Source organism: Mesoplodon mirus, assembly GCF_964341445.2.
Source record: "Mesoplodon mirus genome assembly, chromosome: 11".
Classification (NCBI taxonomy): Eukaryota; Metazoa; Chordata; class Mammalia; order Artiodactyla; family Ziphiidae; genus Mesoplodon; species Mesoplodon mirus.
Genome location: NC_138987.1, coordinates 2,965,744 through 3,037,832, shown reverse-complemented (window position 1 = coordinate 3,037,832; position 72,089 = coordinate 2,965,744). Strand labels below are relative to the sequence as shown.

The 72,089-nt window shown below is 37.3% G+C and overlaps 2 protein-coding genes across 2 annotated transcripts; one reads left to right on the top strand and one right to left on the bottom strand.

Annotated features, from left to right (window-relative positions):
- Positions 1-13,426: 13,426 nt before the first annotated feature.
- On the bottom strand, positions 13,427-45,216 carry GLIPR1L2 (GLIPR1 like 2; the record flags this gene model as incomplete). Its single annotated transcript, XM_082636304.1, has 6 exons — positions 13,427-13,764; positions 13,847-13,873; positions 15,779-15,864; positions 35,108-35,211; positions 37,035-37,280; positions 44,983-45,216. Coding segments are annotated over 6 exons (1,035 nt in total), but the record flags the coding sequence as incomplete, so codon positions are not given.
- Positions 45,217-52,523: 7,307 nt separating this feature from the next.
- CAPS2 (calcyphosine 2) lies at positions 52,524-71,588 on the top strand (the record flags this gene model as incomplete). The annotated part of the gene is given in 11 exon segments (XM_082636303.1): positions 52,524-52,534; positions 52,828-52,902; positions 53,769-53,864; positions 53,953-54,046; positions 57,127-57,245; positions 58,294-58,364; positions 59,961-60,115; positions 62,935-63,054; positions 65,018-65,114; positions 71,413-71,498; positions 71,502-71,588. Coding segments are annotated over 11 exon segments (1,011 nt in total).
- Between the last annotated feature and the right edge of the window lie 501 nt (positions 71,589-72,089).

Sequence of the window (72,089 nt, the reverse complement as noted above, 5' to 3'; positions counted from 1 at the left end):
CTGTGCTCCGCCACGGGAGACGCCACAGCAGTGAGAGGCCCGTGTACCAGAAAAAAAAAAAAAGAGAGGAAAGATCAGTCCTGTGAGGAGGGTGTAGGTAAAGCAGAACTAGGAGAAAGGGCTGTACAGAGAACAGGAGGACGGCCATCTTGGGTGAACTGATCAGATATTATCATAAAACACTATGTGTTACAGAAATAACCAAATATCCTTGAGAATTCCATTATAATGCACTCTCATCAGATCTTTAATAATGAACATTTTTCAAAGGTCTTTTGTCATTTACAGAGTTACCGTTTTACTCAGATGCTTCAGCAGAAGTGTTTCTGCAAAAATATGTCATCTTCAGAGAAATTCATGCAAAGGCTTTTGACAAGTACAGGTTTCTGATAACTTTAAGATCATAAAACTGAACTGGGTAAAATTTCCAAAACTAATGGAACAACTAGATTCAAGTAGAACAAGTATTAATTACATCAGACTGAATAAACTGATGAGGATGATTATGATTTTTATGACTTTCTGTTTTAAACTTGCCAACTCTTTTATGTTTTGCTTTTCCAAATTTAAGGAAACTTCTCTCAAGCTATCCATGTCTTGCAGCATTTTCGTAAAGTATACCTTTGTAAACAAAGATGAAATATTTACTTTTTCTCCCTACCTGGTCCCTCCAGAGTTTGGAAACCCTTAAGTATTCTTTTCACGGCAATACAGTTAGTTATTTACATAAGTTCAATAAGAATCTGTTCTCCTTGTAACAGGACACAGTTGAAAACATGGGCCATATTACCAGGAGTTGACTGGATTGTCACATTTGACAGAGATATGCCTAGACTCAGACATGACCAGACAGCTTTAAGGAATGAAGGTTGACATTATGGGGCCAATAAAGCCCCTTGGAAACATCCACCTGGTGCCTTGTGTCAGCAAGGCAGCCTTAAAAAGAGCTTATATAGTCAATGTAAATTATCAGGCCAAGTTTAATGCAAGCAAATTAGTTTTACCAAGGTTACCTTTGATAAAAATGGGGGGGGATGGTAGAGAGAAAAGTTATGTTTTTACCTTTCTCTATGTTAGATTCTAACCCTGTTAATTATCTCTGTGGATTTGTACTATCTGTAAACTGGACTGGATCCTGAATTCTAATTTCCTCAAATATCTGGACTCTCCAAACTAACATTTCCAATTTTTTTCCATCCTTCTGATTTGGAATCAGTAATAACAAAGACTACTCTTGAATCTCCTTGAAAGGTCCTCCTCACTACCTAGATGGCAGTCAAACTTCAGGGGCTTGTGCCTTGGGTACACACTTCACAACTAAAGAAAGAAGTCTGCACTTGACATCTGCTCTGGTACAAATGCTGGAGACCTTCAGATCACATTGATTAGGAGGAGAAGTAGCTGATATCAGTGTAGACTGCTTCCTCTTGAGACACCAGAGTTTTCTTCTCAAGCAGAGCCAACCATATCAAGTTAGATTAGTAACACACACCTCACTGTCTCTTGCTCACAACTGCCTAAAATAAGACCACAAAGCTTTGCAAAATCACCCTGCAATAAACCCTTACTTTGCTCCAAACACCTGCTGTCAGAGTTTGGCTTTCTGTGCTGCGGGCACACCAGCCCATTGCTTGGTTACAATCTCCACCTATGATCTTTCCCATCTCAGTACTTTACAGACCAGTCTTCCAAATTCTCAGGCCAATATCTAGGAGTCACCCTTGAAATATATCCAGAATTCAACGACTTCTCACCATTCCCCTTCTACCAGTCTATTTTCACCTCTCACCTGGATTATCACAATGACCTCCCAAGCAGTCTTCTCACTTCCTCCACGTCCCCTACATTATATTCTCCTCCCAGCAGTCAGAATTATCCTTTTACAGTGTCAGTCAGTTATGTCACTCCTCTGATCACTTGGAGATGAGCAACATGAGGAAATAGCCTCCGCATTTTTTCCATTTTTGCTGGATGGGTGGCATCAGACACGTACAGCTTCTGGGGTTTGCAGTTTAAGAGTAGCTTTCTAGAATTGCTGACAGCCAGCAGTTGTAGAAAAGTCCTGTTGCTGGCATTTCTTACATAGCATCAGCGGTGATGATGGCTTTCTTATCAACCAGACCTGGGCATTGCTTTAGGAAGCCGAGTCTGGGGATTGTTTTTCCAGCCCCCTCAATCATTCTGTCAGCTACCTTATTTGTTTTAATAAATGATTTTTCTGCTTAATTTTGCCAGAGTGGCTTCTTTTGTTTGCAACTAAGAATCCTGACTTCTTTTTTTTTTTTTTTTTGTCACACCCAGTGGCTTGCGGGATCTTAGTTCCCCAACCAGGGATTGAACCTGGGCCCTTGGCAGTGGAAGTGCAGAGTCTTAACCACTGGACCACCAGGGAAGTCCCAAGAATCTTGACTTTTTGAGGAGGAAAAAAAAAATCTATCAGTCCACCTCGGAAGACCCTCCCCACCTTTTAACATTTTGGTGTACTTCTTTCAGTGTTTTACGTTCATATATATACATTCACATACATATGTACATTTTCAATATCTATATAATACACATGCAGAAATTTGTTAAATGAGGGCATAATTTTATGCAATTTAGTATCTTGCTTTTTTCTCTACTTACCACCATTTCATAAGTATGTCTTTTGTTATTATGACTTTTCACAAACATTTTGAGGGCTGCACAATGTTTCCTCAAACCATTATGAGTGCCTCATAACTTACATAGCAAATTATTGTTGGATATTCAGATTCTTTTCAATTTTTCTTTATTATAAATAATGCTGCTGTGGATATCTTTAAATATAAGGCATATATAGTAGGATTGATTCCTAGAAATAGAATTACTGAGTAACAAGGTATGAGTGTTATAAAGATTTCAGATACAGAATGTCCAATTACCCTCCCAGAACTTGTACTAATTTATACTTCCATCATCATCATATGGACATTGAGACCATATATTATCTTTAACATCAGAACTATGTGTATATATGTACCTGTTTGTGCATATTGTCAAAGAGAACCAGAGCCAGACACTAGTTAAAGCAGTAAAGATAGATTTAATTCAGAAACTATTGCAATAGGGGAAAAGAGACTTCAGTTTTTTTTTTCCTTTTGTTTTAATTTACCCTTTATTATTGGAGGTGGAACAATTTTTTTTTTTTTTTTTACATATACTTGTATCTTTTCTTTTTCAAAATCTTTTCCTGGGCTTTCCTGGTGGCGCAGTTGTTGGGAGTCTGCCTGCTGATGCAGGGGACGCAGGTTCGTTCCCTGGTCTGGGAAGATCCCACATGCCGTGGAGCAGCTGGGTCCATGAGCCATGGCCGCTGAGCCTGCGCATCTGGAGCCTGTGCTCCACAATGGGAGAGGCCACAACAGTGAGAGGCCCGCGTACAGAAAAAAAAAAAAAAAATCTTTTCCCATTTAGGTGGTTACATAACACTGAGCAGAGTTCCCTGTGCTATACTGTAGGTCCTTGTTGGTTATCCATTTTAAATATAGCAGTGTGTACTTGTCAATCCCAAACTCCCTAACTATCCCTTCCCCCCGACCTTCCTCCCTGGTAACCATAAGTTCATTCTCTAAGCCTGTGAGTCTGTTTCTGTTTTGTAAATAAGTTCATTTGCATCGTTTTAAGATTCTGCATATAAGTGATATCATACAGTATTTGTCTTTCTCTTCCTGACTTACTTCACTCAGTATGACAATCTCTAGATCCATCCATGTTGCTGCAAATGGCATTATTTCATTCTTTTTAATGGCTGAGTAATATTCCGTTGTATATATGTACCACATCTTCTTTATCCATTCATCTGTTGATGGACATTTAGGTTGCTTCCCTGAAGAGACTTCAGTTTAGAACTGAGCTCAATACAAGGCAGCCAAGATTTATAGCCAAGGAACAGAGTTGGGGGAGGAGAGACTTGGTGGATGGAAAATTACTAGTAGTAGCATGCCAGACTAATCAGGTGGCAAGGGTTGGGGAGGAGATATTTGATGAGCTATTTAGAGTGATCAGATCTGAAGAGTGGGGGAGATTTTCTCTACACTGATTTGGCAGGATTCTTGCTAAAACTGGGCTATGCACATTTGGCAAGGATGGGGATAAGGATGCAAAGTCATGGCCTAGTCAGGAACAGAGTTTAGAGAAGTCTGACTAAAGAGTTCGGTCAGGGAGAGTGTCTTGTCAATATGCATATTTGGGTGCTTCCCATTTTCTCTCCCTTTCTATGCCGGATTTTAGTTTATCATCTCCTAACTTTAGCTGACTTTGAGGCATAGTTTGTCCAAAGAGGAGGCCACAGTGGAATTTCTAAATTTTGCCTTTGATTTGTTGTATGATATGGCAAAAGAAACAGCACCCAAACAAAGTTATAAGCACTGGGGTCAATTCTGCTCATACTTAAACAGAGTGGTCACTTTTAAAAATATGAATTCAAAGATAATGTTAACATGAGAATTGAGTAACATAACATTGCTAAACTCTTAAACATAGCTGCACTTGTCTTTCTATAAATATTTCTAAACACTTTCTTTAGCATAGATATGTTTCAGAGGAAAACATTTACTGAGGGTTCACCTCCTCTTGTTGCATTTCTTAATTTCATAAGAGTCCAAATTTGAGTTAACTCAATTTCAGCATAAAAGTCTGCCTGGTGCTTCCTTTTCCATTTCACTATAGAGTAATGCTGTTCTGATTTCGTAAGGCAAGAGAGAAGTTTTTACCGTGTACTCTGTCAAGTTCCTTCAGGGCCTCTCTGCTGGGGTAACCTCAGAGAATGACTCATATGCTTTATACTACTGGCCTCAGCAGCTGAGCTAAGATCTCTGTACAAACTGCAAATTGTGTGCAAGAAAATCAGCTGCCATGTGGAAAGGCTGAGGAAGCTGGGGTACAGTTACCTTAGCACTGTGCCTTCGCTTTCTGCCTTTAGCTTCTGCCTTGCCCAAGACTGGGGAAGCCTACTAATTGCATGCTGGACTACTCCACTTACTCCAAGAGGCAGGTATCTTCTGGCAGTTCACTATGGTCCATTCACAAGACAGAGATCCATGACATGGCATAGCATGACCCAGCCTGTTCTCAGTTAATGTTTACTTCATTATGGTCCTGGAAAGTGTGTATTATACAGCTACATTTAGGGGCCAGCATTAAGTAAATTGCTGACATTCACACAGTTAGTAAATGAAAGAAGTGAATTAAACTTAAGGTTATCTCTCTTCTTTACACCACTGACTCACGCACCTCGGGGTGCATTAGAATGTCCACACTGTAATAACCCATTACTGCTTCTAATCAGCTCTTCCCAGTGTTTGAATCAACAGAATTGTATTTCTCACAGTTCTGGAGACTGGGATGTCCCACCACCTGTGTGCCAGCTGGCTCGGCTCTTGGTGAGGTCCTCTTCCCGGCTTGCAGAAGGTCACCTTCCCACTCTGTCCTCAGATGGTGAAGAGGGAGAGGGCGAGGAAAAGGGGGAGGGAGAGAGAAAAGACACTGATCCCATCATGGGTGCTCCACTTTCATGCCTCATCTTCCCAAAGGCCCCATCTCCTAATATCATCACACTGGGGATTAGGGCTTCAACATGTGAATGTGGAGGGGACACAAACATTCAGTCAATGCACCCTCTAATTTGGAATCCCCACCTCAAATCATAGAAAGTAAACAGAAGCTTACTTGGATATTGGATAAGATGTGCTCTAGAGCTAAAGCACTTTCAAGAGCTCAGTCTTTAAATCTGTGCTGTCTAGTGTTATAACCACTAGCCACATGGGCTAAGGAGCACTTGAAATGTGGCTAGTCTAAATTGAGAGGTATTTGAAATGTAAAATACACACAGGATTTTAAAGAATTTGTATGAAACAAAGGATATAAGACATCTCCTTAATACTTTTAATATTGATTACGTGCTGAAATGATAATATTTTCAATTTGTTGGACTAAATAAGATCTAGTATTAAAATTAATTTCACGTGCTTCTTTTTACTTTTTTAAGCAGCTACAAGGAAATTTAAAATAACATGTGTGGCTTGCATTATATTTCTTTAGACAGTGATGTTTTAAGTAAATAACCCACGACGATCAGTATGAATATACTGACTAACACAAAAGTATAGACTGATAGAGTTAAGAAATATTATCACCTAGGAACTTTGTGTATAAAACTGTACTTATAAGAATATTTCATTTTTTATAATTCTCCAAACTGTAAAATCTAGTTTCTTATCAATACGAGATTAAAATTAGAAAGAACTTAGTGACACGCCTAGTCCACCTCATTATCAGAAGGTTCTATAGATTCTGTCCCAACATATTCTTGCATAACAATTAAAACATAGCATCCTCATTATCCAAGTATTCATATTCAAGTCACCACAGTTACAAGGTGGCACAGGTCTAAAGCAGTCATAAGACACACACAAATTTGTTAATAAACTTATATACAACTACTTCCAATTCAAACATTCCTATTCCCTTATCACTAACACCTAATCCTTGCACGTTCATTTTTTAAAAGAAAACTCCATTTAAATTATTTTCTCCCACATTTTATTTTGAATTTTTGACCCTCATTTAATGTATGTTTTCTTTGAACAGTCCTTTTCTGATACAGTACCAGTTATCATAAGATAATTATGATGGCCACGTTTTCAAAATCATTATAAATTCAAACACGATATAAATGTACTTTCCAAATCAATAAACATACAGAAATGAATAAATATTAATAGATTAGATTAATGCTTGTGTTTATGAAGTGCTTACATTATACTGAATAACACTGCTAGATTTAGTCATTCCTGAGTTAAACTTGCTAGGCATTCTAAATATAAACTGAGTGTTTACAGGTAGGAATACAAGACATAAATGGTCAAAGAGATAATGTAGCCAATATAATCTTGTAGCATTGAGACTTATCCAATGTTAACACTATTCAACTAGCTACACATTTTAGTCTAGTTAACTTCTCACTTCTGAGAAGGAAATTGTTTTGAACTTGCTCTACCCTAAGGAAATGGTGGTTTCAACAGCAATTTAGCCGTTTCCTTTGAACTTTTTTTTTTTTTTTTTCAGTCTCATTACTAAAACATCTTCTAAAGCATGTTTTGTCAGGTGTGGTTCTGGGCGACTACACTCTGTTTTTATTACAGGCCTTATAGGATTATTTGATTTCTTAAAGTATGCATATGTATATCTTTAATATAAATAACGTTTAAGAAACAAAAATGTTTTTAAAAGCTTTATTATCATTGTTGTGAGTAAAATACTTTGTCTCTGACCCAGAAGTCTTGCATTTTCTCTAAGTATCCTTGACTAACTTGTTAACTTGCTGGCAGGATACAGTCTCAGACCTTTCACAGTTTTTGGCAGGAGGCCATTTCAAATATTTTTCTTTATTCTTATGTTGGTTTTGGAAGTGGACTCATTCAAGAACTTGCTCATTCCATCTAAATGGTTGAATCTATTGACAAACAGTTATTCATTATGTTTGCTTATCATTCTTTTAATTTCTCTAGACCTCTAGTAGTGTCCCTTGTTTATTCCTGATACTGGTGATTTTTGTTTTCTGTCTCTTTTTTTTCCTCAGTCAGCCTTTCTCATTGTAGGTAGCCTCAGCCAGGATGCCATGAGGCTGACGGTTGTAAGGAGAGTTAAAAGCTTCTGCCAAAGTCAGTGTTAGGAAAGCTGAACCAGGCAGAAAGAAAGGACTGAGAAATTTAGCCAGTCAAAGCAGAAACCAAAACAGGAAATTTGTCAATGGGCAGTGTCTGAGGTCATTTGACATCTAGAATCAAAGTCAGCAAAGATGAAGTCAGACACATGGACAAGTGAGCTGGTACTGATAGTCCTTTTGTGAGGCGGACACCTGTCACCGATGAGACTGTAACTGACAACTTTGCAAATAGGTGTGGAAATGGAGAAGGTCACACTTTGATTTAAAACAGAAAGAAAACAAAAAACAGAACTAAAACATATACTATTTGTTATTTAAAGTAAGATGCCAGCTGCTTGTGTTGAGCTGCTAAGATGTGCCAGTACTAAATCACTGATAAACATGATTGACTTCATTCAGCCTGCATGAGCAATCAGGCCAGGGGAAGCAGGCCATTAACACAGCGGTTTTGTTTTGAGGTTGTTTTTGAAGGGGGGAGGGTTGCACAAAAACTCATCTACTGTGGCTTAACTACAATGGGCTATACCTTTTCTAAAATAATAGTAAGTCCAAAGGTGGGGAGTCCAGGGCTCGTGCAGTGGCAACATGAGGTCAATGTCTCTAGCTCTTCCTATTTCTCTGCTTAATCATCTTCAGCGTGTGGCGTTTCCACTCATGCTTCTTATCTCATGGTCACAAGACAGGTGCTCCACCTACAGCTTCACATCCACATTCTAAGTATGAAGAAGAAAAAGAAAGGAAGGAATGGTGCCTATATCAGACTGGGGATACGATGGAGATAGCCAGTTTCTGCTTTGTGTAGGAGGCTGAAAGATAAAAGCTACTTTAACAGAAGTTATTCAGAGAGAGATCAGCATCCCCAGTCAAGGCACCTATTATGGATTGCATTGAGCCCCTTCAAAAGATATGTGGAAGCTCTAACCCCATGAACCTCATAATGATATTTAGAAATGGGGTCCTTACAGATGTAATCAAATTAAGATGAGGTTGTTAGGATGGACTGTAATCCAATACGACTAAAGTCCTTATAAGAAGTGGAGAAGAGATACAGAGAAGAGAATTCCATGTGCAGACGCAGAGGCAAAGAGAGAAGACCACGGGAAGGCGGACGCAGAGGCTGGAACCGTGCTGTCACAAGGTAAGGAATGCCTTGGGCTACTAGCAGCTGGGTGAGGGAAGGAAGCTTAATCTCTTTGAGGCTTCAATGGGAGGACAGCCCAACCTACACCTTAATTTTGAACTTCTAACCTCCAAAAATGTGAGAGAATAAATTTCTCTTGTTTTAAGCTACCCAATTTGTGGTAGTTTGTTACCATAGCCCTAGGAAACTAACATAGCATTCAACCCAGATTTGAGGGATGTTAATTCTTTTTATTTCTTTTTTATTTTTTTAATTAAAATTTTTTATTTCTTTATTTTTGGCTGCATTGGGTCTTCGTTGCCGCGCTCAGGCTTTTCTCTAGTTGCGGCAAGCAGGGGTTACTCTTCTTTGTGGTGCGTGGGCTTCTCATTGCGGTGGCTTCTCTTGTTGTGGAGCATAGGCTCTAGGCATGTGAGCTTCAGTAGTTGTGGCACGCAGGCTCAGTAGTTGTGGCTCACAGGCTCTAAAGTGCAGGCTCAGTAGTTGTGGTGCACGAGCTTAGTTGCTCCGTGGCATGTGGGATCTTCCCGGACCAGGGCTCAAACCTGTGTCCCCTGCATTGGCAGGCGGATTCTTAACCACTGCGCCACCAGGGAAGACTAGATGTTAATTCTTGAGTTCCAGAACTTGAGAGGACAATAATAAGATAGAACCTGCTTAGAGGAAAGTTTTCTTGGGTGTCATCCTGGGAGGGTAGCAACATAAACATGATTATACCCCTCTAAGGGAATCAGAAGTAGAAATAGTAAATAAATAAATAAACACAGAGTACTGAGATTTTAGAATAGGACAAAGTTTTTAAGTTATTATATTTACAAAAATACTATTTTTGTCTTGCTTTTAAGTTATATAAATAGTTCAATAGAACACCTCATTCTAAAGCTGCAATTATAATCTATTTTTTAAGGAGAGGTAAATATTTAATACATGTTTAATAAAATTAATGTTCATAATTTTTATTAGAATATAAATAATAAATTTAGCATTAAAATAGGTACAGAATAATGTTTATGCAAAAGTCCCTTTGACATTAAATGAACTATTAAATGAGACCATTAACTTTTATTTAAGTCCTAATAATTATGCATAAATTATAAAACTATTAAGCTGGACTCAAATATATACATAAACATATTACCTGGTTATAATACAGTAATGTATCATGACAGCAGGAGTTGAGGAAAAAGCAAGGAATGTGGGAAAGAAGGACTCAGGGAAGAAATAGAAAAAAGAGTGGAAGAAAAGGAGCCAAGAGACAGCAAAAATAGTGTCCCTTAGAGGAAAGCAACTAAGAAATGAGTGACAGTACAAAAGTACATTAAATAAATATGGAACTAATACCTTGAATTGGAAAACTACATTGAGAAGTGTCAATTTCACTAATGTATAATATAAATTGAATACGATCACAATTATAATAATCCCAATTAAAGATACTAATGATTTGTTTGTAACTTAACAAAATAATCCCAATTCAGAAGATTGGGAATAGCAAAAAAATTTTGAAAAAGGAAAGGATAAGGAGAGATTCCTCTGAGAAAGATGAGAAAATGTACTAGATTACTATAATAATAATAATAAGAAGAAGAATCTTACTAGTGTAAGAATGAACAAATTGGCCTCAAACTTCTCATATTCATTCTAGTCCTTTTACTCCACCCCAAGCAGGACTATTAAACTTCATTAATCATTTGCAAATATTTTCTCCCATTCTGAGGGTTGTCTTTTCATCTTGTTTATGGTTTCCTTTACTGTGCAAAAGCTTTTAAGTTTAATTAGATCTCATTTATTTATTTTCGCTTTTATTCTCATTACTCTAGGAGGTGGGTCAAAAAAGATCTTGCTGCTATTTGTGTCAAAAAGTGTTCTGCCTAAGTTTTCTTCTAAGAGTTTTATAGTGTCTGGCCTTACATTTAGGTCTTTAATCCATTTTGAGGAGAGCTAGAGATGATACCAAAAACAAAGATTTGGGAAATAAAACTTAAGAAACTGTTCCTTTGACCACATGATGATACGAAGAACATCTACAAATTGAGTTTTTGTTCATGCTGTTTCAGAATAATGAAAATTTTAATTAAAATAAATTTGTAGTACGAATGTCCTTCAGTTGAATCAGAGGAATTGAATTCAAAATAACCTAAGAAAAAAGGAAAACTTACTGGATAAAATTAGGATATATTCTGAAAAAACAAAACAAAACAGTTCATGTGAAACGTTGGGATGAAACTAGGTATCAGAGACAACAAACAGTCTTTCACTGCTTCTCTCTGTGTTTGGACTTCATTCTTTCTTTCCATGTGGTATGCTACATAGCCTCAGAGCTTCACATATTAAAATCTTAGCCACCAAGGAGGACCTGCCTTGAATGTCTGTCTGGATCCCCAAACCAAACACCATGACTGGGCCCAGCTGTGGTCAGTAGACCATCACCCAAACTAGGGAGAGAGAATCACAAAAACAAAATGACACTATTGGCGTTTTGGACCAGATCATTCTTTGTTGTGAGGGCTGTCCTGTGTACTTCAGGATGTTTAGCAGCATTTCTAACCCTCTACCCACTAGACAACAGCACCACCTTCCTGGTTGTGACAATCAAAAATGTTCCCAAACACTGCCAAATGTCATTGGTGGAGAGGTGGCAAAATTGCCCCCAGTTAAGAACCACTGGCCTGTAGCAATCATATTCCATGAAATCACCAGAGAACATGGCGAAGAGTAGATGTAGAGGAGTAGGAGTCAGATTATAGATACAGATCAAGGCTTGTCGCAGTGGGAATAGAACATGGTATGGTGAGGAATTTATGCTTATAAATGCATCAGAATGTTCAGAAAGTAATTTGTTCTCAGTCCTAGATTGAACCACTTTGCAAATGCAAAATCAGTTTTCTCAGTTTAAAAGTGGAAGCGATACCAACTCCACAGAGTGGCTTTGAGTATTAAATAATTATGTGAAAGCACTTCAGAAGCTATGAAATGATACATAAATATAAGATAATAATAAAAAATAAAATCACTGTAGAGAACCAGCCCTTTTCTTTACCTCAGGCTTTTTCTCAGGAGGCTGGGTAGAAAAGAGGCTGACTTCATGGAAATTTTATATATCTATATCTATCTCAGAGCTCTTGAAAAACAAAACAAAGCAAGTGAAAACAAACAAACAAAAACCCAGAAACTATCAAATACAAGAGGATAGTTCATTGCTTTTTTATATAATTCTCATGTTGTCCCATTTAAGAACAGGCTTTTGATATAATACAGTTAATAAACATCAAGTTTATACCATTTGATGTATTTTGCTTATGTTACGCATTTTTACTCAGTTCATTTATTAGTACTACAAGTGGTAAGTAGTTAATTTATATTACTAAGTTATGAACTTTTACTATAGATATTGAATAACTATAAGTAAATAACTATTTAAAAATTTTTATTTTATTTTATAACATAAATTTGGAAGCAGGGCTTCCCTGGTGGCGCAGCGGTTGAGAGTCTGCCTGCCGATGCAGGGGACGCGGGTTTGTGCCCCAGTCTGGGAGGATCCCACATGCCACGGAGTGGCTGAACCCGTGAGCCTGCGCGTCCGGAGCCTGTGCTCTGCGACGGGAGAGGCCACAGCAGTGAGAGGCCTGCGTACAGCAAAAAAAAAAAAAAAAAAAAAAAAATTTGGAAGCAGCCATATTGCTCAATCACAAATAATTAAACTTTTGACATTTATTAGCCCTTGGTGTCAACAAATTGTACAGCCTAGTAAAGAATTACAGCAAGGCTTTAATGAAATATTAAACATGAAGTAGAAATAATAAATTTGTCTCCTAACAGCATGTACAAATACCACTTAAGCCATTCCAAAACACATATACTACAAAGATAAATAATGGTATTAGAAGCCTTGATAACACATGGAAAATATCACCACCATCATCACCACCAATAACAACTGTGATAGGAATGATAAAAACAACAAAATCAAAAGTTATCAAATGGTTGTCCTGAACTTGGAATGGTCCTAAGCACCTTACATGTATAATCTTATTTAATACTCAAGAATTTTTTAAAGCCATTTAAAATACTTAAAACACAGAGATAGAAACATGTTTAGAAAGTGGAAATTTCTTCTTTATCAGAATAACATAGTGAAATCTTAAGATTAATTAGACTGGTCAAATCTTTTTTTAGTATTTCTGTCATCACATCTTTATTTGTTCTTAGTGTCCAAGAACTTGCCTTACAGTACTTACTATAAAATACATGTTTTTTGTTTGTTTCTTTATTTTTCAAATTTAAATTTGTTGAATAAATATGGGAAAGAGAAGGGAATAAAAGGTGTTGCAATTGTGGTTTGTGCATATTCTCTTTTGTTAAAGCTCAGTAGGTTTTTTTTTCAGTGTTTATTATTTTTGCCTTTTTTGTATTACATTTTTGTCCTATGATAGTGGTAAATCTCACCCTTTCACCTCCTCCTCCACCTTTTCCTCTTCCTCTTCCTATTTTTTCCTGTCCTCCTCCTTCCCCTCCCCCTCCCCCTCCCCCTCCTCCCCTTCCTCCTCCTCCTCCCCTTCCTCCTCCTTCCCCTCCCCCTCCTCCTCCTCCCCCTCCCCCTCCTCCCCTTCCTCCTCCTCCTCCTCCCCTTCCTCCCCCTCCTCCTCCCCTTCCTCCTCCTCTTCCTCCCCTTCCTCCTCCCCCTCCCCCTCCTCCTCCTCCTCCTCTTCCTCTTCCTCTTTCTCTACCTTTTCCTCCTCCTTTGCTGGCCCAGTTACCTCAGGGATAAAAACTATCTCTTCTTCCAATAACATATTTGGAAAATGAGACTGTATTATCAAAACAATTGTGGCACTTAGTGAAAAACACAGCATTCTCAGAAATAAAATAATCATGCACAGTGGATCACACACAATTGGCCGGGGTACTTCCCATCTTGGATACCAAAATCGGTAATCTGTAAATAAAGAAGTAATTGAAAGCTGGATTTCACATAAAGTAGTGAAATCGTTCAAGAAATAAAGGACAACAATACATACATATGGCTTGGTCACGATCTGCGTTACCTAGAAAGAAAAAGAAAGTTCATAAAGTTACATAGAATTTCTTCTTTTTCTAGAATATAAGATATGTTTCTCAACAATAATAATATCATTCTCCTAGTTTTCAGGCACCATGCTCTCATCTTTGATGTCTCCCCTTCAACCAGTAGCCACTTGTAAAGTACAACATATTTTCTTTTAGTAAAAGTCCTCCTGGCCTACCAGAGAGAGCAGGGAAGTACAGGAGGAAGAGGTGTGGATTCTAGTACTAATTCTGTCTCTAAATCCTGACAACTTATATAAGCCACTCCACTCCTGCCTTTCAAAGATTTTTCCATCTTTGACATTCTAGAATTCTACATCTCTCTTTTTTAAAAATTGAAGTATAGTTAATTTGCAATGTCCTGTTAGAACATCTCTTATTTTTATCTCTCTTCTCTCCACTTCCCCCCAAGATCATTCAAAATTAATTTTCTGAATCTACTCACTTTATTCATTTAATTCTTATTTTCAGAAGCTTTCAGTTGCTCTTCATTTCCTAGATGGCAAGGTTAACTACAGAGCCTGGTATTCCTTGTTTTTGCTATCTAGCCCAATGCTATCATAATACTTTTCAGGAAATAAATTTCCCTTCCTCTGCTCACGTGGGCAGAGAAGTTCAAACAATCATTCTCAGATTCTACTAGAAAGGAGAGTGGGAGAATAAATGCAGTCTCACCCACAGAGAGCCCAATGTCAACCAGGGCTTTGTCTTGCAATGATGGTAGCCTTAGAGGAAAATTTAGAAATCACTCCTCAGGCACCTTGGAGATGAACTGAACTTCTGGTGGATCTTTGACGTTATTTTAAATGATACGTTATGTCAGGCTTCTCCTTCCCACCCCATGTGGATTCTATCCTCACTTTGCTTGGACTCTGACACCACATAGTGAGCCACTCCCGCATGGACATCCCTTTACCCTGATCTTATACCCCAAGTCTGACCTCATGCAGGTACACTCACCTCATTCCATGAGGGCTCTAACTCCCCATACAAGGCCATACCATGTGGACACTGTTCTCACCCTACTTAGGCTCTTTCCCCATGCCTACCACATCATGTATGAATCCCTTGTCTTCTTGCTTAGGTTCTAACATATCACATCTGGATGCCCTCTGTGTGGATGCCTACCTCTTTCTGACCTACCCAATGGCTTTAGGTCTGGATATTTGCAGGAAGAGAAAGAAAAGGTGAAGAGGAAGAGCAAGTTTTTGCATCTTGATTCAAAGGAAGCAGGGGAAGAAATGTTATGTGGAGTCACTCCAGCAGTGGCATTATAATGAAATTGTTCACTAGTTTCTTTAACATAAAAGCCTAATATGCCCCTTACTTACTGTCTGACTTTATAGCCTACCACATTCCTCTAAGCATCATATATTCCAGATATAGTTATACTTTTGGATTATATGCTCTCATGTTTAGAAAAACTAAAAGAAAAATTTAACAAAACATATCTTCCACTTTTATCCTTTGAATGTTTAGGGGAAAAATGAAAATAAAAGGCTATTAAATATTTGCTACTTTACTTCTTTCCTCTTTCTGCATGTTTTGGAATATCCTATCCTTTAGAGCAGTCACTCTCATACAGGCCGCTATTTCAGGAATTAACTGAGAAGCTTTTTCAGGGCATAACTGTTAGTTCTCTTTCCTTCTTTCAGATTCTAGTATGTACTTAGGGGCAGGAATAATAGTAAGAGAGGGCAGAAGAGGTTGTGTAGTTTAAAATAATCTAAAGATGATACTGTTTGATACCACCTTTGATAATATAACACTACCATTCTGAACAAAGGAACAATATTAACATGACAATGAAAGTTCACCACTTCTTTTTCTTGTTATCCAATGCATTATGGATTTTTTTCATGTTTCAGTTATTTTCTTTATCTTACTGCATAGAAAATCTGTGCATCTGTCATAGTTGCTACATCGAGAACACATTAATCCTCGTTGATAAGGACTTCTTGACAGACCTCCTCTACAAAAAAGCAGAAAACATTTTGTTAGAAAAAGTCTCAAATTTTATGTTATTTAAATAATATGGTTAACCATTTTTTAGTTAATTTATAAAGGCGATTTAATTTAAAAAATGGACTTAAGGGAGTACTTAAATTGGAGATGTAATCTTCCCCCCCTTTTTTCCCCCCAGAAATACTCTCTTCTGAAACTAATTCGCATTAATTTTAAAGTATTGTAATTTAAATATGAGGGAATTTTAAAGCTTCTTTCATTTTATTTTGTATCAAAATTTTCCATTAAAAATGGATGTTATAGAATGTTTTATAACTAATTGCTTTCTGATTGGCACATACGTATAAAAAGCTACATATAAATGATATATTAGTTTTCTGAAAAATTTGCAAAATCCTGAAATGCCGATTGGCACAAATACCCAGCTGCATGGATTATTTTGAGGTCTACATGAAAAATACATAAGTATATAAACAAGCAAATAAATGTAAATGGGATTTTACAAAGTTGGTTTAATCCATCGTACAGAGCACAGGGGGGAAGTAAAAAATTATTACATCAATTGCCCAGAGGTAAGTTAGGAAAAGAGGCCCCAAAATAGGTATGAATTGTGAAGCGTATTTTAAAATACCTGAATAAGAAAGATAGAGAAGATAGATAGGGAAAAGATACTTTTGAGTGAGAAGAGGGTCATTAATTGTGGTTAAACATGATTGCTTATTTACTCAGTATATAGTTGCAAGCTATAAAAACAAACATTAGGCATTTAGGTCCTTGGTTAGGCCACTCTTGGCGATCTAGAAGAATGGCCAAACCTTAGAAATACATATTCAAAAACGTGAATACCAAATTTCTGAGTCACATCTTATCAGAAGTTTTTGATGATACCCAATAAGGTATCTGACACCCTCAAATGGCAAGCTTTCAAGTACATCAAGGATATACAGATATCTATTGTTATTTGCAGATCATATATCATTCTCTAATTTCACTGTTCCACAATCAAACCATTTCAAGAAAGAAATGAATTTTGTTTGGATCCCAGTCAGAATACTAGCTGTCAAGAAATCCAAGAATTGATCCAGTCACTTTTACCTAATACCGTAGTCTACTTTTACTGCCTTAATTCTTTATCACTGAAACAGATGCCTCCAACACAAAAGCAGAGCTTATACTGTTCTAAAATCCCTGGGGTGGGGGACCTCTGTTCTTGTACCTATGCAAACAGCTACTCACTATACAGACTGCCTTTAAAACCTGGAGCAAGCAACCTAAATGTCCATCAACAGATGATTGTATAAAGAAGATGTGGCACATATATACAATGGAATATTACTCAGACATAGAAAGGAACGAAATTGAGTTATTTGTAGTGAGGTGGATGGACCTAGAATCTGTCATACAGAATGAAGTAAGTCAGAAAGAGAAAAACAAATACCGTATGCTAACGCATATATATGGAATTTTAAAATGCAGTACTGATGAACCTAGTGGCAGGTGAGGAATAAAGGTGCAGACGTAGAGAACAGACTTGAGAGCACAGGGGGAAGGGGAAGCTGGGATGAAGTGAGAGAGTAGCATTGACATATATACACTACCAAATGTAAAATGGATGGCTACTGGGAAGCTGCTGCATAGCATGGGGAGATCAGCTTGGTACTTTGTGACAACCTAGAGGATGGGATAGGGAGGGTGGGAGCGAGGCTCAAGAGGGAGGGGATATGGGGATATATGTATACATATAGCCGATTCACTTTGTTGTACAGCAGAAACTAACACAACATTGTAAAGCATTTATGCTCCAATAAAGATGTGAAAAAAAAAAAAACAACCCCAAAACCTGGAGCATAGGCCGATCATCCCATGACCATAATGTCTGATAACCATGGTCTGGAATAACTCTGGAAAGGCAAATAAATATATAAATAAATACATGAATTAATCAAAATAAATAAATTCACATTGTGCTAGAATACAATGGGCCCTCCTTTTCAAAGATATGAATATTATAAAACTGTTTATATTAGGTAGCCAGAAATGGCAAGCTAATACTCTCTCATGTTAATCTTCCTGTTGTTCTGAGTTTCTAAAAAGTTTAACCTAAAGCAACTTGAGTCTGAATCTACAAGTCCACAACTGCAATTGGAATTATTGGGCTGGATTAGGAGGAAACAACAGATAAGTATCTACAACTAGCAAAGTCCATTGAAATTTCATAGCTGCCCTGGTGGTGCCTGAAGAAATAGATGATATTCTCTGTCTTTAGGCATTTGCCTTTTCCGAGAAGCAGCCCAAGCGTTCGCTGAGACCAAGTCCTGACTCTGAACATTGTCCTCGGGAACTTTTCTTAGACTTGCATCTGGCCATATCTTCAGTATATTGCCACCTATAGGATATGCGTCCAGGCCCTAGATAAGGACATGTCACCTGGGTAGCCCAATGGGTAAACTATTCCCATGCCCAACCCAAAGTCCATTAGAAAACCATTATTCAAATTTTATAATAGATCTACATTGTTCCAGAATGAAAACACAACTCTGGTGGTGATGGAAACTTTTATTGCCTGCCCCTTTGTTCATGAAGGAGATAATCCAGCTCCATGGATTGACAATCGAGGAATTACAATTTGTAGATAGATTCTTCTCTTCAAAGTTCTCCATGTGCAGACTCATATAGTCTGTATATTGTCCATGGAACAATGGCCAGAGTACATCAAATAGATATTGATTTTTCCATATTATACAACCAGAATAACTAGGCCACCTACAGTAACTCTTTTCACTTTTACTACATCCATATGGCACTGAGAAATATCACAGTGCTGGCTTCTGGTTCATATCCAAACATCTATAGATTTCCCAAGAGACTTAAAGAACCTATCCCAATAAGCTAGAGAAAAATACAATGCAATAAGCAGCAAAGATTATCTTTTAGAGATTCTATCTGGCTCTTCTTCTGATTCATCTAATATGTTTGTCTTTGCCCAAAACTCCATGACTACTTCTTGGACCTATTCAAGGTCAAGGAAGGTATGGATCCTGTTGTTTTCTGCCTCAGATTATCCCTGTATATGCAAAGCTACCTCACTTTATATCACTTTCTGTGAAAATCAGTTGGTCACATCTCCTCCCTTCACTTCCACATCTTGCACCTAAAGGACCAGGGAACACAGTTAAACACCTATAAAGCTCCTTGAGGCTGATATTATGTAGTTGTACCATCCTCTAATCCTCCCCAAGATACCATCTACCTTCTGATCATGCCTCCTTATTCACTTTGGTATCTGGCTCACCATTTTGCTTTTTAGTCAAAATTGTGCCGTTGTCTACAAATTTGGGACCTAGAGGATTACAATATGCTAATGGATAATTCATCCAATAACTTGGTCTCTATGTTATTGAATGTCTTCACCATCACAAAACTTCCTAATGCTCCATAACTGTCACTTTTGTAGCCACATTCTGCACCTTATTATCTCCTAAATCTGCTCTACCTCTGAACCCACAAAAACCACACATTCCACTCATTGACTGCAACCTCCTGTCCTTCCAGGTTGCTAACTCATTCACTCCCGTCACACTTGTCCATTAATTTCACTGTGTCCACAGTGTACTTTCTCTCCTATTTTTCTCCCTATCCATCGTGTTGTCTTTTCTCAATCCAGCTTAGGTCCATCACTTTGCATGTTCTCTACCTAAAATCCTGAAACTCACTTGCACTATTTTCCTTTACATCCACCTGACAAAACCCCAGTGTTGGAAAAAGTGAAGGAATCTTACTGTCTGCATGTTCCATTCCTGCTTCAGGGCTGCTGGGTGGTGCTGGAGGAAAATCATTAAACTAGGTAGAGAATATCTCTAGCATTCTCTATTCAGCTTCTGCTCTCATGTTTCATAATAACTATTTCGTATCTTCCCAGTCCTCAAACTTCCAGCTTCACTGTCTCTCCCTTTATTCTCAGGACATGATCTATTCTACTTCACAGAGAATCATAACAGCTATTAGATTGGAACTCGAGAAATTTTCTCTCACTAAATATGACAAATATACCTACCCTCTCCTTTCTAATACAACCTAAGAACTGCTCCTCATTCTTTCTAAGGCTAATCTCTCTTTTTTTAAGTTCAAGTCATATAATTAATTGTTTGCACTTTTTTTGTTGTTGTTGGTCCTACATTTTTTTAACATCTTTATTGGAGTATAATGGTTTTACAATGTTGTATTAGTTTCTGCTGTATAACAAAGTGAATCAGCTATACGTATACACATATCCCCATATCTCCTCCCTCTTATGTCTCCCTCCCACCCTCCCTATCCCACCCCTCTAGGTGGTCACAAAGCACCGAGCTGATCTCCCTGTGCTATGCGGCTGCTTCCCACTAGCTATCTATTTTACATTTCGTAGTGTATATATGTCCATGCCACTCTCTCACTTCGTCCCAGCTTACCCTTCCCCTTCCCATTCTCTCCATTCTCTCCAAGTCCATTCTCTCCATCTGTGTCTTTATTCCTGTCCTGCCCCTAGGTTCTTCAGAACCATTTTTTCTTTTTTCTTTTTGGATTCCATATATATGTGTTAGCATATGGTATTTTTTTTCTCTTTCTGACTTAACTCCACTCTGTATGACAGACTCTAGGTCCATTCACCTCACTACAAATAATTCAATTTCATTTCTTTTTATGGCTAAGTAATATTCCATTGTGTATATGTGCCACATCTTCTTTATCTATTCATCTGTCGATGGGCACTTAGGTTGCTTTCATGTCCTGGCTATTGTAAATAGAGCTGCAATGAATATTGTCGTACATGAGTCTTTTTGAGTTATGATTTTCTCAGGGTATATGCCCAGTAGTGGGATTGCTGGGTCGTATGGTAGTTCTATTTTTAGTTTTATAAGTAACCTCCATACTGTTCTCCATAGTGGCTGCATCAATTTACATTCCCACCAACAGTGCAAGAGGGTTCCCTTTTCTCCACACTCTCTCCAGCATTTATTGTTTCTAGATTTTTTGATGACGGCCATTCTGACTGGTGTGAGGTGATACCTCATTGTAGTTTTGATTTGCATTTCTCTAATGATTAGTGATGTTGAGCATCCTTTCATGTATTCGTTGGCAATCTGTATATCTTCTTTGGAGAAATGTCTATTTAGGTCTTCTGCCCATTTTTGGATTGGATTGTTTGTTTTTTTGATATTGAGCTGCATGAACTGTTTGTATATTTTGGAGATTAATGCTTTGTCAGTTGTTTCATTTGCAAATATTTTCTCCCATTCTGAGGGTTGTCTTTTCATCTTGTTTATGTTTTCCTTTGCTGTGCAAAAGCTTTTAAGTTTCATTAGGTCCCATGTGTTTATTTTTGTTTTTGTTTCCATTTCTCTAGGAGGTGGGTCAAAAAGGATCTTGCTGTGATTTATGTCAAAGAGTGTTCTGCCTATGTTTTTCTCTAAGAGTTTTATAGTGTCTGGCCCTACATTTAGGTCTTTAACCCATTTTGAGTTTATTTTTGTGTATGGTATTAGGGAATGTTCTCGTTTCATTCATTTACATGCACCTGTCCAGTTTTCCCAGCACCACTTATAGAAGAGGCTGCCTTTTCTCCATTGTATATTTTTGCCTCCTTTATCAAAGATAAGGTGACCATATGTGCATGGGTTTTTCTCTGGGCTCTCCTGTTCCATTGGGGGGACCTTCAAGATGGCGGAGGAGTAAGACGCGGAGATCACCTTCCTCCCCACAGATACATCAGAAATACATCTACATGTGGAACTGCTCCTACACAACACCTACTGAACGCTGGCAAAAGACCTCAGACCTCCCCAAAGGCAAGAAACTCCCCACGTACCTGGGTAGGGAAAAAGAAAAAAAGAAAAAACAGACAAAACAATAGGGACGGGACCTGCACCAGTGGGAGGGAGCTGTGAAGGAGGAAAGGTTTCCGCACTCTAGGAAGCCCCCTTCGCGGGCGGAGACAGCGGGTGTGGGGAGGGGGTAGGCAGTGGGGGGAAGCTTCGGAGCCACGGAGGAAAGCGCAGCAACAGGGGTGCGGAGGGCACAGCAGAGAGATTCCCGCACAGAGGATCGGGGCCGACCGGCACTCACCAGCCCAAGAGGCTTGTCTGCTCAACCGCCGGGGCGGGCGGGGCTGGGAGCTGAGGCTCGGGCTTCGGAGGTCGGATCCCAGGGAGAGGATTGGGGTTGGCGGCGTGAACACAGCCTGAAGGGGGCTAGTGCGCCACGGCTGGCCGGGAGGGAGTCCGGGGAAAAGTCTGGAGCTGCCGAAGAGGCAAGAGACTTTTTCTTCCCTCTTTGTTTCCTGGTGCGCGAGGAGAGGGGATTAAAAGCACCGCCTAAACGAGCTCCAGAGACGGGCGCGAGCCGCGGCTATCAGCGGGGACCCCAGAGCCGGGCATGAGACGCTAAGGTCGCTACTGCCGCCACCAAGAAGCCTGTGTGCGAGCGCAGGTCACTCTCCACACCTCCCCTCCCACAAGCCTGTGCTGCCCGCCACCGCCACGGTCCCGGGCTCCACAGACAACATCCCCGGGAGAACGCACGGGCGCGCCTCGTGCTGGCGCAACGTCACGCCGGCCTCCGCCGACGCACGCTCGCCCCGCCTCCGTGCCCCTCCCTCCCCCGCGGCCTGAGGGAGCCAGAGCCCCCGAATCAGCGGCTCCTTTAACCCCGTCCTGTCTGAGCGAAGAACAGACGTCCTCCGGCGACCTACACGCAGAGGCGGGGCCGAATCCAAAGCTGAGCCCCGGGAGCTGTGCGAACAGAGAAGACAAAGGGGAATCTCTCCCAGCAGCCTCAGGAGCAGCGGATTAAAGCTCCGCAATCAACGTATGTACCCTGCGTCTGTGGAATACCTGAAGAGACAACGAATCATCCCAAATTGAGGAGGTACACTTTGGGAGTAACGATATATATTTTTTCCTTTTTCTCTTTTTGTGAGTGTGTATGTGTATGCTTCTTTGTGTGATTTTGTCTGTATAGCTTTGCTTTTACCATTTGTCCTACCGTTCTGTCTGCTTTTTTTTTTTTAAGTATAGTTTTTTTTAGCCCTAATCTCTTTTAAACCCTTCCTTTTTCTCTTTTAAAGCCTTCTGTTTTCTCAGGGACTTGTATCTTTACATATACCCTGCCTTTATTCTTTATAAAGAATTACTTTTTGTCTGTATTAGATCCTTCATGTCAATATTTAAATATGCTCACAGCCTCCCCATTTTAAAAACAAAACAAAATAAAAACAACAAAACCGTTCTCAATTCATTCCAACCTGGCATCAGTTTCCTCTACTCCATAGAAACAGTTTTCCTACGTTTATTAATGAACTTCTCTTTAGATCTGATATTTTTAAGTCCTGACTTTGCTTGACATCTTGGAATTTGAAATTTTGGACAAGTTTTTCCTTTTAAAACTATTCTTTCCCCACACCTTCCCTGATACCATACTCTTCTGCTTTATCTTCTACCTGTTTGGCCACTCTTCTTAGGTCTCCCACTTATCTTCCACTAACTGCCCTTAAATGTTGGCATGACATTCCACAGGTCCTATTCTATTCTCATTCCATACTCTCTTGCTAAGCATTCTCATCTATTCCCATGATTTAAATTATCCTATGTTTCCTGGCACTCCAAATATTTCTTCTATGCCATTCCTCACTCATGAGCTTCTGACCTAAATAACCACCTGCTTACTAAACATCTCAAAGTGAGTATTTCACAGCCGACTCAAAGTCATTATGTACAAAGTGGAACTCATTATCTTCCCTCCCAAAATGTTCAGTGTTCCCCTTCGCAGTTAATGCCAATACCATTCATGCCTGATCATAAATTTGAGAATCTTCCTTGACTACTTCCTCTCTCTGATTACTTAATACAATGACCTGCAAATCTTGTTGTTTATACTTTCTGGAAATGTCTTAAATATGTCTCCAATCTCAATCCAGGCATCCCTTGCTGATGTAAAAGATAAAAGTAATACATATATATTATTTATAAGTATATGATAGAAAGGAGGAAGCAGAAAAGGGCACCTTTAAAGGGGGAAAAATGTCTCCATCCTCCACTTTCCATCTGTCTCTCCAGAGATAACATCTGTTAACATCTTCTTATGAGTCCTTCCAGAAGAAAGTTTTTCATAAAAATTCTCAGTACTTACATGCTTGTGATAGAGACTGCTAATCTAAATATCTGTCAATCTAAATATCTCTTGAAATACTGAAATAACAGTATTTTACCTTGGCACATTAAGGCTAGTCTCAGTACATTTCCCAACCTCTCCTGCAACTTAGATGTGGCCATGAGGTTAATTTTATATCCAATGGAATGGCAGTAGCAGTGATGTGCACCACTCCCCACCTGGTACTCATGCTGCCAACATGTTTCTTTTCCCTTACTATGAGCTTGAGCTAGTTTATGTCTGTGCCCTGGATTTGATCATGCGGACAAAGACACTGCTCCCAGGGGATGGTGAAGAAACAAAATAGGAGCAACCTGGGTCTTTGAATGACTAATGGAGCACAGCTACCCACCAAACTGAAATTTCCCACTTTTATCTTGAATCACTACATCTTTTGGTAATAGTAACTGTTATAACAAAAAGACCTGTTCTTACTTATTATTGTTTTTTTGTTTTGTTTTGTTTTTTGCGGTACGCGGGCCTCTCACTGTTGTGGCCTCTCCCGTTGCGGAGCACAGGCTCCGGACACACAGGCTCCGGACGCACAGGCTCAGCAGCCATGGCTCACGGGCCCAGCCACCCCGCGGCATGTGGGATCTTCCCGGACCGGGGCACGAACCCGTGTCCCCTGCATCGGCAGGCGGACTCTCAACCACTGCGCTACCAGGGAAGCCCTATTATTGTTTTTTATCTTACTTTTTCACCTAACGAGTGAGACCTTTCCATACTGGTACATAGAAAAGTACACCAGTTTTTTCAATGGTTACACAATAATGTACAGTAAATTAATTGCTTAGTCCCCTATTACTGGAGTCGTTGGTTTTTTAAATTTCAGTTTCATGCTATTAAAACATGCTCCAATGTGTATCCTTGTATGTATATCTTGGCCAACTTTCATGAAGATATTACTAAGATAAAATCCTGATAAGGAGATTACAAGATCAAATGGTAAGTATATTTTAAATTTTGTTACACTGCCAAACCCAGAAAGACGGTACCAATTTATTGCCCTATTGCAAATGCAGAGTATCAATTAAGCTTTTCTATATTCTCAAATGGATGAGTGGAAAGTGATCATTTATTTTTGTTTTTACCTGAATTACTTCAATTATGAGTGAGACTAAATATATTTTCATATGATTCATGGTCATTTTCTTTTCTTTTTAGTAAATGACCTCTTCATATCTTCTGCACGTTATTCTCTTGGGTTGTTTCTCTTTTTCTTTTGGATTTGTATGAATTCTTTGTAAATTAAGGGGACTGTCTCTGCCATATATTCCACACATATTTTCCAGTATATCAATTTTTCTTTGGCTATTACCTATAGTATTTCTTTAGTCATTAATTAGTTTGAAATTTTTATAAAATCAGATACATGTTTTTTGGATTTTAATGTTCTGCTTGGTCAGGCTTTTCGTCAACACCTCTCCATTTTGGCTAGGCCCAAACTACAGCTCTGTCTTCTCAGCACTGTGCAACTTCTGAAATCTCTGTGCAGGTCTTCAGCCTGCAAGTAACTGTTCCTATCTAATCCTTCCAGAATCTCGCTTTGAGGAGTGCAGCTTAGGAGCTGCCCAAGGACTTGCAGAGAACTTGTACACAGACTTTTGGGGGTCCTTCTCTGCAGCCCCCTCCTCTTTGGGATCCTGTCCTAAATCCTAGGCTACTTAACATCAATCAACACTGATATCTCCTTTGCCCAGAAAATACACAATCTTTGCTTGCTTTGGCTATGGTTTGTACAATAGGATGCTCACAGAGAGAAAACCAAGGCATATATAGGGTTCCCACTGAGTTCTTTTCTATTTGCAAAGATCATAGCCCTGTACTGGTTGTTTTCTAATGCCTAAAAACAGTTATTTTATATGTTTTGTCCAATCTTTGTAGTTACTTTAAGCAGGAGGCTAATTCTTTTTTTTTTTTTTTTTTTTTGCGGTACGCGGGCCTCTCACTGTTGTGACCTCTCCCGTTGCGGAGCACAGGTTCCGGACACGCAGGCTCAGCGGCCATGACTCACGGGCCCAGCCGCTCCGCGGCATGTGGGATCTTCGCAGACCAGGGCACGAACCTGTGTCCCCTGCATCGGCAGGCGGACTCTCAACCACTGCGCCACCAGGGAAGCCCAGGAGGCTAATTCTTATACCAGCTTACATAATGTCCAGAAGCAAAGTGGGTCAAATATTTAAAAGTTTAAAAAAAAAAAAAGAATCGTTAGAAGAAAATGTGAGATAATAATATTCGGGAAAGGCTTGTCTAAGTATGATACAAACCTCAAAACCCATGAAAAAAGTATTGATAAGGCTTCCCTGGTGGTGCAGTGGTTGAGAGTCTGCCTGCCAATGCAGGGCACGAACCCCGGGAGGATCCCGCGTGCCACGGAGCGGCTGGGCCCGTGAGCCATGGCCGCTGAGCCTGCGCGTCCGGAGCCTGTGCTCCGCAACGGGAGAGGCCGCAACGGTGAGAGGCCCGCGTACCGCAAAAAAAAAAAAAAAAAAAAAAAAATGTATTGATACATTTTTTTCTACAATGAAACAAAATAATTCTATTTGGCAAAAATAAAGTCAAAAGTTAAACATAAAACTAGAAAATATTTGTAAATTATATTACATAAAAGAGCTAATTTTCTTGTACATAAGACACTCCTACAAGTTAAAAAAAAAAAAAAGTCCAACAACTTAAGAGAAAAACAGTAAATGTATAGGAACCCTCAGGTCCCAGTAAATGAAATCCACATATTCTAAAATATAAAAAAATATACTTAAACTCATGAAAAATAGAAGATGAAAATTAAATATATACATAACTCATAGTAGTAAATAGAAAAATATTTGAAAATATATTATCTTAGCAAGGGAGTTTAAATATAGCCCCTCTTATATGCTGACGTAAAAAAAAAGTTGTAATAGAAAAAATGGCATGACTATGATGAACAGATATTTAGTAATATCTATGCAAATTAAAAGTACGCATTCTCTTTGGCCTAGGGTTTCCATGACTATACGTTTATATTATAGCTACCAACTCATGTCAGAATTACATGTCTAACTGGATAATTACTGCTTGAAATAAAATTAATAAAATAGCCTAAACATCCATCAGAAGGAGAGCATTATTCAAATTAATTTTTGTACATCCACTAAAAAAAAACAACTGTGAAATTCTTAAAAAGAATCTAAAAGAATCTAAAATCTCTTTACGTACTCAAATGGAAAGACTTCCAGTTCATATCAAGTAAAAAATTAAATAACATCACAAGTGCACTCCTGTTTGAATTATGGAAATGCACACATTTGTGCACCCAGACACACATACACAAAGATAGATATACTTTTCTATATGCACAGAATATATTTTTTAGGATAAAATTTTGGAGAGAGTAACTGAAAGATAAGGATGGGAACATTATTTTCTCCTTGGATAGATTTTTCCATCATGAATATATATCAAGTACTAAACATGATTTATTAAATGACCTAAAATTACAATACATAGAAAGCAATGAGAAAGAGACTATGTCATACGAGATCCTAAGGTCTAGTAAAAATTGTAATCAAAGGAAAATATATAACTGTAAATATTTTCACTATTAAGTAGGATTAAAGATAAATGAATGTAATATATTTTGATAAAAACAGCAACATATAACAGCCCCTCTCCCTAAAAAGTACTTGGAAGATTAAATATCTCAAAACAAAGGAATGAGAAAGGATAAATAACCCCCTAAATCTTTTCTTTCAAAAGATCAGTAAAATAGATTAAACCCTCATGGGCAAGAAAGGAGGAAAAATATTCACTATTAAGAATTTCTCTAATTTTCTCTTCCTATACTTCTCTCCTCCTGTTTTTTTTCCAGATAGAACTTTCTTTTTCAATTCTTCCCCCATCTCTCATATGTTCTAATATATTCTATTACTCTCTATTTGCAATGGCTTTCTTTAGCTTATAAAAATACATTAGAAACCAAAGTCATAAAACAAAAACTTTCACTCAACTCTACACACCTTCCTTTACTTTGTTGCCAAATATCTATATAGAATATTCTAAACTGGCATTACTATTTTTCAAACTGCAAGTTATGAGTTATTAATAGGTCATGAAATCAAATTTAGTGCTTCACAGTTCACATCCAATATTTTAAAATATAAGACAGACTAGAAAGCTGTACTTAACTGTGAATAATATACTATTTCATATATTGATAACATGTTTTTATTTTATCATTCATAGCAAGGATACACATTGTTTTGTAAATCTTTTCTTTCAGTTATGTACTGTGCCTCATAATTCTAAGATGTACATCTTTTCTTATTTTAGCACCTCTGAAATTGAGATGCATCTTAACATTGATGGCATCTTAAAATCACAGTTGACCAGGCAGTGAACGTGATATGGTTGTTACTGCACATTGTGAACTTGTCATAGCTTTTCATACTGTCATACCTGAAATGGGTTATATGCATTGTTTGCATTTTACGTATCTAAATTGCTATTCAAAATGTCTAAAATGATCACAATAATATATCATTGAATCATAAATTATTATGCATGCAGAAAATCATGGAAAGAGAGCCACCTCATATATAATAGAGACTGATGAGAAAGTAAGTCTAAATGTTATTTTAAAAATCTACCAGCACAGTTCTAGTTTCCCTCTTACCTTACTAGTCTCCTTCTATACTCCTTTGCTAGCTCCTTTGCCTGAAGTTGAAATATTGTAGTGATGTAGGGTTTAGTCCTTAAGTCTCTTCTGTCCCGTTTTCCATACCTATTTTCTCACAAGGTGATTTCTTTCAGGACTGACTCATTTCTGCCTCAGGGCCTTTATATCTGCAGTTCCCACTACTTAAAAACCCATCCTAGACCTTCATCTGACTAGCTCCCTCATTTGATTCATTCACATTTCTCACATTTATTACTCCACCAAACGTATCTGAGCCCAAACACTTGATCCTCTCTCAAGCTCTGCCCCTCCACAAGTCTTCCCTATCTGTCTAATGGCACCACCATTCATCCAGCTGCTGAGACTAAAGGCATAGGTGTCGTCCTTGATTATTCTATTCCATTCACCCCTAAAGTTAAATCCATCTTCAAATTATATCCCGAATCTGACATTTCCTCGCTATTTCCATGTTATGTAGGCAGAATCCATGTCATGGTACAGTATGGGTTTTGGTAGTGTACAGGAGCTTTCCTCCATGCAGTGGTTCTGGGGCACTGGCTCATTTCATCTTGTGGCTCTGCCGCCCTCTAGGACATCTCAATCCTCCACCAGATCCTCTGTATCCAACCAGTAGATGAGGGAAGACCAAGAGTGTGAAGGTTCATGTAGGAAGTTTGTAAAGGCCAGGCCTGGAAGTGGCCTAAATTCCACAGGCCAAAGCTTAGTCACATGGCCCAACCAAACTTCTAGGGAGGCTGGGAAACATATTCTAGCTGTCTGTTCATAAAGTAAAGAAAATGGCACCACCTGCCAGATTGCATTTCCTTAATTTTTAAATAAAGAAAATTTTCTTTACTAAATACCTTTGGACACTATAATTTACTTCTTTTAAAGGTCCAGCTTTAGATTCAAGTCATTTTCTTCAATCTCAGAACTCTTGCCTCCCCCACTGGCCTCTTTTCCCTTCTAACACACCTCTATGCATCAAACTTAACTGCTTCTGAATCTGTATCCTGGCTAACTGCTTCTATGATTTCATACCTGCTTTTACAACAGATCTTTTCTATTTAAAATACAGATGTATGTATTTGGTTAACGTTGTGTTTTGTTTTGTTTTTTTAATTTCTTTCCCAACAGTCTATAAGTGTTTTCAGGATGAATACCATGTAAAAAATGTGGAATTCTATTGCTTAGTTATTGTTTAAATGTACCTACTATAAACATATTTAAATAAATAAAAGATCCTGCAGGAACCTGCAGATGCAGAATGTCTAAAACAAATCCTTTTTTCTTCCACCCTACATCTTTTCCTAACTCAGTTAATAAAATTATTTATCACTTAAGCTTAAATTCTAATGCTCATCTTTGATTGTGCCCCCTTCAATACTGAAATTCAAGGCTAATCTAATTAATACTGTTTTATTTTACCTTGTTTTATTTTTCTTAGAAATGTATGTTTTTTATTTTATTTTATTATTATTGTTTTTTGACTGTACCATGTAGCTTGTGGGATCTTAGTTCCTCGACCAGGTTGAACCCATGCCCTCGGCAGTGAAGGCACGGAGTCCAACCACTGGACTGCAAGGGGATTCCCAGAAATGTGTAAGTTTTTATCTTTGAAATTGAAAAATAATCACTAGAAAATGACATATGTAAATATTGTTTCAGTTCACTTTTTCTGATACATTATAATCTACCTTAATCTTTATATAGGTATCTATACAGATTCTTTTCTTTTGCTTATTATTTTCTTTTCATTGATTATTATTTCTGTTCCATTTATTCTCTGTTCTTTAGGAGCAATAATTTATAGATTTATCACCCTACATGGTTCCTTTCTTTTTCCATATATACTTTTACTTCTATTCTACATGTTCATGTTCTGAAATTTTTCAAGATTGTGGTTGACTCATATTTTCCCTATTGCCAAATCTGTTTTATTCTTCCATTCTGTACTAGCTTGCTGTGGCTACTTTAACAATGCCACAAACTTGGTGGTTTAAAAAAATAGAAATTTATTTTCTCAGTTCTGGAGGCCTGAAGTCCAAAATCAAGGTGTTGGCAGGGCTATGCTCCCTCCAAAGGCTCAGAGAGGGAATTCCTTGACTCTTCCAGCTTCTGGTGGCTCCAGAAGTTCCTTGGTTTGTGAATATATCATTCCAACCTCTCCCTCCACAGTCACATTGCCTCCTTCTCTTCTGTCTAGTGCTGAAATCTCCTCCTTCTCTCTTATGAAGACACAAGTATTTACATTTAGGTCCCACCTGAATAATCTAAGATAAGCGCTTCCTCTGAAGATCCTTATCTTAAACATGTCTTTTGCCATATAAGGCAATATCTACTCTTGACATGTAACTTAATATTCACAGGTTCTGTGAATTAGGAACTAGATACATCCTTTGGTGGGGGCCACCATCCAGTCCATTACACATTCTAATTTTCAATTTGGTTTTCTTTTTTTTTTTGGCTGTGTTGGGTCTTTGTTGCTGCGCACGGGCTTTCTCTAGTTGCTGTGGTGAGCGGGGGCTACTCTTTGTTGTGGTGCGTGAGCTTCTCATTGCAGTGGCTTCTCTTGTTGCAAAGCATGGGCTTTAGGCATGCAGGCTTCAGTGGTTGCAGCACGTGGGCCATGGAGCATGCGGCTTCAGTAGTTTTGGCGCACGGGCTTAGTTGCTCTGTGGCGTGTGGGATCTTCCCAGACCAGGGCTCCAACCCATGTCCCCTGCATTGGCAGGTGGATTCTTAATCATTGCACCACCAGGGAAGTCCCCAATCTGGCTTTCTTATTTGCATTTCTACGAAGTATTTTATAAGACTGTGATGAATTGATTTTTCTACCAATTATTCTTAAGAAAGATACCTATGACTGCCTATTTTGAGTACATATCAAATAAAACTTGGACTGAGTTGACTCAGTCAACTCATAATTGAGTTGACTCACATAATATATGTGCCAACCTAGATCCTTCACAAGTGGACTTTCCAAACTTTGTATCAAGGAAAAAATGGTTGATAGAAATTTCAAGACAAAGAAGCCTATGGGACAGGTGAGTGGAAAGAAGAGTAATCCTAACAACTAGTAGGTTCATCTTATCACTATGTCATGGGATAACCCTGCAGTCACTACTGCTATTAAGGTCACCAAATACCTTCATCTTATCAAACGGAAATGTCATCTTTCCTTCCTCATTTTTTTTTTCATTCTTTCAGGAGTATCTCATACAGTTAACCACTTTGGGCATCATGACTCACGTTCTTCACTTGATTTCCAAGTACCCTTACCAGCATTGTTTGGGTTTCCTTCTTATCTTGTTAGCCTCTTCACTCTCCTTTGTTATCTCTTTTGCCTGAAGTTGAAATACTGTAGTGCTCTAGGACTTAATCCTAAATTAAGTCTCCATACTCACTCTTTCATAAGGGGGTCTTGTTCAGGACTGTGACTCATTTCTACGTCAGGGTCTTTATAGTAGCAGTTCCCTCTACTTCAAAACCTATCCCAGACCCTCATACAGCTAGTTCCTTCTCATGATTCATTTACATTTTCCACATTTATATTTCTACCTAATGTGTCCAAACATAAAACACATCTTCTGATGTTCTTCCTTATCTTAGTTAATGGTATCATCATTTATCCAGTTGTTCAGACTAAAAGCATGGGTATCGCCATAGTTTATTCTATACCTCTTATCCCTAAAGTCAAATCCATCAACTGGTATTTTTAGCTCTACCTTCATAATATATCCAGAAACTGACCTTTTTTCACAATTTCCATGGTATAGTAATCAGAATTCTAAAATGGAGCACAAACACCCCTACCCCTGCTATACAGGCCTTGCATAATTCTGAGGAAAGTGAATGTAATGGACTTTACTTCCATGATTAAATTATGTTATTTGGCACAGCTGACTTTCAAATAGGGAAATTATCCAGGAAAATATCCTGACCCAATCACCTGGGCACTCTAAAAGCAGACAGTTTTCTCTGGCTGGTCACAGAAGAGAAGTCAGAGATTTGGATCGTGGGAAGGACCTGATGCGCCTTTGTGGATGTGAAGATGGTGGGAGCCACACATCAAGGAATGTGGGAAGCCTCTAGAAGATGAGAGCAACCACTAGCTTAGAACCAGCGAGAAAATGGGGACCCAAGTCCTATAACCACAAGGCATTGAATTCTGCTAACAACCTGAAGGAGCTTAAAAGCAGATTCTTCCCCAGAGCCTCCAGATAAGAACTCAGTCAACACCTTGATTTTGGCCTTTGAGACCCTGAGCAGAGAATCCAGCTATACTGTGCCTGGACTTATACCCTACAGAACTGTTTAATAATAAATGGCTGCTGTTTTAAGTCACTAAGTTTGTGGTTTATTATGCAGCAATAGAAAACCAATCCACATGCTAAAATCCTATAGCCTGCACTACAGAAACAATCTCCTAATTGTGCTTGTTTCTCTTTGTACCCTTGTTTTCCTATACTCCATTATCGACACAACAGCAAGAGCAATCTTTTATTGCTAAGTTTTCTTTTCAAAACATAGATGAGGGACTTCCCTGGTGGTGCAGTGGTTAATAATCCTCCTGCCAGTGCAGGGGACGTGGGTTCGATCCCTTGTCCGGGAAGATCACACATGCCGTGGAGCAACTAAGTCCGTGAGCCACAACTACTGAGCCTGAGCGCCACAACTACTGAAGCCCACGTGCTTAGAGCCCGTGCTCCGCAACAAGAGAAGCCACTGCAATGAGAAGCTTGTGCACCACAACGAAGAGTAGCCCCTGCTCGCCGCAACTAGAGAAAGCCCGCATGCAGCAACATCCTTAACCTGGCCTATGGTATTCTATTTGATTTAGTTGTCACCTAACTCTCTACCTCGTCTCCTACCTCTAACCACAGTTATTCATTTTTCAAACATGCTAAACTTATTCCAAGCTCAGAGATTTTACATGTGCTCTCACTTTTATCTGAAATATTCTTTAGCCATCTCCTCATCTTTTGGCTTTCAGTTTAAATACCACCTCCTTTTGCAGCTATCCTATCCATATTCTATACTAGTTATTCCCTATTTGCTTACTGTGCTTCGTTTCTATGGCATATTTTATTATTTAATTAAATATCATTTATTTCTATGTTCACTTATTTATTGTTTGTCTCTCTTCCAAGACTACAAACTAAGTATGGTCAGTCTTTATTGGTTTGTCAGTAGACAGATCAGAGCCTTGTATGTAATTGCTGAGAGCGTAAATGAAGAGTAGTACCCCAGAGGAACCTCTTCCTTCCCCACCACCCATGCCCAGTGGTCTGTTTGAGTTTTCAATACCAATCAGTAGTTAACTTTCAAAAGTTTCTCCACGTAATAGATATCATCCCAGTACTTCCAGTCTGTAGGACTGAAAGAGGCCAAAACAGTTTTGCAATTACTCTACATTCCAAAATTGTTTTGCATGCCTATGTTCAAAGTCAGCAAAGCTTCCATTTAAGAAGGGGTTTCTGAATCTAATTCAATTCACATCATAGTTCTGTTATCTTCCCTATCTAGGGGAATACAATCATTAATTAGTAATCAATGTTTTTTTTTTCTTTCTCTTTTTGGTTTAGTCCCAGAAGCATTTTATTTTTAAGAAATTCCTTCTCAATCCTAGCATGTAGTCAATTTTTCTTGGCATGTTGATTAGGATATTTTCTCACTTCAGTTAGACGTTTTAACAGTATTACTTATAGTATCATATTGACCTGTAAGAAAACTTGAGACTTTCCAACAAAGTTCTCCAGAGATGGAGGCTATTTTGGAAGGTAGTTTTTCCCCATCATTGGAAAGTTTTTAGGTACAGGTAAGTAACCACATGGTAAGTAAGTGTTAAGAATTCAAGTTTCATATGCATAGCTTAACTAGAAGACTTGTGAAGTACTTTTCCACCTCTGAGTTATTACGATTCCTTATATGTATGAGACTAGCCCCAATTAATAATACACTCTCCAGAGGACAGTCAACTAAAAGTGTCCTTCATGTTATAAAACTGATGTACTATTGAAACAATTCTTACAACATACATTTCAACACACTTATCCTTATTTTCTTTTGACTTTTTAAAATAAATACGGAGATAAACAATTTTGGAAAATAATTTAAATCCTATGTTAATTAGGCTAGGTACTGTGAAATAATACTAAAGTTAAAATTCTCTCAGGAAGTAATATTTGGCTAGTCTCTACATAAAATCAATATGCCTAAATATGACTTATTTTATTATGAAATTTAAAATATTTCAATATAAAGTCTTTAATTGCTATCTCATATTTAATTCTTTTATAGTTTGCAAAGACATTTAGAAGAATATGTTGAAAGTTAGGAAAACTTAACCTTGAAAAATCCCCAATTTATTTTTATATTATTTAAAAAATTTAAAGGAACTTACCCTGGTGCATAGTTGCATATGAAAAGTGCTGCATGTTTAATATGACCAATTCTTGAACATGGAGTAACAGCACAACCAACTTTGTAAGACTTGTCCCAAACAAGCTAAAATAAAAATTTCAAAGAAAACATAAAATTTAATTCTAAACATTTACTCTGCCATAGTATAAACAATAGTATATTCAACACACATAGGACCTATAATGAAGCAATTCAAGGAATATGAACAATTCTTCATTTGGATGCAGGTAGAGAATTATCATGGATTTAGGGAAGCATTTCCAAAACTGTATTTAGAGAAACACTTTAATAGGTTCTACCAATACTGTATTCCTAGGATAAAGAGTCTGAGAAAAACAGATCCAGAATAATGTTTTAGAGCCAAAGGAAGACACCTGCGGAATCAATTTTCGACCTTTTGTTGAATCTGAGAGTTCTAGGTTATTGGCAAAGAGGAAGAGGGAAATGAGAAGACAAAAAGTTTTGGAAGAATGGAAGTTGTGAATAAAAAGGAAAAAAAGAGGGGACAGTAAGATTACAGAAGGGAAGGAAAAGAAATACAAGAGTAGAAAGTAATTGAATGTTATCAGCATTTTTCTTTTCTTTTATTGAGGAAATTCCATTACAAAATAAAATGAAGTCTGGGCCTTTCATTAAAAAAATGAGTACAAAAGCTGGTTCCTATAAAACAATTTCTTGCAAAATAGGTCTTGGAGTGAAAATATGGGAATAATTAAAGATATTCCAGAAATTTCTGAATGGCTTTAATATTCCTAATACTTACAAGTGAACAACAACAAAAAATTGTTTTGTTAACCTCTGTGGGAGAGGGAGAAACCATTTGTTTTCCTTTTCTCTATAGCTCAAGTCTTAGTGATTCCAAAAGAAATAGAGTGATGCATTAAAAGAATAGAGAATAGAATGTCTGTAACAGTTGAAGTTAAACAGGTCAAATGCAGGAAATGAAAATGTCTAGGAAACTAGACTTAAGGAGGAAAAAATACAGAGGAGTAGGTCAGGGAGTAGACTTGGTTATTTTACTCAGAGTATTGAAGTCATAGTAAGGAGTCTAGCTTTGACATGAGCAAGACAGTAGAGAACCACTCTAACTTTCTAGGAGGAAAAAATTGATTAAAAACTTTTTGAAACATAAATCATTTGATGGAACAGGAAGACATGAGTTCAACATGAAAAAATTCCAAGATTTTAAGTTCTACATTAAAGTCTATTGACTGAAAAATAATCATCTTTTAAATGAGCTTGGAAGTTAATTCAATAGTTTCTTGATTCCTGATACAAATATTTATTGAAGACCTAAATAATGTCATGTTGCTGTGCTGAGAATACATGGATAAGAAGATAAGGTCCCTGCTCTTAGTGTAGTATTAGATATATAAACAGATGATTATAAAACAATGTAATATGTGAAATAATAAATGTTTGTATAGGAAATAAAAAGTGGTTCAGTACTCTTGGAGTACAAGGTGTAAGAGTGAATTGTTAGACATGAGGTAGGAAAATAATTATATGTATTTGCATTTAAAATATTTTAATCAGTTATATAGTAGTATGTGTACTGATCTGTGCAAAAAAAATCATCTTTTACTTATGTTTATAGTCAATAAACTAAAACTAATTTTTATTTGCTAGTTTCATTCTTTTCCAGTGTACATTATTTTAGAAAGGTACCTTTCATCTTTGGGTATGGAGATTAGACTTACTATATTTAAAGGAATGTTTTAATTGCATGGTTCAAATAATAGAAGAAATTATGAACATTCAGAAGATCTAGGACTGATTAGAATTTTGATTCTATTAGAGGTAATAATTTTACCATTTGAGTTTATATATAAAATTGAAACACAATAACAACTTAGTAGTAAAGCAATTAAGGAGTCTATTGAATTAATAATATAAAATTTAGATACCTGTAGATAATTAGAACAGTTATCAGAGCAACTGTTCTTTTCAAAATTGTACTTCTTCCTCTGTGCAAACCAACTTCTGACAGCAATACTTGCAGTAAATTCATTTTCAGGGCCGACCCACATATTTTCACCAATACCATTAAATCTAGGATGGGCCATTTTTAGTTCTTCTAAATGAATATTACGTTCAAACACACATTTTTTCCCCCATGCTCTAGCAGTCCGTGACAAAGCTACATCCCAAGTCTGAAAAAAAAATGCAAAAAGTAAAGAAGAAAAATTAATGAGGTTTTTTTTTGTGCTCTAAATTATTTTCCTTGAGTTCTCATAATTAGATGTAAGGAAAACAATTCTTATTTTGTGCTTATGAGTCTGGTTTGTGGAATTTATGTAGGAGAAAAAGTGTTTTGAGACAATTATAAATGAAACAACTATTTCCTGAGATGAAGGCTTATGCATATATTTGTAATTAAAAAATCAGATTGTTAGATGATGCAAATGGTTATAATACTCTTACATGTAGTCTATTCAGAAAATGTGTATTTTTAATCTCATGCCTTTTATATGTAATAATACAATAATTTAAAATATTTAAGAACTATTTATTGAGCACTGATTATATGCAAATTATTGTATTGTGAGGAATAAAATATGAAGTCAACATAAATTTTGTCTTCTAGTTGCTTACTGTTGTTAGGAGAAAAACCTGGGATAATGTATACATACATATACATATATATACAAATACATATATATATATATATATATATATATATATATATATATATAATTTTAACACATAGTGGTAGTTGCTAAATGTTATAAAAGAGGCACATGTAAAGTTTTATGGATGTTCCCAGAAATGAAGAAAATATCACAAGATGCTGCTCCCCTCCATTTATGGAAATATCCAGAAATGTGTACTTCTGACATATTTAGAGCCTCATTAAATTCATTGTTTAGTTAAGGACAAGAACAAAAACAACACAAATAGAAAAATCAACAAAATATTTGTAAAACCAACATGATAAATATATATACATTACAGTAAATCTGAAAATAAACATTTCTGAAAAATAATACTAAGATTTCCCTAGAGTTTTCTTGGTTAATTTCATAGATTATACAGAAGTACAATACAGAAAATATATTATAGAAAACTTTAGCATATCCCCTCCCTCTCCACAATATTTCCCTCCCCAGAGGTAATCATTGTTAAAAAAATTGTTTATGTATAAATTTCTCTAGCTCCATATACACACACATTCATATATAAGATATGTTAGGGTGTTTTAGATGAGTATTTTGTGATTTTTGTCTTTGCATGGTTTTAATCATACCACACACAATATTATTGGCCTGTAACTTGCAGTTTTCACTTAGAGAGATTGTTCCATATTAGCACAACTAGATCTACCTAATTTTTTGCAAACGTTTCACAGTATTCCATAGTATGGCTAGCAGCATGTAATAAAGGTTACCGTTCCACTATTAATGGCCCTTCAGATTCTTTGCCATTTGCAAACAATGCTCCAGGACCATCTTTCTACTGCCTAATTTTTCATATTGTTTACACACCACATGCTTACAATGCACTATGTCACTATTCTAAGTGGGTTTTTTTTCCTTCCATTTTTATTGAGATATAATTGAAACACAGCACTGTGTAAGTTTCAGGTGTACAGCATAATACATCATGAAATGATTAACACAATTAGTTTAGTGAACATCTATTATCTCATATAGATATAAAAACAAATTTTTCCCCTTGTGATGAGAACTCAGGATTTACTCTCTTAACAATTTCAGATATAACACACAGCAGTAGTGTTATATTAATCATTTGGACATCATCCTTAGTATTTATTTATCTTATAACTGGAAGTTTGTACCTTTTAACCACCTTCATCCAATCCCCCCTGCCCCCACCCCCATAACCACAAATCTGATCTCTTTTTCTATGAGTTTTTTTTTGTTTTCGTTGTTTTTTGAAGTATAATTGACCTACAACACTACTATGTTAGTTCCTGACGAACAACATAGTGATTCAATATTTCCATACATTACAAATTGATCAGCACAAGTCTAGTTACCATTTTTCTCCATACAAAGATATTACCTTATTATTGACTGTATTTCCCAAATTTCATTCCCCTGACTCAACTTATTTTGTAACTGGAAGTTTGTACCTCTTAATTTCCCTCACCTATTTCACTCATCCCCCCGCCCACTCCCCTCTGGCAATCACCTGTTTGTTCTCTTTATCTATGACTCTGTTTCTGTTTGATTATGTTTGTTGTTTTCTGGACTCCATATATAAGTGAAATCATATGGTATTTGTCTTTCTCTGACTTATTTCACTTAGCATAATACCTTCTAGGTCCATCCATGTTGTTGCAAATAGCAAGATTTCATTCTTTTTTATGGCTGAGTAATATCCCATTGTGTGTGTGTGTGTGTATATATATATATATATATATATATATATATATATATATATATATATATATATATATATATATAAATCTTCTCTATCCATTCATTTATCGATGGGCACTTAGGTTGCTTCCATACCTTGGCTATTGTGAATAATGCTGCAATGAACACAGGAGTGCAGATACCTTTTTGAATTAGTGGGGTTTTTTGTTTTTTTTCTTTTGGAAAAATACCCAGAAGTGGAATTGCTGCCACTGGAATGTCTACTCCCTTGTTTCTAAGAGTTTGACTTTTATTTTTCAGATTCCACATATAAGTGATACCATGCAATATTTATCTTCGTCTGGCTTATTTCACTTAGCATAATGCCTTCAAGTTCCATCCAAGTTGTTGCAAATAGCAGGATTTCCTTCTTTTCTCATGGCTGAACAATATACCATTGTATATATACATACCACTTCTTCTTTGTTCATTCATCCATCGATGGGCACTTAGGTTGCTTCCATATCTTGGCTATTGTGAAAAATGCTGCAGTGAACTCAGGAGTGCATATCTCTGTGATATCCTGTTGTCATTTCCTTTGTTTTTATACCTAAGAGTGGACTTGCTGGATCATATGGTAGTTCTGTTTTTAATTTTTTTTTTTTTTTTTTTTTTTTTTTTTTTTGCGGTATGCGGGCCTCTCACTGTTGTGGCCTCTCCCGTTGCGGAGCACAGGCTCCGGACGCGCAGGCCCAGCGGCCATGGCTCACGGGCCCAGCCGCTCCGCGGCATATGGGATCCTCCGAGACCGGGGCACGAACCCGTATCCCCTGCATCGGCAGGCGGACTCTCAACCACTGCGCCACCAGGGAGGCCCCTGTTTTTAATTTTTTAAGGAATCCTCCACACTGATTTCCATAGTGGTTGTACGAATATACATTCCCACCAACAATGCACAAATCTTCCCTTTTCTCTATATCCTCACCAATGTTTGTTATCTCCTGTCTTTTTTGGTGATAGACATTCTAATGGGTGTGAAGTGATATCTTATTGTGGTTTAATTTGCATTTCCCAGATGATTAGTCATGTTGAGCACCTTTTTATGTACCTGTTGGCTAAAGCTATAAAATTCTTATGAGAAACAAAGGGTTTTAAAGCTTCATGACATTGGATTTGGCAATGATTTCTTAGATATGTCACCAAAAGCACAGGCAACAAGATAAAAAAATAGACTTAATTACAATTAAAAACTTTTGTGTATCAAAGGACACTATTAACAGAATGAAAAGGCAACCTATGGAGGGGAGAAAACATCTGAAGATCATATATTTGACAAGGAATTTTATCCAGAATATGTAAAGAATTCCTTCAACTCAGCTAACCAAAAGACCCTAAAACCTGACCAAAAAATGACCAAAGAACTTGTGCAAACATTTCTACAAAGAAGACATACAAATGGCCAATAAACACCTGAAAATATGCTCAACATAACTAATCATTTGGGAAATGAAAATCAAAACCATAATGACATACCACTTCACACCCATTAAAACAAGTGTTGGCAAGGATGTGGAGAAATTGAAACACTGTGCATTGCTGGTAGGAATGCAAAATGTGCAGCCACTATGGGAAACAGAATGTCAGTTCTTCAAAAAATTAAACACAGAATTTGTACATGTTTTTTCAATTCCATTTCTGGGTATATACCTAGTAAAGGTGAAAGCAGGGAATCGTACAGATACTTATTCACATACCTATGTCCACAGCAGCATTATTCACAGTAACCAAAATGTGGAAGAAACTCAACTGTCCATGGAGAGATAAATGGATAAACAAAATGTGGTATATACATAAAGTGGAATATTATTCAGCCTTTAAAAGGATGGAAATTCTTTTTTTTTTAATTTTAAAAGATTTATTTTTTGGCTGCATTGGGTCTTTGTTGCTGTGCGGGCTTTCTCTAGTTGTGGCGAGCAGGGGCTACTCTTCGTGCAGTGCATGGGCTTCTCATCGCAGTGGCTTCTCTTACTGCAGAGCACAGGCTCTAGGCGTGCAGGCTCAGTAGTTGTGGCGCATGGGCTTAGTTGCTCCGCGGCATGTGGGATCTTCCTGGACCAGGGCTCGAACCCATATTCCCTGCGTTGGCAGGTGGATTCTTAACCACTGCACCACCAAGGAAGTCCCAGAATGGAACCTTGAAGACATCATGCTAAGTGAAACAATCCAGTCACAAAGAGAAACACTTATGATTCTTATATGATGTACCTGGAGTAGTCAAATTTATGAGACAGAAAGTAGAATGGTAGTAGCCAGCAGAAAGAAGGGAATGGGGAGTCAGTGTTTAATGGGTGCAGAGTTTCTATTGGGTAGGGTGAAAATGTTCTGGAGATGAATGGTGGTGATGATTGCACAACAATGTGAATGTATTTAATGTCATAGAACTGTACGCTTAAAGATGGTTAAAATGGTAAATTTTATGTTATGTATATTTTACAATTAAAAAACCCCAATAAATGTTTTGAGTTTGAAAAAAGGTAGAACAAAAATACCAGGTGACGACAACAACAGCATGGCCATGGGCAGAAGACAAACAATTTATGTGTTGTAATATCTTTTTAATCTTTAGAAGGAGGTTATAGATGTTGATTAACTTTGGACTTTGTAAAGTATATACAGTAAAATGTTAAGCATGACCAATAAATAATAAAGATAAAATGTATGATTTCCAAACCTGTCAAGGAAAAGTTCTAAGTAGACCATACTATTATGATAGACTATACTATTTACAGTTATTATTTACATCCTAGCAAAACCCATGGGAAAAATATATACAAATTTTTAGAAAGAAGAGAAGGATAAAATTTAGAGTGGAGCTTTAAACTGTACCCAAAACATTATTCCTTCAAAAATGTTCGCATATTAAGATATATATTGAGGGGACACAATATTATTCTTTATATTATTTTCTATGCTTTATGTTTGAAATAAAAATTTTAGACATTAGGAATACAAAACCTATAAAAAGTTGCATTAAAAATATTTTATGTTTATTCATTATCAGGAGGAACGCTAATCTTCAAACTTGGAAGAAATAGAATTCATCACAAAGGGTGGGAAATACATAGATATAACTCTCAAATATCCTCAAATTCTAATTAAATTCAAAAGATTAAAATTGGCTTGGATAAAACTATCTTCAGCAAATTCAATGCTAGTATTGATATATTTTTATAAGAAAATATATAAACAGAAGAGGAAACTTACTGACAATTCAAAAGGTAAAGAAAATGAACAAAATACGTACAAAATACATCCAATCAAAATAACATTTTAAAATTAACATTAAAGCAAAGTTCCCTTTTATAATTTATTAGTTTAGCAAGTGACTGAAAATGCCCAAGGCAGTCAGATGTGGTATGTCCAGTCACATGTACGTATGGTATGTCACATGTCCGGTGCAGTAAATTAGTTCACGTGTCTGGTGTACATTGTCATGTGCATGCATCCTCTACGAGTGGTTGTGCTTTGTGTACTTACTTTGTGTAGCTTACTAATGAAGACCTGATAGAAATGGAGGCCCAGAGAATGGACAAAGAGAGACTAGAGGAAGAAGAAGTAACTGAAGAACAGAAGAGGTTCATGACACAGGAAATGGCAAGGGGATTTTCTTCATTTGAGGAGACAGTTAGTTTCTAAGGCACAGGACCCGAACGTAGAACGGTACACGAAGGTTGCAGCAGCCGTTCAGAATGCAATCCAGTGCTACCGTGTCATCTATGACAAGAAAAAAAGAGCTACTATCCAGACATCACTGGATTGCTTTTTCAAGAGGGTAGATAGAAGTGAATCCAGCAAGGAACCAGAACCTGTGCCATCAACTACAGGTGTTAGTGAAGTTGCAGCTTGCCCTCCATCTCCTATTGCTGACAATCCTTCAGCTCTACCATCTCCCACCTCCTCTCCCTCCTCCAGTCAGTAACTCTTCTTGCCTGTTCACTAGATGCCAGCCCTTGTATGCCAGCTATTGTACTGTACTACTGTGCTTTTCAAGGTACTATACAGTAAGGTTAAAAATGTTCTATTTGGGGGCTTCCCTGGTGGCGCAGTGGTTGAGAATCTGCCTGCTAATGCAGGGGACACAGGTTCGAGCTCTGGTCTGGGATGATCCCACATGCCACGGAGCAACTAAGCCCGTGAGCCACAACTACTGAGCCTGCGTGTCTGGAGCCTGTGCTCCGCAACAAGAGAGGCCGCGATAGTGAGAAGCCCGTGCACCGCGATGAAGAGTGGTCCCCGCTTGCCACAACTAGAGAAAGCTCTCGCACAGAAACGAAGACCCAACACAGCAAAAATAAATAAATTAATTAACAAACTCCTACCCCCAACATCTTTAAAAAAAAAGTTTTATTTTTTGTTTGTTTTTTTAATGTATTATTTGTGTGAAAAGTATTATAAACCTATTACAGTACAGTACTATATAGCCGATTGTGTTAGTCGGGTACCTAGGCTAACTTTGTTGGACTTCGGAACAAATTGGACTTAAGAACGCACTCTGGGAACTGAACTCGTTCGTATGTAGGGGACTTACTGTACTTCTACACTGCTGATATTTGCTTAATTTGGCACAGACCTTCAGTATAGCAATTGCTATGTATCGTATAAATTAAAAAACACATACTTTATCACATTTCTGGAATTTTTCCTAAGGAACTAATCCAGAAGGAAGAAAAGACATATCTAGGGTGACAGTCCTTGCAATATTTACAACATAAATTGGAAGGCCCTAATTGCCCGATATTTACTCAATACATTTTGCATTCGTTTTTAATGGCAATCATGAAGACTCTATAGCACCAGGGGAACAGCTAATGAGACATTACAAAGAAACACGGGGAAAAAAATGGGAAAGCAAGAACTATATTGTAAGGGAACGCGAAATCAGAGCCGGGTCTAGGACGAGGTGAATGAAACACCCTCTAGGGAGCAAAAGTTAGGCTGGATACCAAAAACCTCAATAATCAAGATAAAAAATATTTTAAAAAGGCAAAATTAGTGTGAAAACATCCATGATAAAAATTCAAATTTTTAAGTAAGAACAGAATCTGACCTTTCATTTGCATTATCCTGAGAGTGCCTCACTGGTCTCTCCCAAATTCAAGCTCAAAGATCCTGTCTTTGTTTAAAGTGATTCTGTTTCATCAATAATACTTTTGCATTGATTTTTAAATTAAAAAAAATTGCATTAGACTATCATTTTCTCGAATTAAAGCTCCCTTAAATTTTGCACCTCTGGTGAGTACCTCTCCTGACCCTAGTCCAAGCCCTGTGCAAACCCTTGGTAATAACTATGCGTTAGAGTGACAGTGTTTTTTATTTCTTGAACATATAAACTTTACGTGTATTTTAAAACCCAAACTCTAAGCGCGGTTGTCCGCGATCCTTAAGGCTCAGCGACCCAGACTCTCCGCGGCCGAGGGGGCGGTACTGACAGGGGCTGTTGGAGGTTTGGGCAACCGCCTTAGGGCCTCACCATGAAGCGCAAGTTAGCCCCTCGGGGGATGACGCTGCCTCGGAGCTCATTGTGGAGATTCACGTATTCATTGATAAACGTTACGTCCTCTTCGTGTGGCAAAAAATGCGCGTTCAAACCGGAACCCAGCAGTAGTAGCCAGAACTCACAAAGCCACACCTTCCAAACAACCGTCTGCGCCCGAGGAAGCCTTTGGGCAAACCACTCCCGGGCGAACCGCCTCGGGGTCCCCATGGTTCACTGGCCGTGGCCAGGCCAGTGCGCACGCGCCGGCCCGCCCCAGCGACCTGCCAATCAACGGGGAGGGGCGGTGCAGGCACGTCTGGCCCCGCCTCCCCGCTAACGGAGGGAAATGATGAAGGGAAACCAGAAGTGCGGCAAGTCTCGTGAAAGCTGTCTGCAGAACTAACCACAACAGAGGCTTGAGTTAAATGAGTGCAAGCTTTTCACTAAACTAATGTAGTTAAATATCCAGAGTCGATTTCTGACACCAGATGATGTGTCATCGTTTATTAATGTGTCAACTGCCCAGTAAATGCCAATTGCTGAATAAGTAACATGTCTGAGGAACCTTCTAATTCTTCTGTGACAGTGATGAAAATTCAACCAAAAAAAAAAAAATCCTTACTTGTTAAGTTGGGAATTTAATGCAAGACCTTCCTTTTATTTTCCTCCTGGACAGAAGAATATCCTCTTTTAGGCCAACTTCCTGAGATTTTCTCAATGTTTTAATGATCATTTGTGGGAAACCGCAGGATAAATGGGAAAAGTGGAAAGCTCAGCAGGTAGGGGGTAGACTAGGGATCATCAAATTCTCATAAAGTTAAAATATTTTCATTTTTTACTTTCACCAGCATGTCTGGAATATCAATATTCATCTTCTCTGACAAATTGTCATGTTAACAGTAGGTAAGAACTCTTTTTTTTAAAGGACTGTTATTATTTCCAGTTTTTATTTATTTATTTATTTATTTTTATTTTTTTAAACCCACATTTGTTTATTTATTTATTTTTGGCTATGTTGGTTCTTCACTTCTGTGCGAGGGCTTTCTCTAGTTGTGGCAAGCGGGGGGTCACTCTTCATCGCGGTGCGCGGGCCTCTCACTATCGAGGCCTCTCTTGTTGCTGGAGCACAGGCTCCAGATGCGCAGGCTCAGTAGCTGTGGCTCACGGGCCCAGCCGCTCCGCGGCATGTGGGATCTTCCCAGACCAGGGCTCGAACCCGTGTCACCTGCACCAGCAGGCAGACTCCCAACCACTGCGCCACCAGGGAAGCCCTCATTTTTTTTTTTTTTTTTTTTGGTTTTCATTTCTTTCAGACAAAAATGGCTAGTGTCCTAGCAGATTTTGGCCTGGTTTCTTTAGCTTCAAGTATTTGGCTCAAGAAAACTTGCTTTGAAGAATGTAAGTTGTAGGCACAAAATAAAAACAAATATTCGTTTTGGGGTACATATTTGCATATCACACTTGTGCTGGATAGCATTAAGGAGATATTCAGAATCATTGACATAGGAACAGAATTTTGCCACCAAGAAAGCATTGCAGGGCCTCCCTGGTGGCGCAGTGGTTGAGAGTCCGCCTGCCGATGCAGGGGATACGGGTTCGTGCCCCGGTCTGGGAGGATCCCATATGCCGCGGAGCGGCTGGGCCCGTGAGCCATGGCCGCTGGGCCTGCGCATCCGGAGCCTGTGCTCCGCAACGGGAGAGGCCACAACAGTGAGAGGCCCACATACCGCAAAAAGAAAAAAAAAAAAAAAAAAAAAGAAAGCATTGCAACTGCTTGACCAAAAAATATCTAAAAATAAATGCGCTTTTAAAGATTATCTATGGTGTACACAACTGAAAGCAGTAGACCTCACAAGATGGTTTCACTCATGCCTTAATTCTTTTAATAAATATGTATTATCAGGTAGTGTGTTAGGTGGATGAGAAAGGCCAGTGGACAAGACACAAACCCTGCTTCCAAGTAGCTTAGAGAACTAGCTAGTTTGCTAGTCTAGAGAACTAGCAAATCGGTGACTTTATACCATGGATAAATATAAAGCCAAAGTGCTATGGCATAATGTGTGGGGCAACTAACACCCTTTTTGAGGACCAGGTAAGCCTGTTTGGGGAGTGTGACATCAAGAAAGTGAAGCACACAAGTTAAAGAGTGCGTTCTAAACAAAGGAAAAAGCATGTAGTATGCTAGGAGACCAAACAAGGGTAAAAGTGTTTTAGTATGACCAGAGCGTATTGTGGAGGGTCAAGGTGGCAGGTGCTGAAAGATGGAATTCCTTTATTATGTCGGTACTGTTGTTAGGCTATGAAAACTGCTATATTAAAGCACAAGATAAATACAATAATGCAGACTTAGATTAGGAAGAAATTTTAGCCTTTTACTCGTCCCACTGTATTAGACATATCTGACACATCACTGACAGGTGATCACCATATCCTCTGCTTAAATAATTATGTTAGCAGGGAAGTCACCATCTCTTAGGCAGCCCATGCCATTGCTGGACAACTTACTCATTAATTTAATGAGTATTTCTTTAGGACCTCTATGTGTCAGACCCATGCTAGGTGTTAGAGCTACAAATTCTCAGCAAATTAGATTCGCAGTCTATCCACATGAAGCTTTTAGTTAAAGGTGATACAAATCATCAAATAACTATAATACAGAGTAATAAGTGCTAGTTTAAAATTTAAAAAATTCTTGCTGTGTGTCTGGAGCTATTTTGTTTGTTTTCTATTGTGGTAAAATATACATAAAATTTACCATTTTAACCATTTTTAGTGGAAAATTCAGTGTCAGTTATATTCACTGTGTTGTTTCCAGAACTATCGGGTGAGATTTTAAATGTTTGGAAAATATCAACTCATTTAAATCATAAAAACCTTAAGAAACAGATATTATGTTTAAAATTTGTATTGAAGTATAGTTGATTTACAATGTTGTGTTTAATTTCTGCTGTTCAGCAAAGTGACTCAGTTATATTTATATATAAATATTCGTTTTCATGTTCTTTTCCATCATGGTTTACCACAGGATATTAAATATAGTTCTCTGTGCTATACAGTAGGACCTTGTTGTTTATCCATCCTATATATGTTTGCCTCTGCTAATCCCAAACTCCCAATCCTTTTCTCCCACACCTCTCCATCCCCTTGGCAACCACAAGTCTGTTCCCTATATCTGTGAGTCTGTTTTTGTTTCATAGTTATGTTCATTTGTGTCATATTTCAGATTCCACAAATAAGTAATATCATATGGTATTCGTCTTTCTCTTTCTAAAGTTTTTCTGCATGTTTTTGCTTTTTTCTATATAAAGGAAAGTGGAATTTTTGGAGTTCAGATCCCAGTTCTGCCACTTTAAGATACTGGGGTACACTTTGCCCTCCAGATCTTGTATTTAGAATTTAGGAATCACAGCCAGAACCTTAGGTGATAATATGTGTGAAGAGACACAGTATAGTAACTGAGACATTTGTATGTGCACAGTATACATTGGCTGAATTTCAATGACATAATATATTCAAAATTAGTATTGTTTAAACATTATTACTTTCTGCCTTTTACTTTGTGCTTTATAAGATCTTTGGTTTGGTCTGGACTTTTACAGTCTGCTAGTGCAGTCCACTGGAATTTCTCAGTGACTTCGCTGACCGTTGACATCTAGCCTCAGGTTTAAGAGAACGGAAAACCCACCAGTTCCTGCAGCTGTTCTTTTATACTTTCAGACTGCCGTAATTGTTAGTACTTTCTTATAACTTTTATCTTTTTATCTCATTCTTATTTTCTGGAAGGCTTTGTTTCCATGTCTTTAAATATTTGAAGGTATCATGTATTAATGTCCTATCGCTGCTGTAACGGATTACCACAAACGGTACTTTAAAACAACACAAATTTATTCTTCTCCAGTTCTGGAGGTCAGAAGCCTAAAATCAGGGTGTTGACAGGGCTGCATTCCTTCTGGAGGCTTCAGGGAAGAATTCATTTCTTTGCCTTTTTCAGTTTTTAGGGGCTATCTTTAATCCTTGGCTTGTGGCCCCTTCGTCCATCTTCAAAGCCAGTAATGGCTCGTGTTATATCACTCTGAGACTCCTCTTCTGTAGTCACATATCCCTCTGCTTTCCTCTTATAAAAACACTTGTGGGGCTTCCCTGGTGGCGTAGTGGTTGCGAGTCCGCCTGCCGATGCAGGGGGCACGGGTTCGGGCCCCGGTCCGGGAGGATCCCACATGCCGCGGAGCGGCTGGGCCCGTGAGCCATGGCCGCTGAGCCTGCGCGTCCGGAGCCTGTGCTCCGCAACAGGAGAGGCCACAACAGTGAGAGGCCCGTGTACCGCAAAAAAAAAAAAAAAAAAAAAAAAGAAAGAAAATAAACCGCTTGTGATTGCATTGAACCTACCTGGATAATCCTGGTTAATCTCCTCATTTCCAGATCTTTAACTTAATCACACTTGCAAAGTCCCTCTTACCATATCATGTAAATTAACTAATTACGTGTTCTGAGGATTAGGATATGAATATCTTTCGCAGGCCATCATTCAGCTACCATATACCTAAACATCTCTTTCTTAAAGTAAACTTTTATAGAAATAAAACATTGATTCACAAAGTATACACATTTTAACTGCACATCATAGGAATTTTCACAAACTGAACAATACTCATGTATCCTTCCTAGACCAAGGAATAGGACGTTACCCCAGAAACCCTCCACGAGCTGCCCCTCAGCTACCGCCCACTTCCTCTGCCATACCAGGTTAACCTCTCTACCTTGATATTGTAAATATAACTATCTGGTTATATACTTACATGAAATCGCAAAATTTGGACGCTGTGTCTGGCTTCTTTTGCTCAGCAGTATGTTTGTGAATTTTACCCATGTTATTTGTAGCTGTCCTTTATTCTCATTACTGTACAGTATTTTATTGTATAAATATAGCACAGTTTATTTACTCACAGCTGTTGGTGGAAATCTGGCAATTTATGAATAGTGCTGCCATGAACTTTTGTGCATTTCTTTGGTGAACATATGTACCCACTTCTGCTTAGTACACACTTACAAGTGGAATCGCTGGCCCATTTAGTATGCATGTGTTCAGCTTTAAAAAATACCGCCAAATGGTTTTCCAAGGTGGTTGCTGCAATGAAAGCTCCCACCAGTAGCAGCAGGAAGGCGCTAGTGGCGCCTTACCTTTGCCAGGGCTGGGAATCGTCTATACTTCTCATTTTAGTTCTTCTTATGGGTATATATTGGTGATTTTCACTTGCATTTCACTGGAGACTAATGATGTTGCGCACTTTTCATATGTATATTGGTCATCTGGATATCCTCTTATAGGAAATGTCCATCCAAGTCTATTGGGTTATCTTTTCCATATTGATTTGTGGAACTTATTTCTATATTCTAGTTATGTGTCCTTTTTAAGCTATATTTATTGGATGTATCTTTTCCTACCCTGTGGTCACCTTTTCATTCTCTTGACCATGTCTTTTGATGAACAAGAGTTGCTAAATTTATTATAGACCAGTTTACCAATCTTTCCATTTATCGTTAGTGTCCTTTGTGTCTTCTTCACAAAATCTCTCCCTACCACCAACTCATCCCTCTGCCTCGTAATGCCACTTAGGTCATATGTGAAGTTGTTATAAATGTATGGTTGGTTTCTAGGCTTTTTTTTTCAGTCTCATCTACCTGTTATGCATTCCTGCACCAATATTATCCTGTCTTAATGAGTATTATTATATATTAAATACCTAAAGCTTGTTTAGCTTTAATATTGTCTTGGCATACTCGGCTCGTTCCTCTTCAATATAAATGTTAGATTTAGCTAGTCTAGTTCTATGAAAAGTCCTATGGGGGTATTGCTTACAATTATTGCAGTGATAGGCTTCACTCCCCTTATTCATTATTCCCAGAGGAGGAGGAGAAAATTCTGCTTCATAGAGTGGGAAGCAGGAATTGGCATGTGTAGCGCAGCCCTTCCTCTCTTTTTCTTAGGAGCCAGCTGTCTGCAGAAGTGCACATTCTCACCTATGCACTACGTTTTACAGGGTCCCTCCCCAGCTGGAATGAGTGGGTTAGTCTGTTTAATTCTAGTGTTAAGGACTTAGGTTATTGTTGCTACATTTCTAAGCCATGGTTTCCAAGTGCTTTATCAATAATAAAATTCATATGTAAGTCTTCATCTGCCTGATTCTTATTTCTCTGTTGGTTACGAACTTGGAGAAGTATTGGTGCTACTTATTGGATACATAAAACCCCAACATGGAACTTTCCATTTTATAATATAAATGCCGATTTAATTCTTTTATGTTTTCAAAAAGACTCTAGACTCCTTGAAGCTATTATGTCAACCTATCACTGTTAAACTGAGTCCTGTTTACCTTCGAGAAGCAATATAATGTAATGGTTATGAGCAATTTTCTTTGACTCTGCCATGTGCTAACTGTATAACTCTGTAAACTTTATTTTTAGAATGCGGATAATAGTACTTACTTCCTAGAGCTATTGCAAGCATTAAGTGAACCAATACACATTAAAATGATTTTAACACAGACTAGTGTGTAAGAAGTTCTTAATAAATAGTAGCTATTGCTATTACTTTCATTTTCTCAGCATTTAGAATTGTTTCAGGCACATAGTGGGCATTCAATAAACACATTAATACTAACGGATTAAACTGAATTAAGATGACCAAGCTTTCATGGCTCCACTCTGTGTTCACAAACTCTCATGTGGTTTACAGATTCTTATTTGCTATATCCTGCTTACCTTTCATAGAGACCTAGATTTAATAAAGGTATAACTTTTCAAGATCTCAATGAGCTACAGACTTACTGTTTACATTATTGCAATTTCATTATACCGACAGTTTTATGGGAATATCATAAAATTACTTAGGAAGGGAAGTAAAGAAACATCACTGAATCTTCAGATTTCTTAATATAAAGGAGATTATTGGTCGTAGGGTGTCAAAGTGTGTGTCATTGGGTTTTGCTTTATATTATGAAACAGAATTTTAGGACTGGCAGTCCTTGTGAGATAGTTCAATGCTATCTAAAGGCCATAGAGATTAAATAACTGATCTGAGTTTCACAGCTAGAACTATAGCCAAGACTGGAACCTCATCCAGCACTCTTTTTCTCTACTCTATTTTGGCAAAGAATGTTTTCAGCTACTCATAACCGAAAACCTGACTGACAGTGGCTTAAACAAGTCACGATTTATTTTCCTTATACAACCAGCTGCTTGGAGGTAGGCAAGTTGGTTTTAGTTCAGTGGCTCAGTGAGGTGCAGCTCTGGGCTGGCTTCCCTGAGATCGTATTGGCCTCTCCGACATGGCTGCCTGATGGCTGCAATGGCTCCTAGCATCATCTCCCTGCCATGTTCACAGGCAGGAACTCTTCCCGTGCCACTCTCTTATGAGGACAAAAGAAAGTCTTTCCTGGAAGTTTACTGGAAGAACTGGGTCCCTTAGTCACTTCTAATTGCAAGAGGCTAAGAAAGCAAATTCTGTGGTGGGAGAGGGGCAAAGAAGAGGGTTAGAAATGGCTGTCGGGTAGCCCTGCAACTGTGCCAGGCACAAATGTGCTATCTCTGCTCCGTACTGACTTTGTAGCACTTTGATATAAGTTCTAACGTTAAAGTCATTCATGTATTATATACCATAGCTCTGGGTTATTTCTTCTCTGTCTGCCACAACTAGCAATCTGGAATAAAAAGAGGTTTATACCTCATCTTTATCCAGTATATGCATTTTCAAAATATTAATTTTTTTGGTAATTTTATCATTTACATCAAATTTAAATTTGTAATTTAAATATAATTATTAACAATTGTATTTCCTAACAGGGTAAGAACTCAGTCTACATTAACAAAAAGTATGCTTTCTCATAAAGTACAATTTGATGGTAGGATCATATCAAGGTAATTGTCATTTTACTAAACTTTTTAATCCTATGATTATAAAAAGGTATTTTCTTTTCAAATAGAAATAGCAATAATAATATTAGTTAAATTTGTCACATTTAAGTGAAAAATGTGAACTTAGCACAAACGTTTTTAGGTGATATATATTTAATGTTACAAAAATTATGGGAAGTAGGTCTAAAAGACAAATATTTCAATTAGAAGTTATTTAAAATGTGATTTTAAAATGTCTTTCAAAAAGAAATTTACAAGTGAATCTTTAAAGGTACATATTACTACTAGAAGATTCTAAACCATTTAAAAATCAACCCATATGTAAGCTGCTTTATTTAATTTCATTTTAATGGCTTAAGTTAACACTAAACTATTGGTAGATGTAAAGTGACAAGGAAGATGATTCTTAAATCTGTTATCCAGTCTTATAAACTTTCAGTAATACATAATGCTACTTGATGTTCTACATGAATATTAAAGGTAGGGTGGTTTTTAAAAAATTATATTTGTTCAGTGATTTTAAACTTGCCATGAGAAAAGGTAATAAATGTATATCTATCTTTGAGTGGCTTCTTGCAAGCTCAACATTTTTTTAAGGTCTTTCACTGTATCTTAAGTCTATGCCAAAATAGTAACCTATATTGTAATATATCCATATTTGTATTAGTGTAAGATAAAGCTTTTTTCTCCATCCAAATCTGACTTAAGTTGACACTTCAGCAAGCTCTGTCATGGTTTTCCATAACTCTTGCCCATTACCACACATTTGAGCAAGTCCTGTTATCCCTCCTTGATATACACTATCCATTTATTATTAAATATGAAAAGTATCCTACTTGAAAATCTTTGATATTATTCTGTTTTTCTAGAAATGGACGTGATGCTTGCAGAGAGCTGGTTGGGTTCTTTTTTACTCATGACCAGTCCCTTACAATTTATGAGTATCGGCAATTGGAGAAAAATAGGTATGCCATAAAACGTTGTTGCAACTCTCAAGATGATTACTTCCCAGAGAAGCTGAATAACTTTACATTTTTGTCATTTAACTTCTAGAACAAATGTGCTTCCTTTTATTCAAAAAAACATTTATTGTCATCAGCATGGACAAAGAAAAGGAAAACAATACCAACTTGGTGATTTTTATATTGTAAGCTGAGCGTGTGTGAGCGCGCATATGTTTTACTCAGTGTTGTTGGATTTTGAGGGATCCTGTGGGGCTAGTGGAGCAGAGTTTCTAGTTTCCAGTTTATTTTTTCCCCTCCTTCCTGAGCAGGGACATTTGTGTTGGCTAATGGTTGATATTTCCCCAGGAGGTTCTGTCTCTCAACTCCAGATCCCAATGGTCTGAATCTAAGCATAGCATTTATTCCCTGTAACACTCCCTCCGCCACCGCCAATCCCACAATATAAGCCCAGAAGAGCTTGTCTCTTGGTACTTTTAAAGGCCCTGCCAGGCTATACCGCTGGGTAAGTGGCCACTTCAATAGTACCAGGAGTAATTCTCCACCTAATGCAGGCTTATCTTCTGAGGACACACATTTTTCTCCACATGGGGCACTTGGCTTCTGGAGCTGTCATATATTTCCTGGTTAGCTTATCTTCCTTGTGATTTCCCTGCCTTGCACACCTCCTGGTGTACAGCGTATAACAAGGATTCCCTAGCATGAGTCCATCATATGTAATGTTAGAATTTGTATAGTGCTCTTAAATTTTAAATTGTTACATTCATGTCATCTCATGATTACAATGTAGCACTATCCACAGTGATCATGTAACAAAAATATACTCATAGGCTAAATCACTGGAAATGGAACTGTGAATAACTTAAAAACATTCCCTGCTCTTGTGGGAATTACAGTCTAATGGGAAACAGTCAGAAGGGCCAGATAGGAGAGGAAATGACCCAGTTTTGTCGAGTCAAAGGAGGCTTCTTGGAGAAAGTGCCATCTAACCTTGACCTAGGTAGGCTGGGATACGTAGATGGAAGAGGGTAGGGAAAGGCTTCCAGGTGGAGGAGACAGCTGGTGCAAGGAACAAAAGCGTGAAAGACATGGCTTGTTTTGAGAACTGAAAGCAGTTCAGTGTTGTTGAACTCTGCGTCAAGGTGGGGGTGGGCGAGAGACAAGTCAGAGCTTATTAAGAGTGGCCTTTTGCTAAAGACTTGTCGAAAATGTCTTGGGGAGTCACTGAAAGGGGAGAGGTGGATGAAATGAAGGGAGGTGGCATCATCAGGTTTGTGATTTAGAAAGACTTCTCTGGTTGCAGTGTGGGGAATGGATTGAAGACCAGTACAAAGGACCAGATTGGATTGAACTACATTAATCTAGGAAGGCAGCTGAGACAACCTGAATTCGGCGAGTGACTGTAGCTATGAAGCTAATCAGAAAAACTTTTAAAAAAATCTTCAGGCAGTAGAATCATAAGATGTAGTGACCAGCTGGGTGAGGAGTTGGGGGTGAGGAAAACCTTTACATCTCAAACTTGGATTTAATACATTATGCATCCGCTCTATATCTGTATCTATTATCTATATCTATATCTGTGTGTATGTCTATTAAGCCAGCCTCTAGACATTGAGAAAACTAGCTCCAACTCACATTTCACAATCTGTAGGAAGAATGTTTAATGCCTATCCCAGAGAGGAAAGTTACCTCCAGCCCTGAGCTGCTGTCTCTAATAATTTATTTGTTCTCACTATCCCTGTTCCATATTACTTGAACCAGATGTGGAGCTTTGCTCCCTCTTATGATTTCCAAGAAAAAGAGAGAGAGAAAGAGAAAGGGAGAGAGAGAGAAGAGGGAAGGAAGGAAAGAAAGAAGGAAGGGAGGGAGGGAGGGAGGAAGGGAGGAACAGAGCGAAAGAGAGACAGAGGGAAAGAGAAAAAGAGAGAGAGAAAGAGCCACACACAAACTATATATATGATACCTTGGGTGTGTGGCAGACATTTTGAAGGGGATATGGAGGGAGGTTTATATTGCAGCAGTGTATGGAATTTACAATTTGTTATTAGACATTCTTATTCTTAAAAATATGTCCTTTGAATATTTCCCATGGTAAAGGCCCTCCTCTCAATCTTCTGACTCCTTCCACCTCTTGCTCTTCCCCATAATCTTCTATTTCTTTGTGCAGAAATATTCAACCTTATCTTTCTTTTTGGGGGGCGTTGGGTCTCTTTTGCCTTCCAGGTGTTGCTCTAGAACTTAGTTTTTCATTTCTATATGCCCCATCAAGGTCTTTTTTCTAAATACTCCCTAAAATAAATTGTAATGCCAGCTGTTAAGATAATACTTATAGAAACATGCACTTGTGTCCATAGACACACACACATAAAAGTGCACCCACATATGTTCACTCACATACATACATATATTGCTTTGGATGCACTGACACAGACCTCATAGATGCACCGTTATGCACACATGGATGTATACACACATATGCTTATATGCATAACCCTGCTACACATATCATGTAGTCTCTTTAATTGCTTAAATAATAATTTCAAGAAAATTTATATACATTTCAAAGAGTGAAGAAAGCACTTATAGCTACAAGTTTTCTAAAGTAAATGCTCCAGAAAAAAGGAGAGGAGAGAAATCTCTTCCCTTATTTTCAAAAGAGATAATTAAGCCTCTTATTTTAAACTTGTGTTTGCCCGTATTTGACCATATTTATTTGAGACACTCAGAAATTAAGATAATAACAATTTTCTAAGTTTGGATTAAGGATTTTTGAGGGGAATTTTTTCACCAAAGCCTTGATGCTCGAAATAGCTTAAAATTAGTTTTACATTTATATAATGTTTGTCATCAAAAGACCAGGTGAAAGAGGGTGATGAATCTGTCATAGTTCATCAATTTGGAGCACATCTTTCTGCGGATCAATAGCTTTATTTCTGTATTTTGGGGTGTCATAATTTCCACTGAAATAACTTGTCCTTTCTTCCTCTGATTCTAAAAAAGAATTGGAGTTCTTATTTTTTTCACATGAATTGTTAGATCTAAGATTGTTCTAATTGGGAGATTGGGAAATTAGTTCTCCTATTTTCCTATATTATTAGCTGAAGCCTGTGTGGTTTCTAAATATTCTCTCAATATAACTTTTTATTAGTATAAAAGTATACCACATCAGATATAATCAAACTTGAATATTTAAAATTAGTATTAGTTGTATTTTACTTCTTATATATCTTATAGTTTAAATAATTCAATTTGTTCATTTCTTTAGGGTGAAAACTTGACATTTTTGAGCTCTGATCATCCCAGACTTCCAGAAAGCATAAAAGAAAACACATTGCTTACACTTCGAATCACAAATATTGATCAGAGAGCTTTGGATTCTCTCAGGTAAGTCAAACATGCATTTGTCATTTTGGAGGTAAGTGAAAACATTATTTTTATTATATTAAAATGAGATTCTATATCAAATCATTTTGATTTTAGTTAAGATTTATATTAAAAAAAATAAAGCATAGCTATACATATCCATTTTATGTGCTATATCTTGTACTCAAATACATTCCATGTGTGGGAACAGTTATAATTAAGTAGAAATTTAAAATGTCCCATTTTAAGTTAGTTAAAGTACTTTATTAATTTGCCTGTACTATAACACTTTTATTTTACCAAATGCTACCAAAGTAATACATTTTAAAAGATGGGATACAATACAATATAATAACAACTTTTTCCACATTTTTAGTGTGATGCTTTTTTTAAGCACTAAAAAAAGTCTTGGGTCCCACATGCTTGTGGTATTCATTGATTGATAATACATATAATGAAAAAACAATGCTATGAATCAAAAGCTTTTAAATGAATTTTGAGGTTTTTTCTTTTTTCTTATCACAGAAAACATATATGCCATTCTTGTGGTGTGTTTTTTGGTGCTAAATATAATCAGGATAACAATAATTGGTGTACTCTCTGTACATTAGAGGCCATTTGCCATAAATTGGCTATAAGGAAGTCTGTGCTTCTTTGTTTTTTACTGTATTGCTCAATATGATTGCTTTTTTTTTTTGCTTTTTAAAATAACATTTTTACATTTTATACATTTAAAGATAAAACTGCTTTTAAATTTAATCGTTTTAATTAAGTATTTTAAAAGAACATTGAAATAGCTACAAAACTGAATATAATGTTTAAAGGTAGTTCTTGGAAGGTTTAAGGATGTTAGCTTTTGATTTAGCATATTTAATTCTCCCAAGGATTAAAGCAGGGAGCAAAGGTGGGACTTGATTAATCTCTAAGCACTCTTCCAATTTTCTGAGTTTATTAAGAGTGAGAATTTATTTGAGAATTTATTTGAGTCTAGAGCAGGGAAAGCTTAGAGTTTCCATACTCAAGATTGCAAAACAATATATTTTTATCACTGCAAACATGTCAGTTGCAGAACAGATTCTGTGGAACATGATGATGTAATCAATGAAGCCAATGACAGACTGGTTTTCAAGGCCATTCAAGGTGTGTATCATTACTATACTCTCAAGTAGTTTTAATTTTCAGCCATTTTCTTTGTAAGCAGTAAAGCAGTATTTTCCAGATATTTCTTAGTTTTTTGGCACTTGATTTATATTTCCTATTTGCTTTCCTATCTTTTTATAAATTTATACACACATATACATATTTAAAAATATCTATAGTATTTCTCCTACTTTAATGATCCTGTCTAACTGAATAACTAGTATTTTATGATTTATGAATTTAAAAATTTTAGAAAGTACTAGATAGTATGGGTTTTATTCATGAAATGAATATAAAGTGATTTTTGCAATATAGTACTTGTCTTATGCATTAGATGATATCCTAAAGAGATTTGTGGTGGCCTAGTGTGAAAAAAAAAATACTAGACTGGGAGCCAGATTTATGTTTGGACCCTTTCATTCAGTAGACATATGACTGTGTATACTCTTGCACCTCTTTCTTTGTATCTAAAATAGGGATAATAACCTCCTTTATTAACTTTCAGAGTTGTTGTAGGTGATAAGTGAAATATATGTAGGTTTTGTACTGTAAAACATTTTATAGATTTGTTTCTAGAATCCACTCTTGTAATCAGTACAGTATACTAGGCTCAAATAGACAAGTCCTTTGTTGAATCTCATAGTCAAGAAGGGAGGAAGGCATTAAACAAGTAATCACAGAAGTCAACATATAATTTATAAATTTTGATAAATCCTGATTTATCATATAAAGATGATATGGGAGTAAGAAGGCTAAAAACAGATTTACAAGTTATCTGGGATTGGTACGTGAACTCTCAAATATTCTTGGTGCCATTGTTACTAAATAGTTTTCTCTATTCTATCATGATCAATATGGTATTTGTCACTATTGTATCTAGTGACATTTGTTTTTTCTTCTAATGTATTATATTTAATAACTGCTCTGATAAAGTTACCTATATTTTCTTAAGTAAAGATGGCACAAACTGCATCAAATGAAATCTGTCCCACAAAGAGAATGAGCCTAAGAATATAACTTCTTATAAATTCCTAGAAGAAAGGGTTACTTTAAATGTATAAGTATAGGATAGCATTCCAAAGCCTTGATGCTATTTAATATATAACCTACAGTTTGAAGATTTCAAACTATTTTAGAAATTTTGAACTGATGAATTGATATCAGGCAGATCACTCAAAAATTTGTAATTCAGTTGGTAATTACAGAGAAAGACGAAAGAGATTAAAGATATGGGCTTGACAGATGAAGAGGAAACCTGGAAATTTTTAAAAAACTAAGATTTTATTTGTAACATTTAGGTTATTTTCATGCTGATAAAGTGAACCATTATTTTCCTATATATAAAATATAACACTTTCACCACACAGTGGTGCTATTGTTCTGTTATATTTTACATGTGATTTTGTATATAACCCCCTTTACTAAGAGCATTCTATTTTTCAAAGCCTTTTGTCAGTCATACGTATGATCTGGCTGCATAGTCACATCCCTTATGTCAGTTATATCAACTTTAATTTTCTTACCGGAAAGACAATTGCAATTTGATACATTTGTGCATAGGAATAATTAGTTTCCATCTCTCTTCTTCTTAAACAGATGTGCTAAACGAACAGCTATGTAAAAGAGGTGTTCGTATTTTGACTGGATTGAGAAAATACCTTCAACAATTGGACAAGGAAGGAAATGGACTTTTAGATAAGGAAGATTTTAAGCAAGCTTTAAAAGTATTTCACTTAGAAGTGTCTGAAAATGTATGTACCACAGATAATTCTCTGCAGTGAATGACATAATATTCTTCAGTGGTCTTATTCACTTTTCTACTGAAATTTTAGTAGCTCATTTGTCTCGTTCTTTATGCCTCGTTATCAGTGTTAAGCCATCAGGCAAGTCCTGCTGATTTTTTAAATGTCAACCTTCATCCCTCCCTCATATACTTATTAAGAGCCTAATAAGTGGGCATTGTTCTAAACTCTGAGAAGACACACTCTGTACTCTTAAGGTCTTCATAAGTAAAGGAAAGAAAAATATAAATGATTACAAAACAACATGATAAGTGTTAAATAGAGAATGCTTTCAGAACATGTGAGATAAATTGCAAGCCAGGTTAAGAAGGAAGTTCATAGGATTCCTGGAGGTGGGTATGTGTCAGAGCTGAGTTTTGAAGGATGAGGAGGAATGAAGCAGACAAGAGGGGAGGAGGAGCGTGGATCCAACAATGGCTACTTCAGGAAAGGGAGAAGCACATGTGAAGGCTTCCAGGGGAGAGGGAGTGTGGCAAGTTCCAGGAATTGCCCCAGAGGCTTCACCCCTACCTTTCCCTCTGCTGTGAGTAATCTTCCACCAGACCTTTGCATGGCTGAATTTTCTCATCATACAGGTTTTGTCTGCTAAGAACACTACACTGACACCTCCATCTAAAGGAGCATCCCATCTGATCCCTGGTCCTCTCCATACCATTTATCCATGTTGTTTTCTTTATACCACTTTGTATATATTCTCTGGCTCTGCCTGCAGTAGAATGGAAGTCCCATCAGGGTAGAGACCAAGGTGCTTCTTGCTTCCTGCTCTACTTCTAATACCTCTAATAGAACCTGGCGTTTGGCAGGTGCTGAATAAATAGACGATGCATGAGTTGAAATAGATAGATAGGTGGGAGGAAGGAAAAGAGAAGAATGGAGAGAAATAAGCCTAGCAGGTTCCATAACATTAAAGCTTTGCATGCTATGCTCAGAAGTTTGGATTTTATCCTGAGTGTATATGAATTTGAAACATGTCTACCTCAAGGGTTTAGATAAGGCATTGTCTTGCATTGTTCTCTTTTACTTCAAATCGTCTTGTCACAAGATATAGTACATTTTGTGGGAGGAACACTGGAAATTGAATTTATGAGATAAAGGTTCAAGTTCTAGCCTTAACATTTGAAATGTGTGATCTTGAATAGGCCTTTCTGACAGACAGACTCTGCTGGAGCAATCCAGAGATAATACTTACAGTCAGAGTTGCTTTGAAACCCTAATGAGAAAATTACATGCTTTATCAATTGTAAACTTCTGTGCCAGTATGGTATTGCTTATCATTGCTGTGCCATACCTGTCTTGTGTTTTTTACAATGTTTAACCTTGTGGCCCACCTAGTGACACACACTAGGGATTATCTAACTTCATCTCTTCCTTGCATTAATAATAATAATAATAATAGTAATAGTAATAAAACAGCAATAGAAAATCAGAAAGATGTGGTGTCTTATACCCTGTTTTATCTTTTCCTCTATAATATCACTGGAGACTGCCCATGCAATGAGAAGGAAAAACAAGAACATAAGAATCACCAACCTGGGTCTAATTCTGGCACTAGTTTTGGGGAAGGCAAAGTCATTCCTATTAATTTGAAATTTTAAAAAATTGGTATGCCCCCTAAATAGCCTAATTTATATAGAGATACTATCAATAAATATACCTTAGTTTTTTTTCAACTGAATTATCATTTTCCATCCTGCACCATATTTTAGAAAGAAAGAGTTATATAAATTTGTTGTCACTTTTGGTAAATTATTCAATTCTTGAAAAATGTTCCTTTTAAGCTTCTAGCATTATCTTTTAATTCTAGTATCCCTTGAGTTGGGTGAGCAAATTCATCTTCTATCCATATTGCATATGATTTTAAAGATTAAGCTCATTTTCACTCTTAAAAGCTCATTTTATAGAACTTAAAGTCTTTTTATGTACAGGGCATTACAACAGACCAAAAAAATGTATGGGTTGTTGAGAAATGTGGGGGGGCAGGGCGTCTTAAGTTTCCTTATTAAAATTTTAATTGAAAAAATTAGGAGGAAATGGAAGAGAATATTTTGGGGGTAACCATTATTTGTCAGTCACCTTGCTAGATGTTTTATTTATATTCTCATTTAAAGCTAACAACTTGACTGAAATATTGAAAATCTATTTATCTGAGTTTAAGAAAATCTCATGCTGTATTTTTTTGGTTGTTGTTAGGAACTTTATGAATAGAATATTCTATTAAATAGTGCATTTACCAAAGAAGTAAGTGGCAATGGTAAAATGAATAAATTGGCATAAGGGATCTACTCAAAACAGCACCTTTCAGTGTAAATCATGGAATAATTGTTAGAGTCATTCAAATCTCTTATACTTTCAAGTATGAAGACTAGCAGAAGTACAGTCAGTATCTTAATGCTTTTTGGAGGCATTCCAGTAAGTGAAGTGACTTCTTAATTGTCACTGATATAATACATTAAAGATAATGAAATGGTCAAATTCAAGTGAATGGTAAGCATTTTTTATTTTAAAAAAATTAAAAAGATACATTTGTGATTTATTGCCACTCTTAAATGTTTCTTAACTTTATGGAACTGTCCACTACACAGTTCCTCTAAATATGCTTTTTTAGTGCCTTTGATTGGATTTATATGTAACTTTTTGGAATTTTCTTATTAAGTCCATTACCTTGTCTAGGGCTACAACAGATGTAACAAAATGCTATTATGATGATTATTGTTGTGGCCATATATAACTTAAAGGTGTAACAGTGGTCTCTGTGTGATTATTTCTAGGATTTCGAATCTTTGTGGCTAATTCTAAATGGTTATGGCAATGACAAGGTTGATTACAGAGAATTCAAGCGTGCCATTATAGGTGAAATGAATGAATACAGGAAATCATTTGTTCAAAAGGTAACCTGAAGTAATCTTTCAAATAGTTACTTTTAATACATTTTTAGGTTCATTCTTTTAAATCTTTAATGAATTACCTTTGAAAATGTTTTAAATTCCTTTCCCTGTAATGTATTTTGGGTTTAGTAAAACACAAACACACACATACACATACAAATCTACCCAGTAATAAAGCAACATAACATATGCCTATGTTCTAGGAAAATATTATAAAAGGAAAATAAAATCTGAAATTAAATTTCAGTTCACAAATTACTAATTCCATAAATTGCTGGCTCTATATAGCTATATGTCTATATCTATTATTAAATATTTCTAAGCCTCAGTTTCTTATCTCATAGAACTGGTCTAAGGTATTACATGTAAAATTATGAGCATTATAGCTGTCCCAGTGTCAAGGCTCAATGCACATTATCTTAGGATGATGACTAAAACACGTTTCTCTACTTTTTAAATATGCATGCTAAATGTTAACATGAAGATTCAAATGATCATGTTAAATTGTAATTAAAAACGGGAGCTCTGACTTATGTAGGAGAGAAGATATTACTTAGGTTCTGGTAGCCATTTTTAGAGCATGCTTTTGAGCAATGTAGTTTTCTTTTTCTTTTGTATATGTACCTAATATAAAATGTATATTTATCTAATACTGAAACAAAGCTATTGTGAATAGGGTAGTATGAACAATTACATCGGGTACAAATCTCCAATAGAATATGTCAAATTCTTTATCTTTACTGGCCAAAAGACAAAATAAAAACCTTATGTTAAATTCACCATATAACATTTATAAATTTGCATATATTTTTACCTTACATGTCCTAGTGATAGGCGTGAGTATCAGGAGTAGAAACTGGAAGGTTGTCTCTTTCATAAGTCTTGGTCCTGGGAATAGAGGACAAAAGTAGACTTAGTTTGCTAGCACTACCATCACAAATACAATAGACTGGGTGACTTACACGACAGAAATTTGTTGTCTCACAATTCTGGAGGCTAGAAGTCCAAGATCAAGGTGTCATTAGGTTTGGTTTCTCCTGAGGCTGCTTTCCTTGGCTTGTAATTAACTGGCTGTCTTCTCCCTGTGTTCTCATGGGCATCCCTCAGTCTGTGTTGTCAGTGTCCTAATCTCCTCTTCTTATGAGGATACCAGTCATATTGGATTAGGGCCCACCTTAATGATTTCATTTTAACTTAATCACCTCTTTAAAGGCTCTATCTTCTTCTGCAGTCACATGCTGAGGTACTGGGGATTAGGGCCTCAACATATGAATTTGGGGGAGGATGCAATTCAGCCCATAACAGGTACCACATACCTGTGACATTATTGTGAATAAACAAACTTGATTCTAGTTTTGACTCATCTGCAAATGTAGGATGTTGCTTTTGGTCAGTTGTACGTTTCTATGGACACACTCCTCTTCTCAATAAAATATATTTTATGATCCTCAGAATTGCATTGAATTAGAGGAGTGATAAAACAACTAGCATTTTGAAAGGTAGTGTTAAATTTCAGGAAATAGAGTAACAAAACCCATTTAAGAATTATTTAACTTTCTCATTGATTTTAGTAATGGAATATTTGCAGGTTTACTTTTTGACTCAAAATACTCCTGGTCATTTGTCTTGGCCATTTATCAATTTCATGTGATTCGTAGAGCTGAAAGTTACCTGAGAGAGAGGTCTTTTACCCAACTCCTCAGTGTGCAGAAGAGGAAAGCCAGGGTAACAGAGGTTAAGTTACTTTCTCAAGGTCAGGGTGCTAGAAAGTGGTAGTGTACCTTAAGTGCAGGTTACCTAATATCTTGCTCCACTATCTTTCTCCCTGTTTTCATGATGCTTCCTTCAAATACCAGTTTAGTACTTTAAACTGTCTTGTTTAGAGGTCAAAAATAACCTACTGCAGAATAGAAAATTAGGCTCTAATGATTTCATAGAAAAAAATCACACTTCTCTCTTTATTTAGGCCTTTATGAAAATCGATTTTAACAAAACAGGCAGTGCATCTGTTATAGACATAAGAAAATGTTATTGTGCAAAGAAGCAACTTCAAGTAATTTCAGGTAATTATTACAAGTCAAAATGCATTAGATTTCTAAAATGTGAGTTAATCAAAATACTATCTTTAAATTATATTAACTTATAGCATGGACTTGAGGCCATTAAGTGAGGAAATAAATAATTATTTTTTAAACCAGAAATGTGAGAGCTTTTTTTTTTTTTAACATCATTATTAGAGTATAATTGCTTTACAAAGGTGTGTCAGTTTCTGCTTCATAACAAAGTGAATCAGTTATACATATACATATGTCTCCATATCTCCTCCCTCTTGCGTCTCCCTCCCAACCTCCCTATGATAATATGGTTTTTCTCCTTCAAATTGTCAATATGGTATATCACATTGATTTATTTGCGTATATTGAAGAATCCTTGCATTCCTGGGATAAACCCCACTTGATCATAATGTATGATCCTTTTAATGTGATGTTGGATTCTGTTTGCTAGTATTTTGTTGAGGATTTTTGCATCTATGTTCATCAGTGATATTGGCCTGTAGTTTTCTTTCTTTGTGACATCTTTTTCTGGTTTTGGTATCAGAGTGATGGTGGCCTTGTAGAATGAGTTTGGGCGTGTTCCTCCCTCTGCTATTTTTTGAAAGAGTTTGAGAAGGATAGGTGTTAGCTCTTCTCTAAATGTTTGATGGATTTCGCCTGTGAAGCCATCTGGTCCTGGGCTTTTGTTTGTTGGAAGATTTTTAATGCCAGTTTCAATTTCAGTGCTTGTGATTGGTCTGTTCATATTTTCTATTTCTTCTTGGTTCATTCTCAGAAGGTTGTGCATTTCTAAGAATTTGTCCATTTCTTCCAGGTTGTCCATTTTATTGCCATATAGTTGCTTTTAGTAATCTCTCATGATCCCTTGTATTTCTGCAGTGTCAGTTGTTACTTCTCCTTTTTCATTTCTAATTCTATTGACTTGAGTCTTCTCCCTTTTTTTCTTGATAAGTCTGGCCAGCGGTTTATCAATTTTATTTATCTTCTCAGAGAACCAGCTTTTAGTTTTATTGATCTTTGCTATCGTTTCCTTCATTTCTTTTTTATTTATTTCTGATCTGATCTTTATGATTTCTTTCCTTCTGCTAACTTTGGGGTTTTTTTGTTCTTCTTTCTCTAATTGTTTTAGGTGTAAGGTTAGGTTATTTATTTGAGATGTTTCTTGTTTCTTAAGGTAGGCTTGTATAGCTATAAACTTCCCTCTTAGAACTGCTTTTGCTACATCCCATAGGTTTTCGGTTATTGTGTTTTCATTGTCATTTGTTTCTAGGTATTTTTTGATTTACTCTTTGATTTCTTCAGTGATCACTTGGTTCTTAAGTAGTGTGTTATTTAGCCTCCATGTATTTGTATTTCTTACAGATCTTTTGCTGTAATTGATATCTAGTCTCATGGCATTGTGTTCAGAAAAGATACTTGATACGATTTCAATTTTCTTCAATTTACCAAGGCTTGATTTGTGAACCAAGATATGACCTATCCTGGAGAATGTTCCATGAGCACTTGAGAAGAATGTGTATTCTGTTGTTTTTGGGTGGAATGTCCTATAAATATCAATTAAGTCCATCTTGTTTAATGTGTCATTTAAAGCTTGTGTTTCTTTATTTATTTTCATCTTGGATGATCTGTCCATTGATGAAAGTGGGGTGTTAAAGTCCCCTACCATGATTGTGTTACTGTCGATTTCCCCTTTTATGGCTGTTAGTATTTGCCTTATATATTGAGGTGCTCCTATGTTGGGTGCATATATATTTATAATTGTTATATCTTCTTCTTGGATTGATCCCTTGATCATCATGTAGTGTCCTTCTTTGTCTCTTGTAATAGTCTTTGTTTTAAAGTCTATTTTGTCTGATATGAGAATGGCTACTCCAGCTTTCTTTTGATTTCCATTTGCATGGAATATCTTTTTACATCACCTCACTTTCAGTCTGTATGTATCCCTAGGTCTGAAGTGGTTCTCTTGTAGACAGCATATATACGAGTCTTGTTTTGGTACCCATTCAGCCAGTCTATGTCTTTTGGTTGGAGCATTTAATCCATTTACATTTAAGGTAATTATCGATATGTATGTTCTTATTACCATTTTCTTAATTGTTTTGGGTTTATTATTGTAGGTCTTTTCCTTCTCTTGTATTTCCTGCCTAGAGAAGTTCCTTTAGCATTTGTTGTAAAGCTGGTTTGGTGGTGCTGAATTCTCTTAGCTTTTGCTTTTCTGTAAAGCATTTAATTTCTCCATCAAATCTGAATGAGATCCTTGCTGGGTAGAGTAATCTTGGTTGTAGGTTTTTCTCTTTCATCACTTTAAATATGTCCTGCCACTCTCTTCTGGCTTGCAGAGTGTCTGCTGAAAGATCAGCTGTTAACCTTATGGGGATTCCCTTATGTGTTACTTGCCGTTTTTCCCTTGCTGCTTTTAATATTTGTTGTTTGTATTTAATTTTTGATAGTTTAATATGTCTTGGCATGTTTCTCCTTGGATTTATACTGTATGGGACCCTCTGTTCTTCCTGGACTTGCTTAACTATTTCCTTTCCCATATTAGGGAAGTTTTCAACTATAATCTCTTCAAATATTTTCTCAGTCCCTTTCTTTTTCTCTTCTTCTTCTGGGATCCCTATAATTCGAATGTTGGTGTGTTTAATGTTGTCCCAGAGGTCTCTGAGACTGTCCTCAATTCTTTTCATTCTTTTTTCTTTCTTCTGCTCTGCAGTAGTTATTTCCACTATTTTATCTTCCAGGTCACTTATCCATTCTTCTGCCTGATTCTGCTATTGATTCCCTTTTTAATTTCTTTTTAATTTCATTTACTGTGTTTTTCATCATTGTTTGTTTGCTCTTAGTTCTTCTAGGTCCTTGTTAAACGCTTCTTTTATTTTCTCCATTCTATTTCCAAGATTTTGGATCATCTTTTCTATCATTATTCTGAATTCTTTTTCAGGTAGACTGCCTATTTCCTCTTCATTTGTTAGGTCTGGTGGGTTTTTGCCTTGCTCCTTCATCTGCTGTGTTTCTCTGTCTTCTCATTTTGCTTAACGCACTGTGTTTGGGGTCTCCTTTTCGCAGGCTGGAGGTTCGTAGTTTCTGTTGTTTTTGGTGTCTGTCCCCAGTGGCTAAGGTTGGTTCAGTGGGTTGTGTAGGCTTCCTGGTGGAGGGGACTGGTGCCTGTGTTCTGGTGCATGAGGCTGGATCTTGTCCTTCTCGTGGGCAGGTCCACGTCTGGTGGTGTGTTTGGGGTGTCTTTGGCCTTATTATGATTTTAGGCAGCCTCTGTGCTAATGGGTGGGGCTGTGTTCCTGTCTTGCTAGTTGTTTGGCATAGGGTGTCCTGCAGTGTAGCTTGCTGGTCGTTGAGTGGAGGTGTTTGGTGTTGAGATCGAGATCTCTGGGAGATATTCACCGTTTGATATTACGTGGAGCTGGGAGGTCTCTTGTGGACCAGTGTCCTGAATTTGGCTCTCCCACCTCAGTGGCACAGCCCTGGCGCCTGGATGGAGCACCAAGAGCCTGTCCTCCACAAGGCTCAGAATAAAAGGGAGAAAAGAAAGAAAGAAAGAAGATAAAATAAAATAATTAAAATAAAAAATAAATATCAAGAAAAAAAATTTTTTAAGTAAAAAAAAAAAAAAAATGGACAGAGAGAACCCTAGGACAAATGATAAAAGCAAAGCTATGCAGACAAAATCACACATAGAAGCATACACATACACACTCACAAAAAGAGAAAAAGGGGGAAAAATATATATCGTTACTCCCAAAGTGTACCTCCTCAATTTGGGATGATTGGTTGTCTATTCATGTATTCCATAGATGCAGGGTACATCAAGTTGATTGTGGAGCTTTAATCTGCTGCTCCTGAGGCTGCTGGGAGAGATTTCCCTTTCTCTTCTTTGTTTGCACAGCTCCTGGGGTTCAGCTTTGAATTTGGCCCCGCCTCTGCGTGTAGGTCGCCTGAGGGTGTCTGTTCTTCGCTCAGACAGGACGGGGTTAAAGAAGCAGCTGATTTGGGGGCTCTGGCTCCCTCAGTCCGGAGGCACGGAGGGGCACGGAGTGCGGGGCGAGCGTGCGGCGGCAGAGGCCGGCGTGACGTTGCACCAGCCTGAGGCACGCCGTGCGTTCTCCCGGGGAAGTTATCCCTGCATTACGGGGCCCTGGCAGTGGCGGGTTGCACAGGCTCCCGGGAGGGGAGGTGTGGGGAGTGGCCTGTGCTCGCACACAGGCCTCTTGGTGGCGGCAGCAGCAGCCTTAGCGTCTCATGCCCGTCTCTGGGGTCAGCGCTGATAGCCCCGACTCCTGCCCGTCTCTGGAGCTGCTTTAATCAGTGCTCTTAATCCCCTCTCCTCGCGCACCAGGAAACAAAGAGGGAAGAAAAAGTCTCTTGCCTCTTCAGCAGCTCCAGACTGTTCCCCGGACTCCCTCCCGGCCAGCCGTGGCGCACTAACCCCTTCAGGCTGTGTTCATTCAGCCAACCTCAGTCCTTTCCCTGCGCTACGACCGAAGCCCGAGCCTCAGCTCCCAGCCCCGCCCGCCCCGGTCGGTGAGGAGACAAGCCTCTCCGGCTGGTGGGTGGCAGTCGGCACCGATCCTCTGTGTGGGAATCTCTCTGCTTTGCCCTCTGCACCCCTGTGGCTGCGGTCTCCTCCGCGGCTCCGAAGCTTCTCCCCTCCGCCACCCGCAGTCTCCGCCCGCGAAGGGGCTCCTAGTGTGTGGAAACCTTTCCGCCTTCACGGCTCCCTCCCACTGGTGCAGGTCCCGTCCCTATTCTTTTGTCTCTGTTTTTCCTTTTTTCTTTTGCCCTACCCAGGTACGTGGGGATTTTCTTGCCTTTTGGGAGGTCTGAGGTCTTCTGCCAGCGTTCAGTAGGTGTTCTGTAGGAGTTGTTCCACATGTAGATGTAGTTCTGATGTTTTTGTTGGGAGGAGGGTGATCTCCGCGTCTTATTCCTCCGCCATCTTGAAGCCAAACAGTAAACTTTAGTATGTTCTTTTACTATAAACGGCTGAGGCCGTTCCTGAGATACAGCAAAGTTTAATGGGAAAACTGGGAATTCCAATCAGAGAGATCCATGTAATTCACTGCTTAACCATTTACTGCCTATGTGATACTGGACGCGTTCTTGAGCCCTATGAGTTCTTTCCTGTAAGTGGTCTGCCATGGAGCTCTTTCTCCTTAAACACATTAGCAGAGACTGGAGAGCTTCTTAATTTAAAAATTCTTAGGTCTATTATCTGTACTTATTTTTTTCTTTTATGTTTATAATTGAGATTAACTTCTATTTCCTGTTGAGGAGTGATGTGATGAAATTGAGTTAGAACAGAATAGATTTAGAGAATAGATAATTACATGTGCAAGTTCTCTGAGTTAGTTTTACTGTAACTGCTTATGCTTCAAGATTTAAGGCAGAATAAGGAAATGCCTTTCTCTAGGCATGGAGCTGTCATATAATGAACATACATATGTCTATCAAAATTTGAAGGTACAGAAAATATCCTAATATTTCCTCCCTAAGGAAAAAAAGTATTTAAGCTGAGATCACTCTTGCCTTTAACTGGCCATAATATAATCAAAGGTATTATTTAAATAGCTTATTGTTCCTTTTCTAAATTAAAAAATCAAATGAATTTTTTAAAAAGGATGAATCAGATATTTTATGTTCTCACTTTAAATAACAAGCTAAAGAATTCAGTTTTTTTGGTTACATATGTGATTCTCAATGCATCTTCCTATAGGTAAAATTTAATCAGATTTAGTATAACCGAACAGTGGAAATAGCCTACTTAATGTCAGAGATTAAAAATAGAATGAGTTAATCAAGTAAAATTTCTTCCAGCAAAGATTTTCATAGGCCTCTGAATCCTGTGTTTGCAGTAATATTTTCTAGCTGCAGTTATGAGTAACTGCTTCATAAAGTAACTAATGTCTTTAACACATTGAATTACTGTGTTATCAGCCTATAAATCGTGAAACTATTTACTTGTTTTCTTCTTTCCTCATTTCTAATGGGAATGAAACCGAGTTCTCTAAAACATTAACAAATACAAGAATATCTACAGTAGTAACTGTTATTTTGCCTATACATAAGGATACACCCTGTCAGACGCTTTTAAAAGATGCTTCAAATGTGTGTTAAAGTCCTCACCATTAAATTCTAGTTCATGCAAGAAAATGTTTAAATAAATTGAAGGGTAGTTTGACATAAGATTTCAAATTGTTGGCAAGATTTCATCAGGTGACTTAAGTATTTCTTTATCATCATCAGCCATTTCACTGAACTTTTAAGAACATTGTTTCATAGTACTATTTTACAGGACATTCCACAGAGGAAGAAATCAAAACATCTTTTCTAGAAACATTGAAAGATGCCTGCAGTAAGTCTGATGAAGTGTCATATGGTTAATTTGAAGATTACTATGAAGGTCTAAGTATAGGGATAGTAGATGATGAAGATTTTGTTAATGTCTTATGTACTCCATGGGGGATCTAGTTTTTTAAAATGAGTATGTCATCAGTACTAAGCATTTTAAAGGAGAGATGAATTTAAAGTATCAAACACTGGAATGTATTTTTCTAGGGCTCTCATTATTCTGTTTGTTTGTTGTTGTTTTCTCAAAAAAGTTGAACCTGGAAAGAGAAGTATTCAGAAAGATAGATGTAAGGGTATGTGTGTACTCACACACACGTACGAGTGCTTGCCTGCTTATAAGTTTATAAAGGTCTGTCTTTTTGATTTATTACTTATCTTGAATAAGTAATTATTCAAATAATTTTAGTAGGTCATATTTTATTAGCCATCATAGAAAAGTAACACCTGTATCAAACAGTAGGTGAGCAGGTATACAGCAACCACGTTTCTTGTCCATTGATTTTTTTTGCTACCCATTCCCCAAAATATAATTGCCACCATTCTCAATTTGATGAACTAGACTTGGACCCAAAGCCTATGAGACTGAAATAGTTCAGCTTGCTTCAAACATCTGAAAATGTT